This window comes from Prunus mume, linkage group LG1 (genome assembly GCF_029339155.1).
Source record: "Prunus mume cultivar Tortuosa linkage group LG1, ASM2933915v1, whole genome shotgun sequence".
NCBI lineage: Eukaryota > Viridiplantae > Streptophyta > Magnoliopsida > Rosales > Rosaceae > Prunus > Prunus mume.
The window spans coordinates 20131908-20203559 of NC_142698.1; the positions used below are offsets into that span (position 1 = coordinate 20131908).

General features: G+C 38.2%; 4 protein-coding genes and 1 long non-coding RNA gene across 5 annotated transcripts; 2 read left to right on the forward strand and 3 right to left on the reverse strand.

Moving 5' to 3' along the window:
• Window positions 1–6125: 6125 nt before the first annotated feature.
• Window positions 6126–7048, reverse strand: LOC148921251 (uncharacterized). Its single transcript, XR_016122581.1, has 2 exons — window positions 6960–7048; window positions 6126–6545 (listed from the first exon to the last, which is right to left on the reverse strand). It is a non-coding gene; the product is annotated as an uncharacterized LOC148921251 (long non-coding RNA).
• Window positions 7049–7426: 378 nt separating this feature from the next.
• LOC103318835 (Zinc-binding dehydrogenase family protein) lies at window positions 7427–10136 on the forward strand. Its single transcript, XM_008220273.2, has 5 exons — window positions 7427–7869; window positions 7987–8164; window positions 9153–9319; window positions 9476–9558; window positions 9666–10136. Exons 1-5 carry the CDS (start codon window positions 7624–7626, stop codon window positions 10042–10044), a joined length of 1053 nt encoding a protein of 350 aa, XP_008218495.1. The 5' UTR covers window positions 7427–7623; the 3' UTR covers window positions 10045–10136.
• Window positions 10137–13104: 2968 nt separating this feature from the next.
• LOC148921252 (AP-3 complex subunit mu-like) lies at window positions 13105–14914 on the reverse strand. The gene is made up of 4 exons (XM_089048434.1): window positions 14804–14914; window positions 14450–14686; window positions 13758–13966; window positions 13105–13189 (listed from the first exon to the last, which is right to left on the reverse strand). Exons 1-4 carry the CDS (start codon window positions 14912–14914, stop codon window positions 13105–13107), a joined length of 642 nt encoding a protein of 213 aa, XP_088904560.1.
• Window positions 14915–16724: 1810 nt separating this feature from the next.
• Window positions 16725–29041, forward strand: SYN4 (sister chromatid cohesion 1 protein 4). The gene is made up of 14 exons (XM_008220274.2): window positions 16725–17628; window positions 20163–20424; window positions 20519–20616; window positions 20746–20795; window positions 21601–21650; window positions 22351–22462; window positions 22653–23817; window positions 24001–24145; window positions 24695–24831; window positions 25007–25944; window positions 26235–26268; window positions 26647–26752; window positions 27180–27309; window positions 28571–29041. The coding sequence occupies exons 1-14, from the start codon at window positions 17505–17507 to the stop codon at window positions 28667–28669; spliced, it is 3450 nt and encodes a 1149-aa protein (XP_008218496.1). The 5' UTR covers window positions 16725–17504; the 3' UTR covers window positions 28670–29041.
• A 601-nt stretch (window positions 29042–29642) lies between these two features.
• BGLU42 (beta glucosidase 42) lies at window positions 29643–53926 on the reverse strand. Its single transcript, XM_008220275.2, has 13 exons — window positions 53652–53926; window positions 52597–52663; window positions 52419–52477; window positions 52006–52081; window positions 51218–51292; window positions 51059–51146; window positions 41520–41745; window positions 39530–39645; window positions 38646–38860; window positions 38526–38560; window positions 38327–38429; window positions 37905–38013; window positions 29643–30128 (listed from the first exon to the last, which is right to left on the reverse strand). The coding sequence occupies exons 1-13, from the start codon at window positions 53754–53756 to the stop codon at window positions 29933–29935; spliced, it is 1470 nt and encodes a 489-aa protein (XP_008218497.1). The 5' UTR covers window positions 53757–53926; the 3' UTR covers window positions 29643–29932.
• Between the last annotated feature and the right edge of the window lie 17726 nt (window positions 53927–71652).

Consider the following 71652-nt stretch of genomic DNA (forward strand, 5'->3'; position numbering starts at 1 on the left):
CATGTAACACCCCGACCCCAAATTTATCCCATGTTTAATTAATTTAAGTGGAATTGAGAAATTACCCGTGGGATAGGGGTATTTTAGTCATTTTCTTACCCGGAAGGAATTTGGGAATTTCGATTATACCGTTGCGTAGAGCACGGTGAGATGAGTCCGTAGACACGTAGTGGGCTTGAATCGGAGTTGTAACGAGAGAGATATGGTCAAATGAAGCTCAGTGGCATAATCGTAAATATTTGGAAAATGGATTTTTGGTTAAAAGACGGAATTGCCCCCGTCACTCTCTCTCTCTCCCGCGTCTCTCCTCTCTCTCTCCTCTGGTTCGCGCCACCGCGGTAGCCACATTTTGGCGGCCGTTCGTTCATCCGGCCACCACTTGGTCGGGACCGGTCCCAAAATGACCGGCTGACTCGCCGTCCTACCCACCCATTCTCCGACGTCGCGGCAGCGATACCGCCGAAATTGCAGAAAGCGGCGGTTTACCAAATTTTTGGAGCTCGTTCCGGCGATTCGGCCACCAAATCTTGCGATCAAGGTATGCTTTCTCATCTATTTTCCGAGCTCTAGCTGCCTGTTGGGTAGGAATTGATCAATTTGTAGCGTAGGCAACCCAATTTACGTGGGTTTCGGCCGGATTTCGAGGAGATTCCGGCCACTTCCGGTCAGTTTTTGGGGTATGTCCAAGAACAAAAGTGACTCCAAATTAGGTGTATTACCTAGGGTAGGAGTCTTGGCTCACGATTTGGAGGATTTCCGGCGATGCGATATCGCTTTAGACACCCACGCGCTGCCGGCGCGTGTGGCGGCGCGATGGGCACTGTAGCTGAGGGGCATTTTTGTCCCATTGTGATCCTCTCGATGTCACGAGCGCGTAGGTGTGCTCGGATCTCATTTTGGATACCGTTAGAGTTCCGAACGGATATCGCATATCGCGTATTTTCCGGGTTCGCTAGGTTTGGACCGTTGGATGGTCCTGAAGTTATAATATGTTGATCTAGGTATTACCAGGATCGTGTAGGATTCGACGGATCGTAAAATGAAGTCCCGGATACTCCAGAAATGCCAACCCTAGGGTTAGGGTTTTAGTGACCGTCCGATCGTGCGATCGTGAGCGATCCGACCGTCCGATATGGACCAAACTTGCAGGACGTGTGTCCTAGACCTTGTAGAACCTATAGGAACTGTCGGATCATGATTTGGAGGTCGTGGGCCCCGCGGGCCTGTTTGACCAAGTTGGGTAGTTTGACCCCGGGTTGACCTCTAGACTTTCGTTGTGTAGTTCTATCATCCCAGGAGGGTTAGAATGACCTTAGTGATAGGTCTGGTTGTTGAGCTAAATGGACATTGTGGGTTTAGGATATAATTGATGAATTTAAATGGGGGAGTTTATGGAATGCTTTATTGGTTGAGATTTATATAAGATTAGAAATTAGAATTATATTTTATATATTTAAATTGTGTGGATGTTTAAAAGTAAATAAAGTGATTGAATGTTAGCTTACAGTGCTATACGCACTACCCCACGTACCCCCCCATATTGTGATCATGTTGAGGGTGGTGAGAATGTAGCGGCCCGGTGTGAGGTCGCACGCGTCTTTGGATTAGCCGGCGTGTTGGCGGACCCCATACGTGGCGGGTGCGTCCGGCGTATGAGGAGATATGGTTGTGTGAGGGTGGTGAGAATGTAGCCGAGCCCGGTGTGAGGTCGCCGCAGCGTCTTTGGATTAGCAACGTGTTGCGGACCCCACGTGGCGGGTGCGTCTCGGCGTATGAGGAGATGTGATTGTGTGATGGCTGGTGAGAATGTAGTCGAGGCGGTGGTGAGAATGTAGCGAGCCCATTGTGAGGTCGCCGCGCGTCTTTGGATTAGCGGCGTGTTGGCGGACCCCATACGTGGCGGGTGCGTCCCGGCGTATGAGGAGATGTGATTGTGTGATGGCTGGTGAGAATGTAGCCGGCCGGTGATGAGAATGTAGCGAGGCCCGGTGTGAGGTCGCACGCGCGTCTTTGGATTAGCCGGCGTGTTGCGGACCCATCACGTGGCGGGTGCGTCCGGCGTATGAGGGGAGTTATGGTTGTGTGAGGGTGGTGAGAATGTAGCCGAGGCCCGGTGGTGAGGTCGCACGCGTCTTTGGATTAGCCGGCGTGTTGCGGACCCCATACGAGGCCGGGTGTGTCCCGTCGTATGAGGGGATTATATGATATGTTGTTGGGTTCTCACGTGTCGTAGGTTTATCCGGCGTACAGATAGGTTCCATACGAGGCCGGGTGCGTCCCGTCGTGTGAGGGGATTATGTATTTGTGTGGTGGTAATGGTTTATTTGATATTAGGAGCCAGGATAGATACGAAAGAGCTACGTGTGGCTTGATCCCTTAGTATGATACGTAGGCAGCCTGAAGTTACTAGGTGCAGCCACAGATTAGACCCCACTTAGGTGGTCTTATTGAGATTGGTCTTGAGGACTAAGTGGGTGAAGGTGTGCGTGATTAGATTTTGAATTTGGTATATGCATGTTTGATGCATTAAGTTATTGAAAGAACTTTGTGGGCAGTTTTGCTAGAATCATTTGAAGGCCGGAGGCCATTTATGTAATTGCATGAGATTATATTGTGCATGCTGCCGGTTGGGTTATAAATGTGTTTTATGCAGGTGGAAATTTTGGGAAAATGTTCAATTTACAGGGGAGACTCTGCCGAAATTTCGGCAGAAAGTCTCGTGCCCTTAATCCTCTATGGTAAACGAGGACGTAGATTTAAGGAGTAAACCCGGCGTGGGTGTGATGCCGGGGTCTCCGCAGGTTAAATCTCGGGTTCCGGGAAATTCGGGACGGGTCCTGTCAATCCACCCATTTCAAGAACAAATATTAGAAATTGGGTTTGCAAATCTATCGGTTGAGATTCGCCTTCAATTGGGTTTGCAATTTTTGAGATTTAGGCTTCAAGCTTCAGTTGCAAAAGGTAGAAATATTTTTGGGGGAATAAGGGCTAGAAACCAATAAAACCCCAAGATCCATAAAGAGGAGAGATGATATGCAGAATTGGGGTTTCATCTCATCTTGAAGCTTCAAACTAACTCACTTTATATTCTTTTGTACCTTCACTTCATCTTCGAATGTAGAAAGGAGATGCAAAAGAGGTATTTTCACCAGCCAAGTGGTGTAGTCGGAACAAGCAAAAATTACACGAGAAAGAGACCACAAACAACAGAGAAGAAAAGAAAAAGAAGCGAATGCGAATCGACCAAAAAAAGAAGAAGAAGGGCAATGCGCAGTTAATAGGGAGCTTTTATAGATGGTGTTTTTGATTGAGTTTCAAAAAGAGGACATTGTTGAATAAAGCATTGGAGCCGAGAGCAAAGCGGTATATTTCCCACTTTTGTAAGGGTATTATGTGATGTGAATAAAAACTCATTTGGGAGTGATTCTGGAAATGTCAATAATCACTTTCATGAAGAATCACTACTCCATATAATAACTAAAAGTCATTATATGAAGAAGAGAGATGCTTCTACTGAAAAGTAATTCTAACCTATCAAAATCACTCTTGAACGAGCTAAAGCAGACTTGACACCCCCCCTAAAGAAAAAGAAGGGAAATAGCTCAAAATGCCACTCTTTTTATAATTTTTTCTAAAAATACCACCCCTCCCCTAAAATTTTAAAACTATCACCTATAAATACATTTGTATTGTCTACTGATTGCACACATATCATTTTTTCAGACATTTTGTTCTCTCTCACCTCTCTTGGCTTCGTCTCTCTCTGTCGCTCAGCTCTTAATCTCTCTTCGCTCTGTCTAGAGGTGTCAAATGGGCCGGCTCATCCCATTTAAACTCGTGCTTTTAACGTTTTCGTGTCGGGCTGGACCGACCCATTTAATTTATCGGGCTGTGCCGTGCCGGTCCATTTAGTAAAATCATTGATCCCGGCCCGGCCCAAAGACCATGTCCATATTGAAACGGGCCGGACCGGGCTTGTGTTGTGCCTGTGCTCATGCTGGTGCCATACTTGGGCCCAAGAACCAATCTATTTTATTTGAATTTTTTTCACTTCATTTTTTTTTTCACTAGATAATTCAAATTATAAACATAAAAAATATAATTAGAGGCAAGAAATGATTAACTATTTGAAAACATTAATTAATCAAACATCCAAACAATATGAAATGGCAGAGGGCAAAAAATGTCAAACTCTACAAAGTCCACTTCAACTTTTCATCTTTAAACAACTTATTATTTTATATGTGAAATAATGTCTTGCTTTGATTATAAGAGAAGCATATATGTCATATCTACTGATTAGATATCAAGTCCAATGTTGTTTAATTAATTTGTTGTTTATATGTTTAATTAATTAAGGACCCAAGTAATTTCCCTAAAATGAAAGACATCAAATATATATTTATGATTAAAAAAACATATAAATAAAGACATTAGATGTCAAATTATTGCATTTTGACTTTTGAGAAAGAAAAAAAATGTTAAGTGGGCCGTGCTTGAAGCGTGCTCGAGCCAAGCCTGGCCCATGTCGAGCCATGGGCCGGCCCGATCCATTGGACCTCATTTTTTGATCCCGGCCTGTCCCAAGTTTTCGTGCCGTGCCGAGCATGACCCATTAATATTCGTGCTCGTGCCGTGCTGGGCCGGCCCGTCCCGCTTGACACATCTAGCTCTGTCTCTCTATCGCTCAACTCTCAGTTTGTCTTTGCTCAGCTCTCACTCTCTTTTCGGTCTTTCTCAGTCTACGCAGCTTTCTCTCTCGTGTAGCTCTTTCTCTCTCTCTCTCTCTCTCTGATGCAGTGGTCTTCATCCCTAGCAGTGTCTGTTCATCGAAGCTTAACCCCACCATTCACATCCAAAATGTACGGTTCATCATCATTTTCTTTGAAGTTGGTTTAGGGTGTATGGTTTCTATGAAATTGGTTTAGGGTTTAGGGGTTTCTCTGAAATTAGTTTAGGGGTTTATCTGAATTTGGTTTAAGGTTTAGGGATTTCTGTAAAATTGTCTGATTGTGATGATTTCTTGTTTGAAACAGTGAAGGAGTGTGTTCTTTGTTCTTTGTTTGAAACTGCTGTTGTTTTGCTGTTATTATTTGTATCGTAATGCTGTTTTATTGCTAGTTTATTATGGTTTTATTCCTTTTCCATTGTGGTTTTAATGGTTTTGGCGATTTATGCAATTGGATTCTGTGTTTGTTTGTTGTTTTGTTTCATCCAAAGAAGGGAAATTGTAGGTGTTCATTTATAGTCTCTACATTAGGCACCTTTCGAAGATCACATATTACCGACTCAAGCTTGCGATTGAGGCTTTAAGAGGGGAGGCATATATATAAGGTAAATATGATAATGTTAGTGGATTGAGTTCAGTTTTCACTTATCACTTGGGAATTCACTGTGCTCCTTAATTATGTCAGAAAATCCTTTATATGAAGATGCAGACATCGAATCTGTGCTGGAGCTGCTTTATATGGTCATCCATCCATTTTGATAGAGCTATTTGGTTTAGATATTATGTGTAACAAGGTGAAATAATTTCCAGGGTCTTCGGCCATATTGTACATCGTAAAATGTAATGTTGTACAATCGGTGGCAGTGGCTAATTGCCTTACATGGCACATAAACTGTTTCCATTTTTGGGTTTTGTTTTCGAGTTGCAATCGTGGTTAGCATACTTATTCTTTAGATTTTGAAGTTGAACTATTTCATACTTCTCGATATATAAACATACTTGCTCTTTATGGAGGTATAATAGTTTACTTATTTGAAACAACGTGTTCGTTTCCACTGACTTCTACTCTTTTTTGTATCAAATTTTTAAATTTGGTCCATGTAGTTTTCTTCATTTTTTTGTGCTCAATCCAATCATATACAGAACATAAAATTTGCGTAATGGTTAGAAAACTTAAAGGTCAAAAAATGGACATATGACAAAACTGAAAAACAGAGGAAGTGCATAATTCGTTTTTGCCTAAAATGCAATAAAATGGCGATACCTTTGTGATACAGTACTGATATAGAGGCGATAAAAGGGTGTTAGAAATTGCTATTTGTGTTTATTTTGGGTTTCTTATTTTGTTTCATTTCATTTACTTATCTTGACTCATTACTAGTTAATAATGAGATGATTACGAGATTAATTTCTGTTAATTATTAATCCAAGAATTACATATGAAAATAACATCCATTTCAGACTACATTTTAGACATGCAAAATAAATCGCCACCGAACCCTAACAATACTATCCTGCGAAGGGAAAACCAAGGCTACACTTTCAAATCGCTTCATAAAAAATTTAACATCATCATCGTCGTCAATCTTTATATGCTTCCACTCATTCGAGGCGACCAAAACTGATAACTTTAAGCAAACTTTGTCTTCCCTGCTGTTTGTATTATCAATCTGATGCACATGATCCAACAATTCAGCAAATGTGATGGTCCTTAGAACTATTAAGTTTTTTGAGTCACTCTCTTCGTATTTGTACATCTTTTTTTAGGTTACCCATTTTCTATTGTAGCAAACCAGAATAACAATTGTCTTCATTTCTGACCATGAAAAAAATTATTTCACTAACACAATACAATCACAATAACAAGGCAATACAATGACAATATAATATAAATATAACAGCAACATAACGACAATACAACATCAATACCATAACAAAATAATAGGAACACAACATCAATACAACACTAACACAGCAGTGAATAAGGATTCATCACAATCACACTATACAAATCCACTACATCAAATGGAAAATCCAAAGTTTCAAGATTCACATTTCCAGAGCAATCTAAATGCAATTGGTAAAAATCCAGATAGATGAGCATGAAGATTTAAAAAACCTAACCCAAAGCAATTACAGCCAAAACCAATTTAACAGAAACCTAAGCAATCAAAATAAAACCAATTTCACAGAATCCAACAGATATTAAGAAAATAACCATCAAAACTACCTATTTGAGGTCGGCGATCTAGTAGAGCTTCAAGGTTGCAAGCAGCTATTCAGAAGACATACCTAAAATATGGGGTTGAAGGAGGGGTTGTGATTCAGCAGAGACCGAGAGAGAGAGAGAGAGAGAGAGAGAGAGAGAGAGAGAGAGAGAGAGCAAAGAGAGAGACAGAGAGCCGCGCTAGAGAGACAGAGCAAAGAGAGAGACAGAGAGAGAAAATGGGGCTGAGCAAGCTGAGAGAGAACAAAATTTCTCAAAATGTGATATGTGTGCAATTAGTGGACAATAAAAATGTATTTATAGGTGGTAGTTTTAACATTTTAGGGGATATGTGGTATTTTCAGAAAAAATTATAAAAAGAGTGGCATTTTGAGCTATTTCTCAACTGAAAAAAAAAAAGTCAAGTAGTAAAGCAGCAGCACGTGCAAAAGGGCAGTGGGTGGTAGGTGGTGGTAGGTGTCAATGTGTCATAATGCTGAGCGGTAACTAGTAAGTGCTCTGCTGCTGTCTAACCAAGTTTGTTTTTCTCCCGCACAAGATTATACTCGGTAGCAGGAGCACGACGAGTAGAAAGTGAATCAATCATTGTTTCTTTCAGTTTCTATTGTTTCGATTGATTTGATTTGATTTGATTGTGTCGTCGTGTCTCTGTAAATTGAAAATTGTAATGGAAGAAGAATGTCTAGTACAAGTAGAAGAGAACAAGCAAGTGATATTCAGGGGGTTCGTAGAGGGAACTCCAAAGGAGACAGACTTGCAAGTGGTGGTTGGGAAGAAGATTGAGCTTAAAGCTCCTCCTAAAGGCTCTGGCGCTTTTCTGGTCAAGAATCTCTACCTCTCTTGTGACCCTTATATGAGGGGCCGCATGCGTGATTTCCACGACTCCTATCTCCCCCCATTCCTTCCTGGCCAGGCAGGTCTATTTTATTTGTAATTTTTTTTTTCTTCAGGCACTTGATTGATAATCTATTCTGCATTGATAATCTTTGTCATTAATTTTTTTCTTGGTGTTTTCATTATGAATATGAAGCCACTCCAAGGATTTGGTGTCTCCAAAGTTGTGGATTCTGATAATCCCAATTTCAAGCCTGGCGACTTCATCTCAGGGATCACCGGATGGGAAGAATACAGCTTGATTCGCACAACTGAGCTGTCGAGAAAAATTAAGCCAAATGACATCCCTCTATCATACCATGTGGGTCTTCTTGGTATGTTAATCTTGTATGTATTATATACATATTTGAGAAATTGCAATAAGTATTTTATGTTCATCCCTCTATCATACTTCTAATCTTCGCCGTTGGATTGCATTCATAAGTATGTTGGTAGTCTCTTGGATGCAATCCCTCTATCGTACTTCTAATTTTAAGTCCACAGTCTATACATCGAAATCTTGGTCTCCAATGCTTTCCCTTATTTAGTTTCGCCGTCTTGCCTATGTATATTTTGCACATAAAGTGGTACTCTTGTAGTCACTGAATCTTCACTTCGGACTGCAAATAATGACAGAAACACTTTTAAGTTTTAATAGTTGAATGCTAATGTTAAAAACTGAGAGTTATATAATCTGACCATTCCTTTGTTTGATCCTACTTACGCAAAATTGTATATTGAACTTAAAGTAAAAAAAAAATTTGAAAACCCTTGAGATCATGTTGCTTATAGTTCTCCCTTATTATGAGGGAAATCTCTTAATGATACGGGAGGGCAGGTTGCACTTTCTGCGCATAGTTTCTACTTTACACCCTTTCGTGTATGTTCTCTTCAGCATATTCTATTCTGGTAGTCCTGCTTGTGATTTTTAGGCAATTATGGCACATACAGATAATTGTGTGTTCAATCCCGTATGAGTATGAGAGAAATTTCTTGATGATAAGGGAGAGCAGATCCGGTTTACTCATTATGTACACAGTTTCTAGGTTATATCCCTCTATTTGTATTCTCTTGGGAGATGAGCTTGTGATCTTTGGGCAATTGTAGCAAACATAATGATATCTTCAAGTTAGTAGCAAGGAGAGGAAGTGAGGATTCAATCAACCCTGCTTAGACTAGGAGGAAAGAGGGGGAAAAAAAGAGACAACTGTGCAGTGTTTGGCTATTCTGCTTTTGTTAGATTAAAAAAAATTTGTTTAGTTAAATTTTTTTTTTTCTGTTTAATTCTTAAATCAGTGACCAAACTAGAATTTCTTCTTACAGGTATGCCAGGTTTTACTGCGTATGCAGGATTCTATGAGGTCTGCTCCCCTAAGAAAGGGGAATCTGTTTTAGTTTCTGCTGCTTCAGGAGCCGTTGGGCAGCTTGTTGGCCAACTGGCTAAATTGCATGGCTGCTATGTAGTTGGAAGTTGTGGCTCAAGCCAAAAAGTAAGGTCTCATATTTGTTGTTGTATTATTATACATTATTAGTATAGTATATATACTCATAAATCATTTTGCTTTTCTTTTGTTGATAATTTGAGAGAATATATTTGATGAAATAGCACTGACAAGCAATATAACTTAATTTGGACACGTTACTAGGTTGATCTTTTGAGGAATAAGCTTGGGTTTGATGAAGCGTTTAACTACAAGGAAGAGCCAGACCTGGGTGCAGCTTTGAAAAGGTAAGTGATGAGTTATGTTGAGAGTATATCCCACATGGCATGGGGAATGTAATGAGCCTCTCCGTCAATTGCCAATTCAATTTATTGTTATTATTTTTTGGTACCAGGTACTTTCCTCAAGGCATTGACATTTACTTTGATAATGTGGGAGGGGACATGCTTGATGCAGCACTTGTTAACATGAAAATTCATGGTCGAATTGCTGTATGTGGAATGGTGTCTGAGAAAAACCTCTCTGATCCCCAGGGCATCCGCAACGTATACAATCTCATAACAAAGCGTATCAGGATGCAGGGATTCCTGCAAAGTGATTACATACACTTGTTCCCACGCTTCTTGGAACATGTCATTAGTTACTACAAGCAAGGTAAGATTGTTTACATCGAAGACATGAATGAAGGCTTGGAAAGTGCTCCATCTGCTTTTGTTGGGCTATTTTTGGGAGAAAATGTTGGTAAGCAAGTCATTCGTGTAGCCCCTGAATGATTCTAGCCTATCAAAACAAAACATGTATTGAATATTATATTTTAATAAATAAGACATGGCCAAGTTGAGGCAATTTACAGCCGGTATATAAATTTTCGATGCCACAACTATTTCCATTCATGTATATTGACGCTAAAAAATGATTCAGCACTTTTGGGCCTAATTTAGCAATGTTTTGACCTTGGGCACTTTATGGGCTTCGGTAGAGTGATCAATCTACAAGATAAGAAAAGCTCGGTAAGCCTTTTGGCAGTGCGGTAGGTTGAAGGCTTTCCGATGCTTAATTTAGAATAAGTACGGATTAATTAGTAACCTAGATAGAGTAATGGCATAATCGCCGAAGGTCGCGATTACCTCCTTTTTGGGACTTGTGCCCACTTTTATGGGTCTTGGGAGGTGTGCATCTTGAGTGAAACTTCGATGTGGGATTGTAGATATTGTTTGTGGTGGCTCCACGTGTTCCAGCGAGAAACGATAGATAAATGGGTCTCTTATGTTGTGTTCGGTAGTAAGAAAGTGCTGAACACTCCTACCGATGGTGCCTTATTTTCCACGTGTGATCTTTTCATTAGCGGATCAGATAAGGTATAAACAATGTATATCACTACTTTAAAGATAAAAAGGATATCCATAACCATGGCTATCAACTATAATAACCATGCATGGGTTGAGTTGTCCACTCCATGCCTGAGTTTCCAGACCAAACTGCAGTTCATTTGCTTGCCACCCAACATCAGAATCCATTTTTACTTTAGTAAGTTATCTTTGACAAGGCAAAACATTAGAAACAAAGAAACAAACCTATTATTTAAAGGAAACGAAATCATAAAATAAAAAACCACATCTATATCTAAGTAAACAATCTCCCCCAAAACCAAGCCAACAAAAAAACTCAGACTCAAATCAATGAATGAATCATAAATCACCAAAAAATTCCTAAACCATAACCATAATTGTGAGGTCTCCCTCTTTTGGAAATGAACTAAGATGGAAAAACAGAGTTAGATTTCCCAAATTAGGGCAAATTGAAAGAAAAACGAAAATAATTAAAGGAGTATAGGTTTGGAGAGGAAGGAGGGAGATAACGAGAATATGCTTACGTGGAGGGGCATTTCAGCCTGCAGCCCCTCCCCAATCACTCCCACAACCACCCCAGCCCTTCATGTAGCTTCTCTTACCCTCTAGCTTTTGTTTTCAAGAATTTGGGTTCATGAGGAGAGGTTTTGAACAAAGCTAGGTGAAAAGTATCATTCACCCAAGAGAGCTTTAGAGAGAGTGGCTCCACCTTCTCTCATTCTCCACCGCCCTCTTCCAAGCAGTTGGTGGCTGTGCAGCCGCCCTTCGGAGCGGCACCTCTGCCACCTCTTGCGTAGCTTCTTTGCCACCCTCTGGTGCGGGGTTTTTTGTTTTGTTTTTTTTGTGTTTTTGTTTTTTTGTTTGTGTGTGTTCTGGTTTGCCCTTCCTCTTTTGATTTTCCAGATGTAAGGCTAGATCTCCTCCACATCTCCTCGTCCACTACTTTTCAGCTATTTCACATTTCTCACCCTTTTTTCCTCTCATACGCTCACGCCTATCAATCCATTTCTCTCCCTCTCCCAGGAAAACTCAAACTCTAAAATCCTCCTCTTTCCCCATTATTTTCTTGGATGGCTACTTGTTTGTTGCAACTGCTTCTCCCCTACAACCCATTCTCATATTTGAGAGGAGGTGTGGGCTTTGTAGTTTAATGGTCCATTTGGACAAATACCTGCTCTGGATCGTTTGAGCATGATGCATGTTGGTGGCTTGCTTCCCCAATCCCACGCTCTACAGATTCCCTTTGTTGGTTCTCTTGAACCTTCTTCTTCTTCTGACAGCGGCGGCGGCTGCTTGTTGTTTATAGTGTTTTGGTGTTTTGGGCCTAATTTTTTTGTATTTTGGATTGAGCTTTTATTTTGTTTGGTTGAGCCCTTGTTTTTATTTTTTTAACTTTTGTATTGGGCTTTTATGTAACTCTATATGGTAATGACATGTTCATTCCTTTGACCCCAAAAAATGAGAGATTTTGAACAATTCATAAAATTAGGGTTGGATTTTAGAGAGAGAGAGAGAGAGAGAGAGAGAGAGAGAGATGGAAATGTGGTTGTGGAGGGAGAGGAGTGGGTCGGATCGGGTCGGGAGGAGATGATGAATGGGAAAAGGTGGTTGTGGGGTGGTTGGGTAGGGTCTATAGGATTGGACCGAAATGCCTCTTTATGTGAACATAAATTAGAGTAATTTGATAGGAATTAAGGATTGCCCTTGAATTACTTTAGAATTCAAACTACACAGATGCAATTGATCAAATTGAAACTATAAGTACCTCAATGATAAAAATTGTAATTACAAGGACGAAAAATGACTTTTTACCTTTTATTTATTATGAAAATAGCTCTCATAAAACGTATTTTGGTTGGGAGCTGATTTTCTCACTCCCCCTTTCTCCATTTACGCTTCCTTTTGTTTTTTTTAATACTTTTTAATCAATTTTGTTATTATTATTATTTTTTTTTGTTCTTTCTCTTTCCTATTCTACCATAACCATACATTAAAGTTTTGATAACTAAGAAAATAACAACAAAGAATTTTAGACATTGTGGGCAATGGTGATTGAGTGGAATGACAGAGTTTAGTAATAGGAGCTTTAGTAATACACCTAAAATAAGAGTTGAAATTATAAAAAAAAACCCTACATAAAATTCAATTTAGAAACATACCCAAAAACCATTTATTACATATGAAATGAGTGTTTGAAGTTATTATAAATTACATCTCTGCCATTGATTAACTTAAAACAAGCCCAACACCAAAAAACTCAACAAAAAAACCCAAAACAAGCTCTGCAAGCCCGAAGTATATTGTTAATACAATGTCATAAAAGTACAATGTTAATACCATGTCATAGAAGTATATTGTTAATACCATTCCATAGAAGTATGTTGTTAATATCATTTCATAGAAGTACATTATTAATATCATTCTATAGAAAAACATTGTTAATATCATTCCATAGAAAAACATTGTTTACACTATGTCACAGAACTATCTTGTTATTACTATGTCATAGAACCATCTTGAGTCCTTTCCAAAGGCAAACACTTTCTCAGCATCACCGATCAGCATTATCCTGCCAAGAATGAAGAGTACTAGTAATAGCAAGATACCTTTACAAAAAACAAAAACAAAAAAAAAAAAAAAAAAAAAACTGTTAATACTATGTCATAGAACCACATTCTTAGTAAAAATCATATTATGCATATCATAAACTTCAAGTGAATGGTATGGAGTTGTACACTTTTTTCTTACCTATTATGCAAATGAAATGATGTAGTTGTTAACTTCCAAATAATCTTCGTCATACTGATGGCTTTCCAATTCGAGCATATGGTGTCAACATGCCAACCAAAGCAATGTCAACAATTACGCCAACCAAAAGATCAACAGTGTACAACTAAAACTCAGCCCAGAAACCCTTTTCCCTTTTCTGAACTTCTGCAAATGTTGCACAACAAGAATCTATGACTATATGCATTACAAAAGAGTCGAGGAAAAGCAGTATTCAACAAGATCAACAACTATCAAATGTAATGGTCCAATTTGAAGGCAAGGTATATTTAATAATTAACTATATTACCCTTAACTTAAATAAAAACAAAGTAAATTTTAATAACCTAAGTGTCCATTTAACACCACACCTGTAGCTCATCAGTTTAAACTGTCTGTTAGGAGGCACAAATGACAGAATTTGTTGGGATTCCCAAGGGCGAAATCGAACACATGGATGAAATCTTACATCATCAAGAATAGAAGGGTTGGCAAATGAAAGAGTCAAATCAGGAACACTTGAGAGATGGGAGTTCACTTGCACTTCACCATATATCTCGAATTTCACCAGGACCCCATCCTTGAGCAGCACACACACAACTTTAACTACAAAACCTTTAGATATAAATTATAACCATACCAAGCATTCAATTATGACTACCAAGTCTGCAGATCTTCATACAATAATCATCACCATCCATAAATGATAACATGTCTTATAAAATTATAAATTAAATTGCAACCATTATCTTGAAGTAGATTATTCTCCTCTTCAAACTTCGGATGAGGCACTATTATTCTCATCCAAGTTATTCAAAAAGATTGCGGAAGCAAAAGGGTGAACAAAAGTTTGCATTCACTTAAAGAGGCCATGTGATTCATATAGTTTGAAAAATGAATAGAATATCCCAAGCTCCTTATCTGTCTGTTTCTAGATTGTAAAGAGTCACCAATTACGAACAGGAAGCATAGTCATTAATACATGAAATCTTTAAAACATACCAAAAAGAAAAGGATGGAGATATCTTATCAAAGCATTAAAAAAAAAAATTGACATATTTACAATTGTATCCATTTCTTCAACAAGATCAACATAAACTTCATTGTTAGCATATTTTGGGTCTGCTGTTCTCCATGGAATGCAAGATGATGTTGCACCTGGAAGTGTGTCACTCATGTTGGGCTGTTCTGTCACAACAGTCAACATCTTGTTAATTATTTTTGGTGGAGCAATCATCTCTCTCAGAATATTAGGTTCTATAGTGAGAGGGAAGCCATTGTCAATCATCTCATCCAGAAGCTGCACATTGCAGTAAAGATTTTGGTCAATTTAATAAGCAAAACTCAATATGGAAAACACTAGATTCAAACCTTAATTGGACAATACTAGAAAAAACCATGAATATGGAGCTCAAACCTGATTAAACTTTGAAAGCTGATCAACAACATCATTTCCAACAAGTGCCTCTCCAACAAACAAGACAAGATTTGGATTGTTAAGATTGACTAGCTTTGACAGTGCCCTCATTAAAGATTCATTATCATGAAAGGCATAATACAATATATTTTCACATTAAAAAAATATATATACAGCAGCAAAACCAGGCTGGATAACTTCTAGGTCTCAACCCGCTGAAAAAGAAATTTTAACAAGTAAACAACATTATTATCCTTATGTAATAGCAAAGCAGTAGTAAGACTGAAACAAAAATTGCTAACTAACAGTAGCTTAGCATGTACATCATACAAACAGTAAAATATTTATGTAGATGCTCAACCATTTTGCTAAGAACTAGAAACACAGTACCAGCATTACAAATCATATTAGAACTAACACAAATGAGCAAGCAAGTAATTTTCAGATTTTTTTAAATCAATATATTTATCACAATTTGTAAACGAAATGCAAAACTAAGGGAAAGAACCGTAGACATATTCAAATTAATCACAAAATCACAAAGAAACTGCTCAACGAGCTTCGAATTTCGGCGATAATCAAACTGGATCATACCAATATGATTCGGCTGACCTTGAAATGGTCTCTTTGTTCTTCTTAAGCTCATCCTTGTGAGCATTCTCTCAGATTTGGTGCAGCATGTGGCCATGAACGTCTGGATAAAATTACGGCTCAAAAGTTGTGGGCGTCCTGCTCATGAATCAAACGAAAGCTTTGAGAAAATGATGCTGTTGAGGATTGAAAATTTGAAATGGAGAAGAGAAATTGAAGTTGAAAGAAGCAACGAGGAAGATGACGAACCTAAGTCTTGGAAGAAGAACCGATAAGAGCATTGCCTAGAGCATCGAAAGGATTGGCAGAAGAAGATGAGCTTAGAGCCGCACACCTGCTCATTGCCATGGTCGATGCTTTTCTTCTTCTTATTCCTCTTCAATCTACAACATAATTGTTATTAAATAAAAGATTTAAATAAAAACAAATTAAGTCGGCTATTTCTCAAAATTGCAAAAGGGCAAAACCGTAATCCAATATAACTCTTGAATTGAAAAAATCGACAGCTGTCGATTTTTGGGTTTATTTTGGGTGTGTTTATATACAGTAAATAGTATAGGGTTTATTTATAGTTTTATGTCTAGGAATGGGTATTTAACTAATTTTGTATTTAGTAATTCTTCTAATTCTCAAGATATTATGCATGATACGTCTAATTTCTTACTTAATATAACTTTATTAGCAATGTTTCTTACTAAGATATTATGCTTAAGAGGCATTTTTCCAGGTAATAGTGGAACTTTGGGTTGTCATATAAGAATGAGAAATTTCCTGAGAGTTTATGATCATGTTTTGTTTTTATTTTAGGGTCAGTTTATGTGTTGAGTAATGGACAGTGACAGAGCCACTATGAGATCTTGGAAGCCATGGAAATGGCTCTAGAGGTGGTACAAGTTTGGCAACTCATGTTGTGATGGTTTAAGTGGAATGATACAGTTTGGTTAAATTAAATTCTCTTTTGTATTTGTTATTGAAGTTGTGATTTTAATTTGAGTTTGGTATTGAGTATATGAGGATTTTGTTTAATCTAGTTACTCTTTCTTGCTTTTATGTTTATTTGTGGTTACTTTGGCCATCTTTATTACTCGATTAAAGAAAAAAAATATTGAAAATGGAATGGAAGTTGAAAAATTAACTATAAAGAAAAAGAAAAAAATATAAAAATAAAGTAAAAATAAATTACTGTAAGATAAAGGTAGAATAAGAAAGAAAATAATAAAAATGAACAAAATTAATCAAAAAGTATTAAAAAGCTGAGGGTGTAATAACACATGAGTAAATTTCTATTGTTCTGATTAGCAATATATATATTTTTCCAAGTGTTCTGATTAGCATTTGTAAAATCTAAAATCTATCACCAAGGTGCACCAACCCACACCATAACATAAAAAAGTTCGAAAATCCGAGGGCGCTACCGAAGCACTCTCTCTTCTATTCCACATCGAGACTCTGTCTTTCATAAACGCTTCGACTCGGTACGATCTCTGACTCAGTGGGCCAAACTCAGTCCTTGCAAATCCAACTCCAAGCTTTATACTTTTGTCTCTGCAACTATACAGCGTTGTTCTACTTAACCTAGGTTTCAAAGTTCCAACACCATCAATTTAGCTTCGCTTCGTCAACTCCAACCACTTAAAAGTTACAACATCTCTCTTCCACTCTTGAGAAAAGGGTCACGGTGATTCTGAAAATTTCAGGCCAATGGTATCTTGGCTTTTTTGGTTTTTGGTTATTGAAGTGCTGGGCTGTATGAAAAAGGTGGAATAGAAGTTATGTTTTGTTAGGGTTTTGAGTTTGTCGTTAATTTGGGGATTTCCCTAAATCGTCACAATTCAGGTTCAGGCTACGATTGGAAGTTCTTGGGTTTTGTTCTACAATTTGATAGACTGTTGCCTGAAATTTAGGGTTTCAATGGTGTGTCATGTAAATTTGTTGACTTTCAAGAGTTTTTCCTTGATTTGATGTTTTGTATGGTGGAAGCTTAACTCTCCGCGGGCTCGTTATTGGCTCGAAAATTTCGGGTTCACTCCAAGTTAACTTACTTTTTGGAAGATTGCTGTATGAAATCTAAGGTCTCTGTGGGGAATTAAGGTGTGAAAAATACAGGGAAATGTTTTATTCTCAGTTTATATTGGCGAAGAAAGGCCCGCTTGGAACGATATGGATAGCGGCACATTTGGAGCGCAAACTTCGAAAGAATCAGGTTGCCGACACCGATATTGGCGTCTCTGTAGGTAAATTCTGATACCATGTTTTTATGATTCGTTTCTCTAGAAAATATAGGAAAATAAAATCAGTAAATTTTAAGCTTAAATTGTGATACTGTGTTTTATTAGTGGAAAAATTGCCTAAAATCCAGAATAATTGGGGAAGGCTGAGTCAAGTTGAAAAGGAGAGATACTTGTTCATCTTTCCTGTAAGCTAAAAGAAACAGAAATACAAGTACCACAACAGTGAACAAGCAGTCCACCGAATGTACAGATGGAACCTCTGCACAGCTGCCTATAAAAAGATTACAATATCGTTAACCCAGAGAAAATATAGTATCTTTAGTAATAGACTAGAAAATTTGGAGGATGATAAAGCCCAGAATGATTCCTCCCACAATTATTATTATTATTTTTAAAATCCTCATATTCTATTCAATTTCTATCCAAAGCACCTCGAAGTAGCCAGCAAACTACATTCCATGAATTGCCATATTCCTTTCCCCCACCAAAAGCACAATGCTTCTCATATAACAATGAAATCCATGAATCTGGAATCACCTGCAACAACTCTACTCCCCAAACAGCTTATGCCAACGCAGTAAAGTAAAAGAGCAATGAAGAAAAATGTTGTCAATAATCTTGCTTTTTTTTTTCTTCCTTGCATATAATACACTGGGGGAATATGAACAAAAAAATACACATTATTTTTTGCATAATGTCACAGGTATTAAGGTACTTTAACCTTAAAAATCATGGGAATTAACTTTGCTGACATAAGACTTGCACATAAAAGACCCCAATGACTCAACTCAAGTTTCCAAAACCTTCTCTTTGATCTACAAGATTGTAAGGAAACATTTTTGGTAAAAGGGATCCAAATTTATATGAAACGTAAGATTTCAACCCATGGAAAAGAGAAACTACCATATATTTCCAAGGGATGCATTATGAGAATACCATAATCTATGAAGATGAGGAAATGATTTGCACAACTCAATATTAGGAAATATCAACTCATGCCCTCTGAAATGACTTTCCAATGACAACAACTCAGATTGTCTTTTCTTGTTGGATGAGAATTTTATAGTATTGGTGGTGGTAATATGGGGTTGTCTGGTGATGGGTATTATTTGGGCTATATGGTCAGAAAAAAATCCGCGTATCTTTGAAGATATTAGGGGGATGGAACCAGAGGAGGTTTGGGAGAAGGTCAAGTACTGGGCAGCGCCTTGGGCTTCTGTATTTCCTATATTTAGGAGTATAGCTCTATCTGACATTATTCTAGATTGGAAAGGTGCAGCCGCCTGACGCACTCCCAAGCGGCAGATCCAGCATTCCTCCACCGATATGGTCATTTTAGACAAACTTGATGAATGATTAAAGTGTTCTTATCTGAATATTTCCTTCCTTTTCCTATGATTTTGTCCCCTGTGTTTTCTAGATCTGTGTATCTTTTTATATCTTTCTACTTTCTAAACTTGAATCTTGTTTTTCTCTTTAATTCCCCTGTTTCTCTAAATCCGCAATACTGGTTCTACAATCAGAACTCTTTCCCACAAGTGGTACAGCTCCTCCCCCGTCCATCCAAACGACCTAGAAGACAGCCATCATAGCACATCCTCCCAGCAACAATCCCCCTTATTTTCCTCCAAAAAACCTAGCCCTCATTTCTTGCAAGAGCGAGATACAATCTCACATTCACCAAATGATGTTTTTCTCCTTCTCCATAGCCTCCCACCAAAAATTTCTCCTTAGTTTCTCCAACCTCTTTGCCACCTTACTTGGAGTTCTTAGGAGAGATAGATAATAAGCTGGAAGATTTCTGAAAACTGATTGAACTAATGTGGGCCTACCTCTTCCAGATAATTACACTCTTTTCACCCTTACAGTCTATTATACATTTTCTCCAAGAAAAAAAGAAAAAGAAATTAGGAGGATGCAAATTTCCACCTAGGTGAAGATTAGGTATGATAATTAATTTTATTACCTTGTAGATCCAATTGGGAAATATATAATATTTATTGCTCTAATTAGTTTCTCAAGTTTATTCAGCTACCTAACAGAGCATGGAACTTTTTTCTTTAAAGATTGTAGTTTCTATGTTCATAAGTTTTTTAATGCTTCCCACTCCCCAGTGGCCAGTGGATGTTCTTTTTTGGAAGTCGATAATTTATTAAAAAATCGAAGGGGGCAGAAACCCATGTAGACAAGAAAAGTTTGGCATCAGCACCATGCTCCTGTTAATTCTTCTTTTGTTGTCAATATCCATTCAAAGAAAACTCTTTAGTTCCTTTTTAGGTAGTTCCAGTCAGAGTCAATTGTTTGGCTGGGGATTATTCCTTAAACCTGTGATATGAGTTCTTTTTGTTGAGTTTCTGGATTTCTGAATACTTAACCCCCTGATTATTTTTTTGGGTTAGCACTTGGGGCTAATGGTAGTTTACTTTATTTTCCAATCTCAGTAATATAAGTTTTTGCTCTGTTTTTATTATTGTTTTTTTTTTGGGTTCAATTTATCTATCCACTCATCAATTTCCATGGTCTATCTTTCTATACAGATTCTATTCTTTTTCCTGAAGTTCCGATTGCTCTTCGGTTGTCCAGCCATCTTCTACTTGGTGTGGTGAGGATATATTCTAGAAAGGTCAATTACCTGTTTGATGATTGCAGTGAGGCTTTGCTTAAGATAAAGCAAGCTTTTCGCTCCACTGCAGTTGATTTACCTCCAGAAGAATCTACTGCTCCATATCATTCCATCACATTGCCTGAGACTTTTGATCTTGATGATTTTGAGTTACCAGATAATGAAATTTTTCAGGGGTTAGTATCTTCGATTTGTATAGAACGAACGCTTTAGGTGTTGAGATGCTGGATATTGTATTTGTTTATAAATTAACATTCAGTTATCTTGCAGTAATTATGTTGATCACCATGTCAGTACAAGGGAGCAAATAACTCTCCAGGATACAATGGAGGGTGTGGTATACTCGACATCTCAGTTTGGATTGGACGGTTAGTATTCATTAATTCATAGTGATGACATGATGGTACTTTGAATTAAATTTGATGGTTAGGATAAAACTTAACGGTGATTATGTACCAAGTAAACTTAAATTCCAATATTTCATGGTTTGTTTTCAGAGCGGTTTGGTGATGGCGATACTTCTCAAATTGGTCTAGACTTTGATGAGGTAATTTTTATTTTTATTTTTGTAATTTAATAGAGCAGAGAGTTACCAGTTGCTTTTTTCCTTGCACAGATGGAACTTGTCAATTTTTTTTCTCTTTATGCATGGTTCCTTAAATTCCTGTTGATGATGTTTAGATATGGCTAGGCATTGCAATTACTCATTTGTTACTAGGGTTTGGCTAATTTATTGTTCTAGGGTTTGGAATTGCAGAAGAAAGGATTCATGGCTTGTATTTATATTCAACTCCCAAATGAGTTTTTCCCTATGAGAAATGTTGTTGTTGATGAAGATTAAAGAATGTCTTTATGTCCTACTGTGTCACTCACTGACTAAAAGTAAAGCATTCTCAAAATGCTTAAAGTTGGTAGGATTTGCTAGAGATGTGCAAGCTCACATTTTCTCACATGGCTGTTGGGACAAAGTAAGAAGTGGGCCTGTGGGTTCTTAGTGATTGGTGTTTATGATAAAATATAAGTTATAATCGGTTCATAAAATCAAACGTGCCCAAAATGCTAGTGTCTTTGCTGAATAATCTTGGAATGATTTTCAATTCCTGGTTTTATCAATTTTCAATTTTATTTTATCTTTTTATCTTTTGGTGTTAATGTGTTGCTTACGCAAGAATTGGCCTAACTATTGTCTAATATTTATTATTTACCTTGTTCCTGCTCCACATTGATTGTACTTCCTTTTTATACCTCTTAATATAATCAGCCTACAATAGAAAAACTATTGTCTTGTATATATATGTGTGTGTGTGTGTCGCTTGTAGATGTTCTAATTGTTTTTGAATGATTGAAAACAGGACCTATTCTTAGGCAAGGTTGCAGCTCAAGGGACTGATGGAATTTCAGGGTAACCTCTCTATATCTCTATGGTGTTAAATTGGGTTACTATTTTGATTCTCTCACACATTGTTTCACAATGAGGATTTTAGAAGTTAGAATTAGAACGACTCAACTTCTTTGGTGGATGGTTTAGACTCTTTGCATCTATAACACCATTTTCCAGTAAAGAAAGCAGTGTTTCACCCGTATTCTGTCTGATCACCATATCCTTCAACATAAGCTATTTATGAAAAAGTCATTACCATGAGTTTGGATAAGGTAATTGAAACTTGAAGGTAGCAACAAATGTTAAAATGATGTTAGGATTTGTAGATTTTTCCTGTTTAGCTCCATTTATCATTATCGAATTTAAGGGTAAAATTTGTAGTTGGTCAGTTTGGAATCTGGATGCGTTAAACTGTAAATAGGTGTTTTGGCGGCGGCGGTGGTGATTTGAGATTTTAATTTGCAAGTGGGATGCTTGATTTTCCTGTCTCAAAGTTGCAGAACAAGACTATGAGTGGTCTGCCTGTTTTCTATTTTATGCTATACTTGGTTGTTTCGTTTCCGCAATGCTTTGACATTTTTTTTCCTTCATGTTGAAGAGGTTGTTACCTGTTAGTCTGTGGTTGGGTATTTTTTTATTTATTATTTTTTTCTTCATCCATGGAATCACTTAGAACACTATGAATTTTCTAATCTATCCTATGAATTTTCTATTATCTCAGTGGTGATCCTCAGGCGTTGGTCCAATCCACAACACCTCTGGAAAAGCATGAAATTTATGAGGGGATACCTGGAACTTCAGAAACCATGCAAATGAATGGGATTGGAAACGAGGTTTATTAATACTACCCCAAAACTCCCTTTTTTCTGTTTTGTCCTAATTTATTGTCGTTTCTCGTGTGTAAGCATGGTTCTATTCTATTTTTTCGTTGTTGTTAAGGGGTGGAGGGAGGTGTGATTTATGTGCCAACCTGTATAATACAATCTTGCCTTAGTGATGAATATTTTTATCCCTTTTGAACAGAATGAAGTCCTAGCTGCAAGTACTGAAAATGTCACATATGCTCAGGCTCCATCAACTCCTGGACTATTTGAAGAGCCAAACCTGTCTGGTGTTCAGGAACCTATGGCGTGCAATGATCAGTTGGATTTGGAAGACCATAATTTATCAAACTTAGCAGCAATTCGCAGCCCAGAAAATATTTGTTGTGTGCCAGGTCCGCGTTGTGGGGATAATAGTACAATGGTTTTGAATGAGGAGAACAGCTACCAGTTGGGCGATATGGAGATCAAGCAAGCAAAGCCACAGGAGCATGAGCAAATTAAACCCATTTCTCCAGTATTAGAATGTGCAAATGGGACAGTTGGTGCTTTGGATTGTCCAAACAGGGTGGAAGATATATATAATGGTATTGTAATAAACAATGAACCTGCTATGCTCTTCCTAGATCAAAAGGATGCACAAAGTGTAGAACCCGCAGTAGTTAGGTTGGATGAAACTGTTGCATCTCCTAGCTGCTCCCAGGTCACATATGAATTGGAGGACCCTGCTCGTAAGATTTGTTCAAATAGTTCCTGTGCGAGAGTGTCAGAGGATTATTTGGAGGACCAACAGACATCTTTAAAGCCCGAAATACAGAATGATGTTGAAATTGCTAATAATATGGGAGAATCATGCACACTTAACATTAAAGATTCTTTTAATCCTGTTACTCATGAGGAGATGTCATCTGCTGAAGTGCCTGTACTCCGGGCATGCAACTCCGTCCCGAATCATCGTAATATGCTATCTCCTGCAAATATTTCAGAAATTCCTGGCAACTTACCTTCTGAGGTTGTTGGGCCAAGTTTTTTGGACAATGCAACATCTTTTGACAATCAATTTGGGAATTTGGATAGGTCTGCCACCTATGACTTGCCTGCACCTGAAAAATTGCTCTCTGTACCAGAGGGGTTCACTTCGAAACCAAGTGATTTTCTAATGGAATCTACGCCTGACAAAGAAATCATAGGTGGGGATGCTGGTGGTGATACTGGGATCAAACTCATCTCAGGGAAAAAACGTAGTTCCACAGAAAGTACTATGACAGTGCAGAGTTTAAATTCAGTTGAATCATTTGGAGAGGCCCGAGGAAAGAGAACTGCAGAATCCATCCCTGATGATGATGATTTATTGTCTTCTATTTTAGGTATCTAAATGGATCTTTCTTCATGCGTTCAGAATATTCTACATGCCAATTTGTGTTATGACTGGTCAAATGAGTTGATAGATTGTTGTGACAACTTTCTTTCTCTTTTCCCTGGATCTTCATTTGGAAGAATATTCTTACGCTTATATGATTATGACTGAACTGTAATTCTTGTTGTTTCAGTTGGAAGACGATCTTCAGTTTTAAAAATGAAACCCACTCCACTTGCACCTGACATAATATGCTCAAAACGCTCCCGGACTGCTGTTCGCAGTACTGCCTCAAAGAGGAAAGTGCTAATGGATGATACAATGGTCTTGCATGGCGAGTATGTGACAGTTTCCATATATCTACTTTGTTTGAATTCATATATCTCCCAACTAATTTTGACCAATCTCATCTTTGGTTCATAGACTCTGTTGTAATTTTATTTTATTTAACAGAACGTAAGTGTCTTATATTGAAGAATATTTGCTGCTTGTTTTAAGACCTCTATGATATAAAATGCCTTTACTACTAAGTTTGTATAATTGAGTCTTTTATCCACGTCTGTCAATGCAATGTTGATCTCTGAATGATCCACTTGTTTCATGGTCTTAAGTCGTCAACATGACTTGACATAGAAGCCTATGGTTGGGCTCTTTGTCAACCAGCATGTTCCCATGGGAAATTTGACATTTTGTTCCTTAGAAGTATAGCAGCGGTATGTTTATCTTAGTAGAGTGCTTCTTGGCTGAGTGGTAGTTTTCCTTTAAATGCTCAGCTCAGCAGGCTCTGAGATAAGATAATCATATTAAGCATCTTGTTGTATATGTTGTTGCATGCTAGATTCTCTCTCTCTTTTGACACTAACTACTTGCCTTCTGGTCTTCTGAAGTACAATACGCCAGCAGTTAACGAATACTGAAGACATACGTCGTGTGAGAAAGAAGGCTCCTTGTACTCGCCCAGAAATTTCAATGATTCAGAGACAATTTTTGGAAGATGATATTTTCACTGTACCCATACTTACTGGTAAGTTGGTGATACCAGAGATTAATCTAATACGCACACATGTAATTAGACGTGCACATATACAATCACTGTGTTTCACTTATTGGTTTATTTTGGGAGACTGGTAGCTCTATGAATGATTGCTCTTCTTGAGAAATCTTTACAAGCCACCTGAATTAGTTTTGATGTCTACCAGGCATGTCGGTGGAACTAATATTTCTGCACACAGAAACATTTGATCTAAGTGGAACCAGGGTTTCTGAAAATGATCAAGACAGTGCTTCGGCAGAGTTACTGAAGGATGTAGAGACTTATGCCAGGCCAAATGTAAGTAAAGAAATTGAACCCGTTAGAAGCACTGAACCTGTAATAGTGACAGATGATCTGGAAGCACAACCTGCTGGTGTTCCTATTGAGAACGAAAACCAGGAGGCTGAAGATCATAATCGAAGATCTCAGGATACTGATGCTCAAGAGCAGGGGATTACTGATCTAGAAGAATTTAATACTTGCAAACATCAACCCACAGGGCAGATAGCTGAAATGGAAATTGAAAAAGAGATTTTTGAAGTTGCTGATCCTGTTTTAGGAGATGTTAACAATGTGTCAACTGATGTTAACGTCCAGTCAAGGCTTATGGATAAAAAAACTGATGATGAAGATGCATTGCTGCAGATGGACGCATTATGCATGTCACCAGGTAAGAAGTTGGACGCTCAACCCATGGAGGTGGATGCAAGTATTCAGAAAGGAGCTGATGCTATTGATGCTTTTAAGCATACTGTTGAAATCAGAGCAGATGTTCAGATAGGATTTTCTGATCTCACTGACAACATAAATGCTACGCTTGCAACTGTATCTCTTGAAACTGAAGAATGCAAAAACCTTAGTTTTTCAAATGATCAACCAGTGGAAGAAATTGGAAATAATGAGCAACATATGAGGAATGAAACTGAGGTCCTGGATGCAAACTTTGGTTGTGATGACAAGGACCCGAAGTCTAGTTGCTTGCTTGGTGATGGAGACAACATTGCTCCCTTAAATGGTAAGGAAAGTCTAGGTTCTCCGGAGGCTGATCTACAGAGTGGCATTGAAGCTGAAGTCACCGCAGAACACCCTGCAGAAGATTTTGGTGTGAGTTGCGAACATTATTTCTCTGAAGTTCTGAAAGTTATTTTGCATGCCCACTTTGACAAGTATTTGCCACATTCCCTTGCCATGCCAGGCGAAAAATAATTTCTCAGCCCTCTTTTTCATTTTATTGATTCCCATATTTCACTCCTGATTGCACAGGGGATTGCTTGATCTTATTATATGTTCAAAAATTGCATTCAGAGTTCTGCTTTTTTCTTAGTTTGATCTAAAGGCCCCTTTTATAAGTTTTATATGTGCTTTTAACTTCACTTTTTGGCTATATTGTGCAGCATTTTGAAGATGTAGTTTTGGGAAATGATACAGGTTAAGTTTCTCCTTCCTGCCTTGTTGATTTGTTCTCATTTATATCTTTTGGCCTGTCTTATTTCTACATTCCCTTCTCAGGACCTACTTCTATGAGGATTTTGTCTGTATGAAATATACACATAGCACACAAAACTATTTATGCATTATTATGATTGTACTCCTTGTACATTTTTGGCCCTTTAAAGCTCCTTTGTCAACTCTATTGGACTAGGCCTGGACTGGAAATAAATGCTACCGACCCACCTAGAGCCATGTTCTGTGCCTTACATAATTGTTGACTACATGCTTTTTTGTACTAGTGTTTCCACATTTATATGCACTCACACTTATGTGATGAGGTTCCTTTGAATAACACATTTTCATTCCTCTTTTCAGAATTTTTGAATGTAGATGATGATGATATAGCTGAAGATGTCGATGACATACCTTGTACTGAAGACACGCGTCTTCTTGAGAACAGTGGGTGGTCTTCCCGCACCAGGTGCGTGTGCTTCATATGGTCATTGCTAGGCTCAATGCATGCTGCTATTTTTGTTTTATTGCAAGTCAGTGGAGTTCTATGCTGGTTTGCACATATTCCCACTGAAGGTGGTACTGACAAGTTTGTGATTTGAAGCATTGCTACAATATGAAATAAATTGGATTTTTTGTTTGAGTTAAGACAGGGCTCCATACCTCGATTTAATAAGCAACTTTGGATATTTCCTCTCTGTCTGTCTGTCTGTCTGTCTCTCTAGCACTCTGGAGTCATAGTTCCTAGATCATACAATTCTTTTTCCGAGAATGACTAGTGTATTTAAATTCAAAATTGATGATTGTTCTTTTGGGATATTGATTTTGTCTATCGTTATCATACATTGTGATATCACTTTTCTTTTATTAAAAACTGACTTGTGTTTTTCTTGTAGAGCCGTGGCCAAGTATCTCCAAACTTTATTTGATAAGGAAGCTGTTAACGGGAAAAGGGTTCTTGGCATGGATAGTCTGTTAAATGGTAAAACTCGTAAGGAAGCATCAAGGATGTTTTTTGAAACATTGGTAAGTCTTATAATCATCGTTATGTTCAGGTTTTCTTTTATCTTGGTAATCTCCTATACTTTTGTCAGAGGATCAATGAGGATGTAAGTGTGTCTTGTAATATATCATTTATGTAGTACAATCTTGGGAACTCCATAAGCATGCACATGAAATTAGCAGAGCTAAAACAATACTTTTGAAGATTAGATTAGAGCAGCAATTATTATGACAATAGAATAGTTTTTCACTGCTATATGGGATGGTAATATGATAGTTTTGTACTACATTGTGAAAAATTGGGTGTTAGTCATTCAAGGATTGAAATTATAGTTCCTCTTGATAAATTCCTGAACTATTGGAATAGATGACATGTTTTATTGACAAGGTTTAAATAGAGCTTATGTGGATGTTTTTCTTGGTAACATGGAAATTGTTTGTCTTTTATATGGAAACTGGGATTGTCATAGTTGCAACACAAGGTCAAAGTTTTATGATCATGAGAAGCAGATGCAAGGGAGTATTGGATAATACTGTAGTTTAGAATCTATAAAAGAGTAGAAATTGGAGTATTAGTATTAGGGATTGGGCAAGCCTTTACTTTTCTGTAAAGAAATTAGAAAGGCTGATAATACTACTACTTTATTTTATTGTTTTATCTTTTATATAGGAATGATGGCACTTACTAACATTTGAACAGTTCATTAAGACAAAAATTGTGGTTCTGAAGCCAGAATAGCACTTAGTATTATTAACCCGAAGATTGGTTACTTTTAGATTTCTATCCTAGGAGTATGAAGAGAAGATTTATTCCATGACAAAAGGAGGACTAGTATCAGCATACTCATCTGTAAGCACCGATAATTAGTGGATGCAGATAGACTTCAGCTTCTAGACACTAGTGAGGAGGAAGCATTAATGAATTACCACAAGATGGTTTAGGAGGTCAATGTGTGACAATGAGAGATCTCAGATTCATGATGGGATGGATCTGAGGACAAGTTGATTTAGGTCAATAGGTGTTTTTGCAACTTTTCTTTATATTAGCTGGCTTTGTGTATTCTGCATGGTGCAATACCAATGAAAGTTGCTTCAAGTTTGTTTTTTCTTTTCTGGATATACTTTTGGTTTATAATTTCCAATGTAAGTAGTTTAGTGGACGGGTTTGCTGGTTTTTGATTTCATTAATTTTAATCTTTGGTTTGGTATAATTATATGTTCTTGTTCAAACTCTGTAAATGCCAAATAATCTGGTTTTCTCGTGGTTCTACTCATTGTTTTGCAGGTTCTTAAGACAAGGGATTACATCCATGTAGAACAGGCAAAGCCCTTTGAGAACGTTAACATAAGGTCTCGAGTAAAGCTCATGAAATCAGACTTCTGATATCTTACCTAGGGAAGGCAGATACTTGAAGAGGACTTTATAGTTTAGTCTGTATGATGCTCAACTGAGATTGGGAATATTCTTTTCCTTCATTAGGTATTTTTCTTTAAAAAAAAAAAAAAATTCTTTTTTTGTTATAAAAAAATTGATTCCTTTTCCCCTAGGCTAGGAACTAAGTTATCGTTTAGGTTGTGTAATTGGTAGTTTATCAGGAGGGGGGGTTTAAGGAGGGACACGTGTATCATCTTGTTGATCGTGGCAACAAGGTTGTAATGTGGATCATATCTGTATGATGTATATATCTGTAAATTAGTATCATTTGCAATCGAAGATGCTAACTTTTAATATTCCAATAAAGCCTGGGCTTTGATCTTTGCTATGTTGCACAAATGATAAGAGTAGAAACGGAATCATAAGATGGGAATATATTTTGAATTTATCGCTACATAAAATGTTTGTTTTCCTGGTGCTAATGACCATTTGCCCCTCGACAAAAAAAAATTGAAGAAGCCCACTTGCCCTAGTTTTCACTTTGTAGATACGAGTCAAAATGCCATGCTCTTCTTACCAAAGTGTGACTTGGACCACACCCTCCATCATGATGCCAACTTCATGGTCAATTATTCCATGAAGGAAGCTTACCCTTAAATGTCTTTATCTAAGTGTAGAATTATACATGCGGTTGTGTCTTTCTCTAAAATGGTGATACTTTGGTCCTTGGTCCCCTGGGGTGTATTATGACTGTAGGGTGGTCGTGGCAGGAGGCAAATACGAACACGGTGGAGATAGAGATAGTGGCAGTGTGGGTGCGGCTCTGGCTGGTGATAGATGAGTAGATGAGCAGAGCTGGGGGATTGGAGTGGCCGTGATAGATGGGTAGATAGGTGGGGGAATTGGTGGGGCGGGGGTAGACCATTGTGTTCATAAGGTTGTGAACTAGACATTCTTATGACTATTAACTCTGGTCATAAAATTGTCAATGACAATACAGTCAAATTCATTATGGAAGAAAAGGAGATAGAAGAGTCAGTCAACTCGATCATATGTTTCCGATACGAATGAAGAACACACTGACATATTCAGGGATAAAAATGTCTTAGTACATACACTTCGGGGTGACTTACAAAAGCACAAAATGAGTTCCAGAGGAGTCCATTGGTTTGAAAACCAATTGAAGCAGCAAGCAGTTTAAGTTGGTACGTGAAAAGATAAAGTTCCTGGGCAGTCCCTCTCACGGATGGCAGTTGTCAGCTAAATTTTCCATTACTGTTCCTTGTCATGTTTCCCTTCACCACCTTTAAAGAACCTCAAAAACCAGTAGGCCGAAGATTTTGGGTGCCTAGAGAGCTCATTCTTGTAGTCGATGTAAACTAAACCAAAACGCTTGGTATAGCCTTGAGCCCACTCAAAGTTATCCAGTAATGACCATGCAAAGTATCCCCTCACGTCTGCTCCATCCCTGTCCAGGAAAAATGTTACAGCAATGCTTTTTCTTGTTACCTGATAGGATTTCATTGTTTGCACACTGATGTTCACACATTGGTAAAATATGAGTGCAAAATGAAAAAAAATAAAATAAAAAAGAGTGCACACTCAAGATGAAGAAAACTTGATCAAGTGAAGCTACGTTGTGAGTTTTCATATGTGTCATCTATGTATAGTCTTTTCTGATGCAGTAAATAGATCTTACAAGATTTTTGAGAGGAGAGAAACTCTCATGTACGGGGATAGCACTTTTTGAGAGATGCCTGGAAAAATTTACAAAGTGTCTGTGTCATTGTTATTAATTATGTATTGGGAGTTTGTTTATTGGTTATTAATGTTCTATTGGGAGTCTAAAGAGTCTGTCTAGCTGTTATTAACGTTGCCTTGGGAACTAGTTGTTATTAATGTGGTATGGGAAAAAGGGGTCCTTCTGGAAAGGTCTAGGATAATTATTAAAGGGATCAGTCTGTCTAGCTGTTATTAATGTTGCCTTGGGAACTAGTTGTTATTAAAGTGGTATGGGAAAAAGGGGTCCTTCTGGAAAGGTCTAGGATAATTATTAAAGGGATCAGTCCTGTGGTCAAAGGACTCAACCTAGAATTTGTATGACTGGAGCAGTTCTCACTTAGCTGTAAAGGCCTATTTGGTACACCTTTTAGGCTTGGACTGGCTTGTACTAGCTTTTTATTGCATGTTTGTTTTACTTGGTACTAATTTTAAGCGGGATTACTAGTACTGGTCCCACCAAAAACACCCCCTTAAGTGGTGTTACTGAAGTCTGTGTAGACAAGGGGGACAAATAGTCCCTCGTTATCCTCGAACGCTTGTAACCGTTACAAACCTCCCACCATCGCAGCTAGAATAAAAATAACTAGCAGAAAGAAGATGCATCTCATATTCTTGTCTGTGTAATATACATACCATCATGCTTCTTCATCAAATTTCTGGGAAACAACAAAAATATGACTAGAAACCTAACTCCAAGAACATTCAAACTCTGATCCATTCAAAACTCAGCCCCAAATCCAAAAGTATAAAATTTGACTTCCATTCAAAACTCAAATGATAAGAAAAACCACCATCTCAGCCATACGGTTTCGGTTGGCACCAATGGCAGACGACGAGGACTTCATAGCTCGAACTTAGGGTTGTAAGCGACGACAACGAATAAATGGGAGAAAAATTTAGAGCAAAAAAAAAAAAAAAAGCACAGATAAAAAAAGACTGAGAATAAGAGGAGAAGGAGAGAGGATGGAGAAGACGAAGAAGATTGAGATGCAGAGAGAGAAGAAAACTTATAAAAAAAAAGAAAAAAATTCTGCCATGTTTTTAAAATTTTTAAAAATAATAAAACTTAGTCCTAGTTCAAGCATACACCAAATGTAGGACAAATATAATCCAACTTAAACCAAGCCAAGCCAATCCAAGACAGTCCCTAAGCAGTCCATGCCAAGACAGTCCTGTGTAACAAACGAGGCCTAAAGGTTCAAGTAACACCCATTTGCTGGGCTACTTCATCTGTTTGGCTCTATGTCTATGCCCATTTACAATTTCCACTAGAAAAATAGATAAGTTTACTGGTGAATTTAAATAGAGATTCATGCCGTTTTTCTACCAATAAAATTGTTTTCTTGACATTTTGCATAGGGATTAGGTCCTAAGGGGGTGAATTTCATAACATCCATGGTTACTTCCATTCGTTACAAACCCAGCTTCCATTTGTGGAACGTTTTCAGTTTGATTCGATGACACCAGCGTGTGGGTAAGGAGGTCCCAGCCACCCGCGTGTGCGTAAGGAGGTCCTAGCCACCCATGTGTCTCCTAGTAATCCATCTATGTGACAGGGCTCGTTTGAGAGTGTTTTTGGAGCAGTGAAAGCGTTTGTCTTTTAAAAATGGTGTTTGGCAAAACTTGCAAAAGCGCTTTGGGTGAGATCCTAAAGCACTTGGAGTGGATTTGGAAGAAGCACTTGAGAGGTGCTTCTTCTTAAAAGCGTTGCAGGACAAAAACACAGAAAGCACTTTGCTCCCTTTAATGTAACTTTAATGTCGAAAATACCCATATTTAATTTTTGTAAGTGCCAAAATACCCCCCATTTCTCTCTCTCTCTCTCTCTCTCTCTCTCTCTCTCTCTCATATTAAAACCAAAACATTACTCGTGAAAAGCCCAATAGACGCCAAAAGACCCATGGAAACCCTTAAGCTTCTATTCCATCTCTCTCACACACTTCTAACATAGTCTACTCTAGTCGGCAACGAAGCTTCAGCCTCAGCACCCTTAAGCAACACCCTTCTTCTTCTGCCTTCACTTGTTGTTTCTATGTGTTTCTGAGAGAACCCACTTGAGCTATTCACACAGATAGAGAGACAAAAGACAGAGAAGTCGACCCTTTATAGTTCACATCCACAAAGTTGTAGCACACATCAACTCTCTAGATTTTTATATTTCAGGGGAATTCCAAATATCACAAACCCTGAAGAAAAAAACAATTGTACACATGCATATTTTCATAGCCTAACCCTATCTAGAAATCTGAATGAATCAAATGATATTATTCTTTTCATTTTGAGGTATTTATAAGATGTACGAAGTATACAAAGTCAACTATATTAAATAATAAACCCTAAACCTAATGTATCACGCCAACACTCCCCATCAAGTTGATGCATAAATATGACACACGCCCAACTTGGATAGTGATGTATGGAAGTCTTTGCTAGAAACTGAAAGTGTCATCATGTCAACTAGCTGCTTTGTTATCTTGATGTGAGGCACAATAATTATGCTGTTCACAATATTCGAAATGTCTATCAATCTTAATATGTTTGGTGTGTCATGTTGGATAGGAATATTAGCAATTTCAATGGCTGCTGTATTATCACGATACAACACCATTGGTTTCATAGGGCCAAATCTAAGTTCCTTCATTAGGATCTTCAACCAAATCAACTGTGTCATAGCATGATGAAGAGCTTGATATTCAGCTTCCGCGCTAGACAGACACCACAATTTGTTTCTTGCTTCTCCAAGTTACTAGATTGCCTCCTACGAATGACGCATAACCATATAAAGACTTCCTATCAAACTTAGATCCTGCATAATCGGAGTTTGTGTAACCCTCTATATCCAACTTTCCATTCTTAGAGAACAAGATTCCTTTACCAAGAGATGACTTCAAATACTGAATTATATAGTCTACAACCTCCATGTGCTGAATACCTAGGTTAGGCATGAACTGGCTTACCACACTAATTGCATATGACAAATCATGTGAGCCAAATAATTTAATTTCCCAACTAGCCGTTGATATCTCTCCTTGTTGATACTTGCCCTGGATCAATTATCAAATTGTGGTTCACCACTATTGGGGTGTCAACAGGTTCATATGCTGACTTGCCACTCTTGGCCATGAGATCTAGGATGTATTTGCGTTGAGATAAAAAATATCCCTTGCTTCGAACGAGATACTTCTATTCCTAAGAAATACTTGCGAGTTCCTAAATCTTTCATCTCGAACTCTTTAGCTAACATGAAGTACTTCAATCTCACGTGTTTTGTTTCCTGTAACCACCATGTCATCCATATACACAATTAACATAATAATCTTGTCACCACCATACTTATGAACAAAGTGTGGTCAACTTGAGATTGTTTAAACCCATAATCCTTCATAGATCAACTTAATCAGCCAAACCGAGCTCTTAGTGACTATTTTAGACCATGAAGTCCTTTTTCCCTTCTTTGGTGCAAACCCTAAAGGAGGACCTTGTAGGTTTCCATGTAAGAAGGTGTTCTTTACGTTGAACTGGCGTAATGGGCTATCCAAGTTTGTGGCAAGGGATAAGATTACCTAAATTGTGTTCATCTTGGCTACCGGAGCAAACGTTTCCAAGTAGTCCACTCCATAAATTTGAGTATTAACCCTTGGCCACAAGCCATGCTTTGTACCTTTCAATTGATCCATCTGGTTTATGCTTGACTATAAACACCATTTACAACCTACAATCCTCTTCTCATCAGGAATATTCACCATATCCCATGTACCATTTGCTTGGAGAGCCTTCATTTCCTCTACCATTGCAAATTTGCACTTTGAATCTTCTAGAGCTTCTTGAAAAGAGTTAGGAAGACACGTAAGTCAACTGAAGTACAAAGGCTAGATGAGATTTAGAGAGACGATAATAGGACACATAGTCAGAAGTAAGGAAAGTAACATAATTACTAAAGGAGAAAACAAAATGATCTGGTTTATTCCTTACGCAAGATGTGCATCTCCACTCTTGATCGTCACCAATCGAGTTCAAAGAAAGAGACTTAGAATTATTAGGATCAACAGAGAAGAGAAGGATTAGATGTTTGTACCTCAGATGGTGCTACTACAAACGCATGCTCATGGGAAGTTGATTGGAATAGAGGAGTGGTATCAAAAGAAGGGTTAGTTGCAGAATCAGCCGTCAACTTCATTACAGACAATATCAACCGAAATTTTCTCTTCTGATATGTTTTGCAGACCACATGAACTGAAAAAGAGGGAAGAGATTAGAGAACCTCGGAATTCTCATTTCCTTTTACAGCCAAAGGTGACTCCCCCTGAGGTTCAATATCTCTGTCTATAAATATGCCTCACTCTAATTCAAGCCCAAAATCTCATCAACTAGTAACTCGATCAAATAATCACTAAACTCCAAATGCACTAGATGCTCCCCATGAAGGGGAGAATTGGGGACATCCTAAGAAAAATAAGAAGTGTGTTCCTGAAACTCAACATCCATGGATACAGTACTTGCTTGTGGGAGGATGAAAACACTTGTAACCCTTTTGGGTAGAAGAGTAGCCCAAGAAAACACACTTGAGAGCCTAAGGATCCAATTTGTCAATGTGGATCGAGTGAATATGAACATAACAGACACATCCAAACACCTTAGAATCCAAGGAAAAGAGATCAGGGATCAAATGAAAGGTAAACAACATATGAAAAGGAGTTTGATAATCCAAGACACGAGGGGGCATCTGATTAATAAGAAAGGCAACAACCATGATAGCATCACCCCAAAACTGTTTCGAAACGTGCATACTGAAACATAAGGATCGGGCCACCTCAAGTAGATGGTGATTCTTACGTTCTACGATCCCCTTTTATTGAGGAGTATACGCACATCTCGTCTGATGGAGAATCCCATGTTGATGGAAGAAATTAGCAAGAGTATGATTGAGGTATTCCTTCCCATTATCAGAACGAAACACATCAAATTGGGCCCGAAACTGTGTACAAATCAATCAAATTTTTTTTGGAAGTATAGAAGTCATCACTTTTTTGCTTCCTAAGATAAATCCAACAAACTCTAGTGCAATCATCAATAAATGACACAAACCACTTGGCACCAGAAGTAGGAGAAGAAAACAGACCCCAAACATCAGTGTTAACAATAGCAAAATGTTGTTCACTTTAAATGGAGGACGATTGAAAAGTAACACAACGATTCTTAACCAAAATGCAATGTTCACACCGTAAACTAGAACTCAAAACCTTTGTAAATAAACTAGAAAATAAGCGTTCAAAATACATGAAAGATGAATGTCCTAAACGGTAATGCCATAATATAATCTTATATGGTTCTGATGTATGATCCCCATCAATTTGAAACACATGGCCGACAAAGTTAGTTTCTTCAAAATAATAGAGATCACCCTTCTCCTTACCAATTCCAATCGTCATCTTCTTGAGAAGGTCTTGAAAAACACAATAAGTGGGAAAGAAGGTTATAAAACAATTTAATTGTTTGGTAATTTGACAAACATAAAGCAAATTATTTAAGGAAACCAGCTTCTTGAACATATGTAAGAGCAACGTTAAAAAATTTAACTGAGCTGCGATGAGGTGTAGTAGAAGCGACAAACCAAGAAGAGTAATTGGGCATGTGATCCGAGGCTTCAAAGTCAATGATCCAAGGCCGGGTAGAGGAAGAGGAAGAGGAGAAAGCACAACCTATATTACTTGTAATGGTTGAGGAACAAGCAACTTGAGAGGCAATGGCTGTTGGTGAAGTCCGATTAGACTAATGTTAGGATTTTGGCTCGTCAAATATGTCCTAGTTGGTTTAGGATTGTTTTAGGAAAATTAGAGGTATACCAATTCTTGTCCTAGAGGGATTAGGAAAGAATTTCAGTTTTCCTTATTTAATTTGGGTTTGGATTTCCAGAAGTCTATTAGGATTTGGATAAGTGTAATTTCCTAATCCACTTAGGAATAGGAATCCAATCAGCCTTGAGACATGTAAGCCAACTCTATATCTATAAATAGGGTGTGGCAAGGCTTATTTTTAAGAGAGGAAAAACAGCCAGAGATAGCCAAGAGTTTTGAGATTAGTTCTAGGGTTGCAAAAGTTCTGTAATCTCTATTATTAATCAAAGGAGCGGTGATTTCTCTACCTAGAGAAATCACAACTGGACGTAGGCAAAAGTTCTGCCGAACCAGTATAATTCTTGTGTGTTTCTAAGTGTTTTAATATTTTAGTCTATTGCCGTTGGTTACATCAAAGAACAAGATCTAGAAGGCGAGTTTTTTAACAACTAAATGTGCTAGGGATTTCTAATTATCCTTGCAAGCAGCCTGTTTTAGTTTGAACCACCCCGGATATCCCACTAATTTCCAGCAATTTTCCCTCACATGCTTTGTGCCATTACAGTAAGTACACCTAGAAGAGTTGGATTTAGGACCAGTCGGGAATTGGGTGAGGTTGAGCCTTTTTGGTCACAAGAGTCAATGTTTCAGTGGAACCCTAGGCAGTCATAGTAACTTGTCATTCGGCCTCCCAACGCACCATGACATCAGCCTCATTAAGATCAGAAAGAGGTACAATAGCCAACGTGCGACTACACACTTGGTCAAGATTGTGATAGAGACCAATAAAAAACATGTAGACGCGTTCTTCAGAGGTACGTTTCTTCAATTTAGCAATATCGAATGGATTCTCAAGATCATTCGGACAACGATAGTCCAATTCCATAAAGAGAGAATTCTTCTTAGTAAACTAAGTGGATAAGGGCCGACCATTGTGTCGAAGTTGAAAGGACTACATCAATTCATAGATTTGAGAAGAGTTAGAAGCATCATGATAGACCTTTTTCACCTTAACCCACCATCCTACGCAGTTTCACATTGAATAAAGTTCAACAGGAGATTGGCATGCATGGAGTTGATGAGCCATGACTTCAATAAGGCATCCTCGACCACTCATTCTTCATACTTATCGAGTGCAGCTTTGGTACCAGAAATATACCATATATCTTACGAGTTGCGACATGCATCTCCAAAACCATGGAGCAGAGGCAATAATTTGTCCCATCCAGTTTGACGTTGATGGGATAGGAAGCAACGTGTTGCTGAATGCTAATAGTGGGTGTCTCTGACAAGGGCGCAAAAGGATTAGTTTCGCTGGTAAGAGTAGACATATTGGCAACAGAATTGGGTTTTGTGTTTAGGGTTAGAGGTAACAACACCAAAGTTGGTATACCCTTGATGAAGGTCTAGAAGGCTGAATCAACACAAAAGCAGGGTAAACAACCCTAGAGAGGTGTGGCGGTAGTAGAAATTTTTTAAGGAAAAATAGCGGCGACACAAGGGAAAAACCTTAGATATGTACAGCAGCAGTAGAGCGTTTTATGGTTTTTTTATTTGACTGAACAATTAGTGCACCCACCGTTACAAAGAAAGAATATGATAAAATGGACAAAATGAAGTTGACCTACCTTATTGCATTGGCAACTGCTGAAAGGTATCTCTTAAAGTAACTAACTCTCAGTTTGTCATCTAGCATTTCATGAAGTGGGGAAGTGTCATTATCTTCATCATCCATACCTGTAAAAGGGTTCAGAAAAAAGAAAATTAAAAAAATCATAACGTAGAATAAGTGCAAACTCCTATGGTTTGTACCAACTTCTGACAAGGGTGCATTAAGTCATTTTCCAGATCAATAATCAGAAGTATTTTAATTATGACTTTATCTCCGGATTATATTTTGTTTATACAATAAGTAAATGCAGAAGGACAATATTAGCCAATCGTTAACCAAACAGGGACTGAATGTACTCCTTGGCTCCCAAGTGAGATTAAACTACAATTTAAATTCCAAATCAATTTTATTTTCCTAGGAAAGTCTCTCCATGCATACCATTCTCAGTAATATATATTGCTGGATTATTGTATCTCTCTGCTATGTAATTCAGAACTTTATGGATGCCCCAAGGAACAACATAAAGCCATTCTGATGCTGCCTGCAACACAAAATCTTTCAGTAGACTGGAAACACCCTATAAGGCACATGTGTGCAGCACAGTAAGTGGAATGTGTGTGCATGAGAGAGTTCATACCTTCTCACCAATAGCCTCACCGCCTTCCCATTCAGCTGATGATAAAGAGAGAACATTAAACAAGGATCGTGAAAATTTTTTGCTTTGAAAATGAATGATGTTGTAGTTACAGAATTTTACCAATTCTCTCCATCTCTTGTGATTTATAAAAATTACCATCCTCGGGGGCATCTCGTACATGAGCAATAAATCTTGATGTATAGTGATTCAGACCAACAAAGTCTAATGAGTTCTTAAGCAATTCCTTATCTTCCTCTGAGAATATGGGAAGCCGATCTCCAAGTCTTTCGCGCATAGCTTTGGGGTATTCTCCATAATATATTGGATCTAAGAACCTGCTTTGGAATTAGTTTGGATGGATTCTAAACAATACTACAGGAGAGAAAACCATTTGATTTCATCTAACAAACTGCCTGGGTAGGCGGTGGGCAGAGCTGAACTCAAAGAAAGGTACTGAGAAAAACCCAGTTCAGTGTGAATTTTTTGCCTTTGAAAATGCTAAACTCATTTGACACCCACTCAACAGTGCGGCCCATCTGCTGTTTCATGTGTTTCAGCATAGCTATTATATCTTATAAGGATTTAACCAGAATGTATGTTTCAATATGATTTACTTCTAACCAAAAGCGGCAAGACAGCTATGTTACATTTCAAGTTGATGGGAGTCCTAAGATAATCGGTATGAGTAGCATGATATATGAAAATGATGGATATGCTCAGTAGTTCTAAAGCTTCGAACACCAGATTCCTATTTTTTTTTTGGGTCATTTATCACGGGCCTAGTCTCTTGGATTGAATAACTCACACTGACCAATGTAGGAAATATGGAAGATGGTTCTCCAAGTGATTAAAAAACAACATAAGTTCTTGAATGTACTTTCACCTTAGGGATGATTTAATCAAGCACATTAGTGTGTTGGTAATTTCAACATAGAAGATAGTAAACTTTTTGTTAACAGTAGTTCCGTGACCAAATAGTAAATAATTAGGGAATGAGTAATTACCATCCAAGCTGAAAATCTAAGCGCCTAGCTGCGGCAATTTTGTCTTCAATTTTGTCTGAATTAGCCTCAGCCCATTCACAGTCGACGGTCAAGCCCACTTGTCCCCCTTGTTTGTCCTGAAAGGACAAAAAATAGCAGCAAGAGTAAGAACAAAATATTATAATTGGGATGTGAAGTGGGGAAATGGCCACTGAAATACTTGGGGCTAACACTTGTTGGTAACCCATGGGAAAACTGTTTTTGGGATCCGGTAGTGGAATAGATGGAGAAAAGGCTGGAAGGAAGCTTTCCTTTCATGGGGAGGAAGGCTTACTTAATTCAATCTGCATTTAGTAGTTTACCCATTTATTACCTCTCGCTTATAGATTTCCATGAAAAATGGCAAAGAGGCTTGAGAATCAGTGAGGAACTTCCTGTGAGAATGTGTCGAGGAAGGAAAAAGGGCATTTTATCAAGTGAGAAGTAGTGTCCAGAATCAAAGAGAAGAGAGGCTTAGGGGTGGGTGATTTGGTGAGAAGAAATATTGCCTTACTTGGGAAATGGTGATATGGTTATTAAGTAAGTGCTGCTAACATGACAGTGGTTGTGATTCCAAGAGTGTGGTCAGTGGTTCGAGGTGTGTGCTGTCCATGGAATTCTTTTATACATCCCATATCCTTGTCTTTTGGTCTTTCATAATGCTCCCATTGCTACAATGTGCCTAAATTCTTCTCCAATTCGTTGGGATTTTGGTTTGTGCAAAAACTTAAATGACTTGGGAAGGAAGTTGAGGTTCCACCCTAAAACCAATTGGCAATGGGAGGAGTAGCCCAACTCCTTATAAGCTCTTGCTAGGTTTCTCAACTTTCCAATGTGGGATATTCTTCACATTTTCACAACTTGAAATGGAGGAGCTTTTACGAATACTATCCTTGTTAGAAAATATCACATTAAGTTTCATCTAATCCCCACAGAAGGTGCTGGAAGAGGAGTCATCCTGGTTTTTCTCATGAGTCCCCACAGAAGGTGCTGCAAGGAAAAAAAATAAGTTCTGGGTAAAAGGAATGGTGCACGCAGGATTTCTTACTAGAATTAGGAAATCATTTTTCCTTTGGTATCCTCAGTAATTTAGGATTAGAAAGTAATCCAAAGTGATTTAGGATTAGGAAGGTAAGTTCTTTTTCCTTATTCCAAAAGGTTTTAGGAATCCTACCTATTCTCTATAAATAGGCTTGTTCGGAGTTCTGTTTTTGCAAGTAAGAAACACACAAGGGGTAGAGAGCTAGAAAAGGTGATAGAGAGATCTAAAGCTAGAGTTTGGGGATTAGCATAGGAATTTCAATAAGTTCTTGTAATCAAATTTTCTTCTCAAGTATGCTTTTTAACCTTTATGCTTTCCCATATGACATCAATTCTACTTTAGAGTATATTTTGAAACTCATAAACGAATTATGTCAATTTCGGGTAAATGTATAAGCACTTCCTCCTAACAGAACACACCATCAACTCCGGCCCCCTCCCTCACCCTGGAAAAAATATTGGCATATATAATCATTCAAAATCTCAGGTAAGTCAGTTAAAGAAGAGTTACACACTGTTTCTTCAGTTCTTTAGCTGACTTCATGCACTTTCCCATAAGGTTCCACCTTCTTGTGATCCAAAAAATTAGTATATCAAGAATGGATTTACCACTCATACATTAGGAGGTTTATGCAAGGAGACACTAAAATTGACATTTCTCCTTTAACAGAAAAAAGATATATTAGTGAAATTCTTCTTCACAATCTAATCTTACACGAAGCTACATAATTACTGAAATGCCGACTGATATATCAGTTTCCTTGTAAACAACATCTGGCCTATAATAAATTAAGTGATGAAGTCAATGACAAACCAGGACCTTCTTCAATAATAAAAAAGTAACAAGGAGAAAGACACCATGATTTGTAATGGTGAAAGTATGAAAATCTCCAAGTGAAAGAGATAAAAAAAAAGTAATTGAACAGTATACCTTATACTTGCTTCGGTATATGGAAACAGCCGCAGCATGGGCCAACAGTTGGTGGTGTGCAACCAAATATGGTTCTGTTGATGAACATTCATGTCTTCCAGGAGCAAATATCCCAACATCATAACCATTAATGGCAGTCTGAAGAGGCTCATTAATTGTAATCCAGTCCTTTACTCTATCACCAAAACTTGCAAAGCAAGTGTCAGCATAGACTGAGAAGTAGTCTCTGCATTTTCAAAAAATCCGATTGACTACGAGGACACTGTTTAACAATGACATAAATGTTTATAGAAAATTACTATAATTTCTATTTTCCTTTAAAGTAATGAAGGTTTTTATTGTAAACCAATTTTTGATTTCCCCTGTTGCTATTATTGATGCAGGCAAACTGCTGTATTGTCGATGATTTTCAGATTGCTACAACTTGTAGCCCATAACAGAACCTTTCAAATTAGCCATAAGACCCTGAAATTTCTTGCGGCCCAGAGTATTATCACTGAGTGTTTTGTCTTCTCTTCTCCTGGCACTACCCTCTCAAATGATTAAGTCATTCTTTATACTTGGTTCATCTTTCTTTTTTGATTTTTGATTTTTTTTTATTTTGGATAAGAAGCATAAGATTTATTACGAGAAAACATAAGGAATACAAGAATCATGGGGACAAGTAGTCCATAAAACACCTAATACAGCAGAAGAAACACAAAAGCCCAATGAGAAAAAATAAACCAACAGACAGAGCACCATGCCAGAAAGCCCGCAGTACAAAACTCCCCACCAATCAAGAATAATCACACTAAAAGGAATATTCTTATTGGCACATCTATTGATCTTCATTGAATGTAGTAACCACGTTAGTCCTTTCTCTCTCATTTTATCCCCAACAGGTGCCTGTTAGGATTTTGGCTCGTCAAATATGTCCTAGTTGGTTTAGGATTGTTTTAGGAAAATTAGAGGTATACCAATTCTTGTCCTAGAGGGATTAGGAAAGAATTTCAGTTTTCCTTATTCAATTCAGGTTTGGATTTCTAGAAGTCTATTAGGATTTGGATAAGTGTAATTTCCTAATCTACTTAGGAATAGGAATCCAATCAGCCTTGGGACATGTAAGCCAACTCTATATCTATAAATAGGGTGTGGCAAGGCTTATTTTTAAGAGAGGAAAAACAGCCAGAGATAGCCAAGAGTTTTGAGATTAGTTCTAGGGTTGCAAAAGTTCTGTAATCTCTATTATTAATCAAAGGAGCGGTGATTTCTCTACCTAGAGAAATCACAACTGGACGTAGGCAAAAGTTCTGCCGAACCAGTATAATTCTTGTGTGTTTCTAAGTGTTTTAATATTTGCTAGTTTAGTCTATTGCCGTTGGTTACATCAAAGAACAAGATCTAGAAGGCGGGTTATTTAACAAGTGGTATCAGGAGCCTAGGTTAAGGGGTTCTACGATGTCTAAAGGGAAGATGAATGCGGATCTAGGACCTGCGTTAAAGCCCTTTGACGGCAAGGATGACTTCACGGATTGGCAAAGGATGATGAAGAACGTACTGATACAGCAAGATTTGGATGATGCACTCAGCGGTGAGAAGCCAACAGGCATGACAGACACAGCATGGACTAAGGTTCTCAAGAAAGCCAAGAGTTCCATTGAGATCCATCTCACAAGATCAGTTCGGTCACACATCACAGAAAAGATGACTGCCCAAGAAGCATGGGAAAAGTTGGAGAATGTTTATATGGGCAAAACCGTGTCCAATAAACTTTTTCTAAAGGATGAACTATTCGGACTTCGACTGGAAGGAGGTGATATTGAAGATCACGTATGCAGGTTTCAAAATTGCATAACTAATCTTCAAAAGGTCGAAGAAACTTACAAAGATGATGATATGGCTATCATCTTGCTGAGGTCTCTACCTTCGTCTTTCAAGCACTTTCGAACAACTCTAATGTTTGGAAAAGAGTCCCTGAAGCTTGAAGACGTGATTCAAGCTCTTCAGTCATATGCTAAACTAGATGATATAACTGAAAGCTCTCAAGGCCTTTATGCCAAAGGCAAGGAGAGGGGCGGGAAAAGACAAAGGAAGAGAAAACAGGCAACAGAGGTAGGTCAAAATCCAAGAAGAAAAAGGAAAAGGAAGGTTGCTTTGAATGTGGTTCAGCCGATCATTGGAAGAGGAACTGCAAGATTTGGAAAGAGAAGAAAGCCAAGAGGGAAGGAAGCTCGGGTTCAGCTAGTGCAAGTCACCGAGCATGAGAGTGACGGGGAGCTTCTTTCAGTAACATCAGGCTCCAAGGCTTTCACAAATTGGATTTTGGATACCGGATGCACTTTTCATATGTGTGCAGTAAGAGAATGGTTCGATACTTACAAAGAAGTCAGCAGCGGGGAAGTTTTAATGGGGGACGATTCTTCATGTCCTGTTAAAGGAATCGGCACTGTTCAAATCAGAATGTTTGATGGGATGATACGAGTTTTGGGGAACGTTAGATATGTCCCTAGACTAAGAAAGAATTTGATTTCCTTGGGTACTTTAGATGAGGCCGGCTATGGGTACGAGTCTAAAAAGGGAAGACTCAGGGTAGCCAAAGGATCACTGGTGGTAATGCGGGGTGACCTACAACCCAATAAGTGTATAAGTTAATTGGGACCATTATAGATGGGGAGCAAGCTTCAGTAAATCAAGGTATAGAAGACAAGACAACTCTGGCATCATAGGCTCGGGCACATAAGCCAGAAAGGGTTGCAAGAATTACGAGCAAGGCCTATTGGAAGGCATGTCATCTTGCAAACTGGACTTTTGTGAATATTGTGTTCTTGGAAAGCAAAGGAAGGTATCATTCACGAGTAGCAGTGCAGATAACCGAAGCAAGGAGCAACTCAGCTATATTCACTCAGATGTTTGGGGCCCTGCACCAACCAAATCAAATGGTGGAGCCAGGTATTTTGTTACTTTCATGGATGATTTTTCTAGGAAGGTTTGGGTTTATTTCATGAAGCAGAAATCCGAGGTTTTTGCAAAGTTCAAGGAATGGAAAACAGAAACCGAGAATCAAACTGGAAGAAAGATCAAGTACCTAAGAAGTGACAATGGAGGTGAATATACAAGTAATGAGTTTACTGATTACTGCAAGCAAGAAGGCATCACAAGGCACTTCACAGTAAAGAAGAATCCCCAACAAAATGGAGCTGCTGAGAGGATGAACCGAACTCTCATGGAGAGAGAGAGGAGCATGCGATTTCATGCAGGATTGCCTGATAGTTTTTGGGTAGAAGCTGTTAATCATGCAAGTTATTTGATTAACAGATCACCATCTACGTTCTCGATTTTAAGAGTGCAGAAGAGGTATGGTCTGAGAAGTCGGTGGACTATTCCAAGCTCAGGGTATTCGGTTGTAGTGCTTATGCACATATTCCAAGCGATGAAAGGTCCAAGCTCAAACCAAAGTCTACACATTGCATATTCTTAGGTTTTGAGAAAGGAGTGAAGGGTTTCAAGCTTTAGGGTATCAACAACAGGAAAAAGGTTATCAGCCGAGATGTTGTCTTTGATGAGACAACCATGCCTCTGAATAAAGTCGAGAGCAGTAGGGAGAAGAAAGACGATGCTGAAATTGAAGCAACGAAGATTCCGTTAATCAGTTCAGACGAAGAAGCGGCTCAGGTGGAGCAAATTGAGCAAGATGTCTGAATCTGATGGTTATGAGGAAGAAGAGCATCAGCATCGTTCACTAGTTAGGAATCAGGTGGAGCAAGAAATAGGGCAGATTGAAGGCACTCTAATCCGCCATACATCCCAAAGGGTTAGAACTCCAACCAACAATCCACCTGCATTCCAGAGATGCATAGCACTGGACAAACCTAATCGGAACAAGAAGAAACCTGACAGGTTTGGGTTTGACCAAGACGAAGTTAATTATGCTCTCAACATTAGTCAAGGAGATCCAGCTACTTATTGAGAAGCTATAGCAAGTGATGAGCGAGATAGTTGGATAAGTGCAATGACAGAAGAAATGGAGTCTCTTTACAAGAACTCTGTTTGGGAGTTGGTTCCTAAGCCCAAAGACAGAAAGCTAGTTGGATGCAAGTGGGTATTTAGGAAAAAGGAAGGACTACATGAACAAGATGCCGTGAGATTCAAAGCAAGGCTCGTGGCTAAAGGGTACTCACAAAAGGAAGGGGTGGATTATGATGAGATCTTTTCACCCGTAGTTAAGCATACTTCTATCAGATTGCTTTTAGCAATGGCAACTCAGCATGACATGGAGATTGAGCAAATGGATGTGAAGACAGCGTTTCTTCATGGGGATCTAGAGGAGATAATTTTCATGGCTCAACCAGAAGGGTTTGTTGAATATGGGAAAGAAAACCTAGTATGTCAGCTAAAGAAGTCCCTGTATGGCCTGAAACAGTCTCCAAGGCAGTGGTACAAGAGGTTCGATTACTTCATGCTGAAAATCAATTTTAGAAGATGTTTATATGACTGTTGTGTGTACTATCATGTGTTCCAAGATGGGATGATCATATTGCTATTGCTATATGTGGATGACATGTTAATCACTTGTCAAGACAAATCTAGAATTCAAGACTTGAAAAGATGTTGAGCAAGGAGTTTGACATGAAGGATCTAGGTGCAGCACAGAAGATCCTTGGCATGGAAATTCAGAGAGATAGGACCGCTGGAAGGATCTGGATATCACAAGCCAAGTATATTCAGAAGGTTCTTGAGAAGTTCAACATGCAAGAAGCAAAGGCGTTTCGACTCCTTTGGCACTCACTTCAAGTTAAGTGGGCAACAGTGTTCTAAGTCCGAGGAAAAGCAGCAAGTAATGGAGAAGGTTCCTTATGCTAATGCCGTAGGCTGCCTTATGTATGCAATGGTATGCACACGTCCAGACATAGCTCAAGCAATCAGTGTCGTTTCCAGATACATGGGAAATCCAGGAAAGCAACATTGGGATGCAGTCAAGTGGATTTTGCGTTATTTGAAGGGTTCTTGGCGACAAAGGATTATGTTTGAGAAGCAAAAAGAAAATGCAAGAGTGTTGGGATATGTGGATGCTGATTATGCAGGGGACTTGGACAAGAGAAGGTCAACTTCTGGTTATGTGTTTACATGCGCAGGAGCACCAATTACAGCTTTGTTGACCACAGAGGCAGAGTATATTGCATTGGCCGAAGCTGGAAAGGAAGCAATTTGGCTTAATGGCTTGGTAAGCCAAATGGGAATCACCCAAGATTGTGTGAAGCTGAAGTGTGATAGTCAAAGTGTCATTCACTTGGCAAAGAATCAAGTTTTTTCTGGAAGATCAAAGCACATTGAAGCAAGATATTACAGAATCAGAAATTGGGTGGAGTCTAAGGAGATTTGGATTGAAAAGATTCATACGGATGACAATGCTGCAGATTTCCTTACAAAGATAGTGCCGGCCAAAAAGTTCAAGCATTGCTTGAACTTGATCAATCTCGTTGATTGATTAAAGTGGAGCACCTCCTTACTTGAGGTGCAATGAGGCAAGAAGAAGATTGCCAAGGTGAAGACTCTTGAAGATTTCCAGAGCTGCTTCAAAGAGGTTCAAAGATACTCTAGGGTGCAACGATCAAGACTTGGTTTGACTCACCAAGGTGGAGATTGTTAGGATTTTGGCTCGTCAAATATGTCCTAGTTGGTTTAGGATTGTTTTAGGAAAATTAGAGGTATACCAATTCTTGTCCTAGAGGGATTAGGAAAGAATTTCAGTTTTCCTTATTCAATTCAGGTTTGGATTTCTAGAAGTCTATTAGGATTTGGATAAGTGTAATTTCCTAATCTACTTAGGAATAGGAATCCAATCAGCCTTGGGACATGTAAGCCAACTCTATGTCTATAAATAGGGTGTGGCAAGGCTTATTTTAAGGAGAGGAAAAACAGCCAGAGACAGCCAAGAGTTTTGAGATTAGTTCTAGGGTTGCAAAAGTTCTATAATCTCTATTATTAATCAAAGGAGCGGTAATTTCTCTACGTAGAGAAATCACAACCTGGACGTAGGCAAAAGTTCTGCCGAACCAGTATAATTCTTGTGTGTTTCTAAGTGTTTTAATATTTGCTAGTTTAGTCTATTGCCGTTGGTTACATCAAAGAACAAGATCTAGAAGGCGGGTTATTTAACAGTGCCACCTAACCTTCTTGCATATGAGTTAGTTACTATAAGCCACATCATCTTCGCTTTTGGGATTCTTTTGACCCTCAATTTTCTGCACATCCACACTTGCATTTCTTCTTTTGTTATAATTGTATTCTCTTAGTACTTTGTTTTATACCTATATTGATTGAATTTTTCTCCGTGACTCTAATTTTTAGCATTCACCCCTGCTCTGGTTTATCCAATCAAAGAAATATCATCTGCAAATAGCACACACCATAAAGCCTCATCCTAAAATTTAGTCACCCTGATATAAACACTAATCAGAATCTTGCTTTTCTCTCATGCAGTACAATAGTGATACAAAGAGCCAAATGAAAGAGCAATGCAGGGTTGGCCAAAAGAAAGAGCAATGTAGGGTTGGTCAATAAAAGTAACGCATATAGATTGAACTCCAAAAGGTAGAGACCTATTTTAGCTTCTAGTGGATTGATTCATAATATTGTAAGCTTGATATACATTGTTGACCCATTCCTAACGACTTAGGATTTTGGGGCTAGTGAGTGATGCAGGACGCGTAGGGCCTAAATTTATTAGTTTCCTAGATTCTCTAGTTTTTCAAATTCTAGTAGGATTTCTACTTTTCCAGATTTCCTGATTTCTAGTTTTAAGTTTCCTATTTTATTTGGGTTAGAATTTCTGTTTAAGCAAGGGATTTTTATCCTGTTATGTCTAGGTTTTAGTTTGCTATAAATACCCCCATGTAGTTCTTTAAAATTCAGATTTGAACGATGAGCAAACCTTTTCCTAGAACTCTCTGATTTCGTCCTTTTGATCTATATTCCTTCTCCTCGATCTCCGATATTCTTCTTTGTTCTACTGTTTCTGTCCTTTATCTCGTCTTTTCGATCTCTATTTCTTCTCCTCAGTCTCTTATATTCTTCTCTGTTCTATTGTTAAGTGCTTAATCTAACACCTAAAGGCTGTACTACATCAATTGGTATTCAGAGCCTCTTGCTTTGCCGCTGTTACTCTGGTTCGTTGCCTTTACTGGTCGTCATGGCTCCCAACATCACCGTTGCCAATTTGGCTGAACAACATCAGGAATTCAAGGTGAAAATTTCTGCAGATTTCACCAATTTGGAAAATCAGTTTGTCAAATTGAGGGCTGATCACAAGGCTGAATTTTCGTCCATGTCCGCGTATATTGCTAAGTTACAAGCTTCCGTGACGTTGCTCGTCAACCACATCTCAACCGCGACTCCTTAACCATCCTCCACATCCGCTATTCTCTCCAGTTCGTCCACACCGTCTCTATAAGCTGGTCTCCTTCCCAATCCATCTAGGGATTCCAAGTTCCAAGGCCACCTGGGCCTTCCATCCTCTTCTGGGGGGACATCTATGGTTCGGTCCGAACCAATTTTTTCCGCAGGATCTGTGTCTAAACCACATTATACCCAGCATACAATGGGTTATCCTCTGGTGGACGCCACTATCCCTCCCTTGCCACCCCGACCCAAAGAACAGAACGTCATCCACAGAAACTTGGGTTTTGAGATCACCCATCATGCTAAGCCTATTGCTCCCGACTTCGATGATCGCAGGGATCCTACTCTCTTTGTTGATTGGATATCGGCTATGGAAGATTATTTTGAATGGTATGATATGTTTGATGCACAACGGATTCGGTTCGCCAAAATCAAACTAGTAGGAGCCGCAAAGCAATCTTGGAAGGCTACCGAGCACCATCTTCAACAGCTCGGATAAATCCCTGTGATTTTATGGGATGAGATGAAATTGAAACTCCAAGAACAATACCTTCCATCTTTTTATCGTCACCAATTGTTAGATCAATTATGGACTCTTTCCCAAGGTACTTCAACAGTCCAAGACTGTTATTCCCGCTTTGTGGAGCACAAATTGCGTTATGCCGCGCAGGAAGAGCTTGCAGTTACAGTTTCTCATCTTATTCATGGCCTCGGGGATGATCTCAAACATGAGGTAAGTAGGTCACGTCCGGATGTGTTGGAGGACGCCTAGTGCCAAGCTTTGGGAGCTGAGACATTTGTCGCCACAGCATTCAGGATATTCTAGTCAACTTACAACCGCCAACCAAACTCTTCCCACCACGGATATGCAGACGGGGTTTTCAAGACCATCTAACCCACCTGCACCACCACCTCACAAAGGACCGGCTGTTTCTACTAATGCTCGCATTGAATGTTTCCATTGCCATGCCAAAGGACATATTGCCTCTCGTTGTCCGCAACGAACTTTAACTATCCACACTTCCACTAGTGAGCTTTGTGAGATTGTGGGGCCTCTCGAAGGTGTCTATGATTCAGAGATTGATGATTGTTGACCCTCGTCCCCTATTATTCATACTTGCAGTCGGTGTTGTCGTCATTAATTTACCTTTTGTGGTTGTTTACTCGTCGGAGTCTTAGTTCTTTTTGCCGGGAGAGAATGATGCAAGGCGCGTAGGACCTAAATTTATTAGTTTCCTAGATTCTCTAGTTTTCCAAATTCTAGTAGGATTTCTACTTTTTCAGATTTCCTGATTTCTAGTTTTAAGTTTCCTATTTTATTTGTGTTAGAATTTCTGTTTAAGCAAGGGATTTTTATCCTGTTATGTCTAGGCTTTAGTTTGCTATAAATACCCCCATGTAGTTCTTTAAAATTCAGATTTGAATGCTGAGTAAACCCTTTCCTAGAACTCTCTGATTTCGTCCCTTCGATCTATATTTCTCCTCGATCTCTGATATTCTTCTTTGTTCTACTGTTTCTGTCCTTTATCTCGTCTTTTCGATCTCTATTTCTTCTCCTCGGTCTCTTATATTCTTCTCTGTTCTATTGTTACGTGCTTAATCTAACACCTATGGGCTGTACTACATCAGTGAGTCTGTCTAATATGGGACTAGAGTTTGGTTTGCAAGAGGTGCCGAGTTCGATCTCCATTCTCCACTTCATTGTTGGTTTGTAAGGTGGAGGGTGGAAATTCACCTATATGTCTCTCTCTCTCTCTCTCTCTCTCAACATATTTCTAGCTCTCTACTTGTGGGATGGGGCTGCACATGAAGGGTGCATGCTTGATATATATATATATATATATATATACACTCAGTAGTCCATATTGTTCAAAGAGCATTCACCCAAAACTAGGATTAAAATTCTGGACATACACTCAAAGGGAGATGAAAATACTTAAAAATGTCTAAGTTTGGAAATATTTACAAATGAAATGTAGCAAACTATTTCCTTCACAAGATCTTTAATTTCTATATGTTTGCAATTTTGACAGATGAAATGTAGCAAACTAATTTTTTCACAAGATTTTTTTACATAAAAACAACATGAGAAACTTATTTGATATCAAGGTATTTGCAAAAATAAAATAAAATAGATAATTAAATGATACATTACTTACACAATTTTCTTATTCAACCACCCTCCCATATTCTCATGAAGGTACAAGGGTAGATCCCAATGGTACAGTGTCACATAAGGCTGGATACCTGCAAGAACAAACTGTTGAATATGGTTCATCAATGCAACTAGAAGGAAATGAATGTAAGCAAATTCATACCCTTTTCAAGGAGACTGTTAATGACATTGTTATAGTAAGAAATCCCTTCTTCATTGACTTTGGTTCCCAAACCATCTGCACAAAAAAAAAAAAAAAAACAGAACCATAAGAAATATACAGTCATCATCAAAATTAAGCTGAGTCAAGGGAATGGCCCCCTGGCCTTTGATTTCCATATAAAGGACACGACGAGCATAAATACCTTCTTTAATTTCTATTAGCCAAGGGATAAAATGGAACATGCACATACAGTTCAAAAACTTTTTGAAGTCCCTGTCTGAATTCTGTGCTTGGGTATATCCGCTTAGAACATGTCACATTGTAATCTCAAAATGTTTTTACCACTTTAAATAGACAACTCAGAAAACATTTTCCACAACTATCCTTCAGTTGTCTTGAAGAATCAATTATAAAATTGTCGTCAAAACATAATTGCAACATTGCCCATTCAAGCTTTCCAAATTGGTGACAGATCACTTCAATCTAGAAATTGTTTTAGACATGTCAATTTGTCGAGTATTTATTATATCCTATATACGCTAAGAAGAAGCAATCATACAAGTCGCCATTCAAGTCACATGCACTACTATATTTAAATCTAGAGATGACTTTCCAGAGGCAGGATGTCAAGAAGAGTCAAATGACCAGCTAAATGCTATTGTAAGAAGGGAATAATAGTGACAAAGTAATGCTTTTAAACATAAAACCATACAGAATCTAATTTGATTATATCCTACTCTTTTTACCATTAGAAAGAACTCCATGAAAGATACCAAAGGGTTGCATACCAGGGAATATTCGCGACCATGATATGGAAAAGCGATAAGCATCAAATCCCAACTTGGCAATGAGTTCAACATCTTCCTGTTTAGCATTAAATGGTTTATGATTCAGTTAAATGACCGGCATGAATTGAAATCCCAAACTTGCATAACTACATGATTACAATGAAGGAATGGGTAAGTGTAAAGAATCTGATCATGTTCTTCTAAGCCATTCGAAAGGGAAAAGACTACTAACAGACTATGCCATAACACAATGGATACATCTGTACTCATTCTTCCCCATCAACATAACTATGGATACATTGAAAACTCCGCAAATACTAACAGTTTTGGGAAGATAGCATTGATCTGGTGCAAAAAGACCAAAAAAAAAAAAAACAAAAGATTTGACCGTGGCTAAAATTATTATTACTAACCTTATACCGGTGATATTGATCCACTGCAACGTCACCATTGCTTCCATCAATGATTGTCCCTAATGAATCCAGACAAACATCATAAATTTCATAACCAAAAACAGTATCAGATTTGACAATGTCAAGCAAAATTCTGGTCCTAGAAGATATTATCATAAGCTTGATGAAGAAAAGGTACCTTTTGAGTGTGAAAAAGCGTCCCAAATACTAGGACCCCTACCGCCTCCGTTGCAGGCACCCTCTACCTACAAATAAACAAGAAGAAGAGAAAATTTCTTGAACTCTGAGCTTTTTGGAAGTTTAAAATGCAAGATAATGCATTAGACTACTGAAAGGCACAAAAGGGAACGATGAAAAGAAAAACAGAAGTAAAAAAACACTCTGTTATCAGTTATTTTCTTTTGCAAAATATGCTTGAAAATAGCCTGATGCATTGTTATAATTGACGTCTCTATCAAACGTGCAAACTTTCTTCTTAAAATTTACAATAAGGAAACTAACAAAGTACATCATTATGAAACCAAGTTGATATGGAAGCACATTATCAACATTAATAAGCTACTAGAAATATTTTCTTTACATTTGTTTATTAGACAATACAGGAATGGGCCGAGGAGGGTAATTCAGATGCAGTAGATGCCGTTTGTCAAGGCCAAAGAAATTGTGTTGGACTGTATCAAATATGGGGTGTTGTGATAACTTTTCTCTTAATTTCTTCTGTTTTATTATTCGAGTACATTGGACAACAAAAATGTTTTTGCATTGAAGAAGCGTAAAATTCAACAGCCAAACCGTTGCATTAAAAAAGTGACAAAACCCAAACATGTATAATTTTAGAACAAGAAAAGAATCTCAAGAACATGCAACAAGAACTGAAGATGGCTAAATTTGTAATTATAAAGAATAAAATATAAAATAAAAACTATTCATTGACCAATTTCCGGAAAGCACTCAAATGTATCAGAATCAGTAGCTAACAGAAGGAACCCGGAAAGAAAATAACTTCTCTGTTCTACAACAATTTTATGAAAAGAAAAGTGGTCAACACAATAGAATACAGAAAAGCGGAGTTCACCCTTTTGGTCTAGTGGTATTCCCTATTTTGAATCCTATCACCAGTTGATCGGAAAAAAAAAAAACCCCATACGCGATGTAGGAAGTATAAGGAAATAAGTCCCAGATCATACTTTATAACAAATGAAAGTAATCAATTAAAACTGAAGTGCAGCTAACCTGATATGCAGAAGTGGCAACACCAAAGACGAATTTGGGAGGGAAGTCACTGCGAGAGACTTCATCAGCTTCTCCATATTCCTTCAAGCAGTCCTTCTTGGCCATTGCTGCTTGTAGTTGCCAACAAATAAGGAAAGCACTTGCTTTATAGTGGGTCTCAGTCTGTTCTCTCTGAAAAGTTTGGTGAATCACACGCGGACCAAATAGAAGGCAAAAAATTATTTTTGTTCCCTATAATTTACAAATCTTACAATGTTTACAAATCTTACAATGTTAGCCCTATCATCGGCCTTTTAAAATGAATTTTTAGCCATTTACCCCCTGAATTATTACTCTTTTCGAACTTACCCTTGAATTATTTCATCTGCCTATTTAGCCCCTGAACTCATTTAAAATAGCCAATGTAGTACCCGCCGTTGATTTTGTTGTTGTTGAGAATTTCATCCATATATCCATTAAAATGCATGCTCTGTTTGTTGGGGACATTATGGTCCTTCCAAGTGGATCCTTTTTGTCATTTTTTCCCAAATCGCATTAGGGCTGGATTTTGTGGGGATAAGAGCATCTTTAATTGATATGTTAAATTGCCACATATACATGAAATGACAAAATGAAGGTTAAAGTTGCTCCAATCGAGTAATCAAATCCTACATGAATTTGAAGGCTGTAAGAGATATATCAAAAACAACATATCAAAAAACTTGATGTTAATTATTATTTAAATATTTTTTAGTATAGACCCCACCATCATTTACTCTCTTTAAAAATTTATGCATCATATGACCCCTATTTGCTTTTAAAAATATAATATAATAATATGATTGTTGAGGCCCAAAAAAGTCGCGGGAAGCCCAAAGGCATTTAAAGCCCAATATAACATATAATGTCGGTCATGAGTTAATCCAAGCTGTATTTTGGGATTTAATTCATTAAATAAATATAGAAATAGTGTACATGCCATGCCAAACTAATAATACATTTTTTCCATGCCAATCACCTATCAAGCTCACATGAACCCAAGTCATGTGGTTTACGCTTGCATGAGGATTGTGGTGTGGAAGGTTATGAAGGTACATAAGGCCCATGGAAACTCTTGGATAATGGAGATTTTGGGCTAGCTACTTGGGAATACCAAAGTCCAAGCTCATTACTTAGAGTTCTCCAATGTGGGTGAGCAAATGAGATATTTTTCAAGCACTTCCTTTTACCCATAGGAAATAGTCATTCCAAATACCTAGCTTTACCCGTTAGAAACAAGCCTCTTCCAGCACTTCCTATTACTCACTGAAAACAAGCAGTTTCTAGTGCTTCCTTTTACCCATAGTAAATAGCTTAATTTTCTAAAAACACCATATCTTAATGGTAAGTTATAATGTAAAACGCCTCTATATTTGAGAACGCAACATCTTACCCGTAGTTTATTGAGTAAATAGCTTATTTTTCTAAAAAGACCACATCTTACCAGTAAGTTATAGTGTAAAATGCATATATAACCGCGAACGCAATATCTTCCAGTATCTAACAATCATGTTGCGCGTCATCACCTCCACAGAGGTTTTGTCCGCTAGTTTCAAGTATTCTGGGGCTAGTGCTGTAAACTCAAACACAATGGTGAATCAAAACTCAATCCATCCTTACGAAAACCCAACAAGCTTATTGCATCTGCAACTCCAAGATTGGATCCCCACCATCTACTAGCATGTTTGGCTACTGTCAAATGACATCCACCATGCGAAATATCCCAAAAACTATATTAAACCATGCCACCTTAGCCAATACCAAGAGTACATGCCAATACCAAGCATCCAAGCATACAAATCAAAGCCAAGCGTACAAATCAATACCAAGCATACAAGCCAAAATAAAGCGTACACGCCAATGCAAAGCATCCAAGCATACAAGCCAAAATCAAGCATAAACGCCATTGCCATGTATCAAGTCAAAATCAAGCATACATGCCAATGCCAACCATCAAGCCAAATACCAAGAATACATGCCAACATCAAGCACGCAAGCCAATACCAAATATACACATCCAAACCAAGCATGCAAACCAATATCAAGCATACAAAACTAATATTAGACACACAAGTCAATGCAACTCTTGCAAATCACAACCATGCAAAATCAAGCCTCTCTAGGCACTCAAGCAAATAAATCATGCAAGCTAAGTTATTTTGAGCTAATCCACTAAGCATTTTCTTCTTTGTCATGCCACAAAATAGGTCACTTGGTAACTCTAGTGAGTGACCTCCAAAATTACAGTGTCTAGGAAAGTTCTTCAAGGCAACACCTTTGGTGTTTAAGAAGGTTTCGATTTTAAGCGGGACCATCGCAACCCCCTCCAACCTTCCTAGAAAAACTTGGCTGTAAATTCAAAGACACTTAACTAGTCATCCTTAAGTTGTTCCTAAATCCATGCCTTGCCATAACACTGCCATTTATTTTGGGCGGGAAATTGATTATTTGGACCATTTCGAAAACATATTCATGGCCCCAATAATTAAGGGGGCTAATGTTGAGGCCCAAAAAATCAAAGGTTGGTCCCAAATATATTCCTAGCCCAGTACGACTCCTAACTTGGGAAGAAACCCAACAACATTGCAATTGGCTGACCGTTTAGTCAAAATCCCAAGAGGTATGATGGAAGATGTGCTGGTTCAGGTAGACAAATTTTATTTTCCAGTTGATTTTATAGTTTTGGACATTGAACCAGTTGTGCATTCTAATTCTCAAATTCCTGTTATTCCTGGAAGACCATTTCTTGCTACATCTAATGCTCATATAAATTGCAGGAATGGACTTATGCAACTATCATTTGGGAACATGACATTGGAGCTCAACATATTCAACATATGCAAGCAACCCGCAAACAATGAAGATGTCGACAAAGAAGTTTACATGATCAAGACAATTGTTCAAAATTGCTTTAATTCTTCTTTTTCTTCTGATACATTGCAATTTTGTTTAGTAAATAGGGATTGTAATTTTGCACAAGATTTTGAAATACAATATCTTTTTTCTTCGTTGGATTCTGCGCAGGTACAAGAACATGATGGTTGAATACCAAAATATGAGGAGCTACCAACTATGAGTGATGAGACAAAATCATTAAGAGAAAAAGCCCCAAAGTGTGAATTGAAGCCTCTTCATGGTGGACTTAAATATGCTTTTCTGGGAGAAGATGAGACCTATCTTGTGGTAATATCTTCTAAACTAGAGCTTTTGCATGAAGGTATGTTACTTAAAGTTTTTAAAGATCGTAGGACTGCTATTGGATGGACTTTATATGATATTAAAGGTATTAGTCCTTTGGTTTGCACACACCAAATTTTTCTTGAAGAAGATGCTAAATCAGTTTGGCAGGCTCAACGTAGACTTAACCCAACAATGAAAGAAGTTGTGCAAAAAAAAGTACTTAAACTTTGGGATGCAGGTATCATATATCCAATTTCTGATAGCAAATGGGTGAGTCCTACACAGGTTGTTCCTAAAAAATCAGGAGTCACAGTTGTTGAAAATGATAATGGAAAAATGGTACCAACTAGGGTCACTACTTGATGTTGAATGTGTATTGATTATCGTAAATTGAACTCAATCACAAGAAAGGATCATTTTCCTTTACCATTTCTGGACCAAATTTTGGAAAGAGTTGCAGGGCATATGTATTATTGTTTTTTAGATGGTTATTTAGGATATTATCAAATTGAGATTTCATTACAAGATCAAGAAAAAACAACTTTTACTTGCCCATTTGGAACTTTCGCTTATAGAAAAATGCCTTTTGGTCTTTGCAATGCACAAGCCACATTCCACTGTTTCATGATAAGCATATTTAGTGACATGGTAGAAAAATATTTAGAAGTTTTCATGGATGATATTACTGTGTTTGGTGCTTCATTTTCTGATTGTTTATCTAACTTGGAGAATGTTCTTATCAAATGTAAAGAGAAAATTTTGGCGCTTAATTGGGAGAAATGCCAATTCATGGCCACATCTGGCATCGTACTTGTACACATTGTTTCTCACAAAGAAATTGAAGTGGATAAGTCAAAAATTGATTTAATCGCTAATTTGCCTATTCCTAAAACTGTTAAAGAAATTAATCTTTTTAGGACATGCAGGTTTCTACCGGAGATTCATACAAAATTTTAGTACAATTGCAAGGCCATTGAATAATCTCTTGGAAAAAGATGCTAAATTTGATTGGAATTATGCATGTCAAGAAGCATTTGAGAAATCGATTAAAATGCTAACATCCACTCCCGTAATGCAGCCCCCAGATTGGTCTATGCCATTTGAAATAATGTGTGATGCTAGTTATTGTGCTATTGGGGTAGTGCTAGGCCAAAGAAAAGACAAGAAGCCTGTTGTTATCTGCTACGCAAGCAAAACTTTGAATAGTGCATAGAAAAATTACACTACAACTGAAAAAGAATTGCTTGCTGCAGTTTTTGCACTGGAAAAGTTTAGGTCATACATTTTGGGCTCACAAAATGTTGTTTTTACAGATCATTCGGCCTTGAAGTATTTATTGACAAAGAAGGGAGCCAAATCACGATTGATTAGATGGATTTTGCTTCTCCAAGAATTTGATCTTACAATCAAGGACAAGAAATGAGTGGAGAATGTTGTTACAGTCCATCTTTCTACGATATCTTTTGAGGAGACTTCTGAATATTTGCCTATAAAATATTCATTTCCTGATGAACAATTTTTTGGTGTTTCTAAGTTACCATGGTTTGCTAACATTGTGAATTTTCTTGCTAAAAGAAATTTATGGTTGAGGTGAGAAAATTCTTTTCGGATGACCCGTATCTCTTCAAATATTGTCCCGACCAGGTAATCCGTAGATATGTTCCTGATGATGAAATATTTAGTGTCATATCTTTTTGTCATTTTGAGGCTTGTGGAGGTCACTTTTCTTCCAAAAAGACTTCGGCCAAAATTCTTCAATGTGGTTTTTATTGGCCTAGACTTATCAAAGATGTGTATGAATTTTTCAAGACTTGTCCAAATTGTCAGAAGTTGGGCAAAATTACTTGACGTAAATATGATCCCTCTTAACCGAATTTTAATTTTTGAAATTTTTGACTGTTGGGGCATTGATTTTATGGGTCCTTTTCCTCCATCTTTTGGTTACTTATATATCCTTGTTGCTATGGATTATGTTTCAAAATGGATTGAGACCATACCATGTCGGAAGAATGATCATAAAATTGTTTTGAAATTTTTGAAAGAAAATGTATTATCTAGGTTTGGTACTCCTAGAGCGATCATCAGTGATGGAGGATCACATTTTTGCAGCTGACCATTTGAAGCTTTGATGAAAACATATGGGATAACCCGTAAGATTAACACTCCATACCATACACAGACAAATGACCAGCAAATTTTGGAAAATACGGTGAATCCAACCCGGAAGGATTGGTCATTGAGACCAACTGATGCTTTGTGGGCATACCATATTGCATACAAATCACCTCTTGGTATGCCCCCCTATAGGCCAGTTGTTTGTGCCTAATAAATCACGATCATAAACTGGTTGAAGGGACTTCCTCTCGGTCCTGGCGCCTATCGTTTTCTTAAGCATTTCGCCTTCCTAAAAACAAAAGAAAAGCTGCAAAGGCAGAAATCTCTCGGCCTCGCGACCGCAGTATTAAGAGCCAAAGCCGAGGGCCGAAGCCAAAGGCCGTAAAAGACACACCAAGAAACTGTGGTTAAATTGCCACGTGGCCCCGGTCCCACGCCCCATTTAATGAAGTAATGCCTCTGACTTTCGCAGCAAACCCACTAGTCGCAAGAAGCATTTAATGCACAAGGGAAGAAGGGAAGTGTGAAGTCAGGATTTGGTGATGGGAATCGGGGTGGTTAGGCGCAGACATTCTCACAAGTAATCTTACGACTTGAGGTCGATCACCAACCACCAGACCAGGGCATTAAATGCGTTCCACGACCAAGGGCGAACCCACGATCAGGGTGGTGGCCGAGATTTACCGGGATTTATGGGAGTCACACCACCATGCTTCACGACCCCAAACCACCATGCTTCACGATTCCAAATGCTGATTTGACTACCCACTTGCCCCCATCAAGCTCCACCACTCAGGTCTTTTCAGCCTCGATTGTCCCTCCAGGACTCCTCCTATAAATACTAAGCTCAAGACTACATTCAAAGGGTTCAAACACCAAACCAAAAGCCTCCCACAGAGCAAATTATATTTTCCTGTAATGCGCTTTCAATACCTTTATTTGCTTTTCTAGGAGTAGTGCTAGATTGTAAGGAAAATCCATTCACCAATCTTTCATACGACCCTTGATTTTCAAGGCGCCGGAGCACCATCTCTGTTATCGTCTCATTCTATATCATACTACCGTAGCTCTCTAAGCAACGCGCCGGAGCACGCCTAAAACCCGCCACCAACACCACCACTAAACGGCCTTGTAGCTCAGGCCGTGAACCTGACGGCCGAGATTAGTTCCTCTCTCGGCCACAATCGTTTGATTAGGAGTCAAACGCACAACAGGCGCATCGTTTAACCATCTTATACCCGAACCTCATCATCATCTCGACACACATTAGAACATGCTGGCACGCCCGCGCACAACCGCACCGCATCCAAAAGAAGGACGTCACGTGTTGACGCACATCCTCCGCCGGAGCACCAGGCCGCGAGATTTGTGCAGAGCCAACACCAGTTTATGGTAAACCTTGTCATTTACCTGTTGAAGTAGAACATAAAGCATATTGGGCTATCAATTTCTTTAACTTTAGTCTTGGAGATGCATATACCTTGAGAAAACTCCAATTGAATGAACTTGAGGAAGTCGGGAATGATGCATATGAGAACTCACGAATTTACAAAGAACGTACTAAAGTTTTTCATGATAAAAATATTTGGAGGAAAAATTTTGAGCCTTCTCAACTTGTTCTTTTGTATAATTCTAGACTTCATTTGTTTCCTGGAAAATTAAGAACTAAATGGACATGGCCTTTAATTGTAAAAATAGTTTTCCCATATGGGACTGTTGAAGTTGAGGATCCCAAGAATGGAAATATTTTTAAGGTTAATGGCCGACGACTTAAACCTTACTTGGGGAGATGTGTTCCAAAAGATGAGACAGTTTCTTTGAACGAACCTGTTTACCAAGATTGATTAGACTTCCCTTAGTCCATCTGTTGTATATAATTAGTTTAGAAATTTTTGTTCACTTGAAACATATTAAGATTCAATAGAACCATACTACGGCTCATCAAAACCATATTAAGACTTGCCATAAATGTATTAAGGGTCACAAAAATGATATTAAGGATCACCAAAAAGGTATCATGGCTCACCACAAATGACTTAAGGCCTACCAAAACCATAACAGGGCTTACCAGAGCCATATTAATAAGGATCACTAGAACCATATCAAGGCTTCCTAAAACTGTAACACCCCGTCCCAAAAATGATTGTTCAATTCATTATTGATTGTGAAAGTACATTTTTGCCCTTGGGCAAAGGGGTACTTTAGTCACTTTTTGTTCGGGAAGGTGATGAGTCAATTTTATATTATATATTTAACCCCATTCTTAGTATATTTTGGTTAATGTTTTGGAAGAATTTTGATACTTTAAATTATATTTTCAATATAGGACTTTCGACTCCCTCTGGAGCAAAACATAATCAAATGGACGAATTTTGGAGTAATTCCAGTTGGAGGACGTTCGTGAGTCACTTAGCTTGATCGTGTCAGAATTTCAGACTTTTCCACCAAGCGATGATTTCCTGGCAAATAAATAAAGGAACAGTGCGCCGTGCTGGAACAGTGACGTTTTGGGCTTTTATTGCGTTTTTGGAGCCCAAGATGACCTCAGATGGGTTAGTGGCCTTCTGGAGAAGTGTTTGGAATATTTTTATCTTTAAAACGAGCTATCTTGGGATTGATCTCGTTTAAAAAAAGGATTTTTGGTTATTTATTTAAGAACTAACTTTTGGAAAGTTGAGAAAGGATTTGGATAATGGATTTGTAGAAAAAGAGGAATTTTATAATAAGTTTAAGAAAATGGTTTTCAAACCCACCATAAGAGTACTCCCCGCCCCTTAGTTGCCTTCGGAATCGTCTAGTAATTTATGATAACACCTCACAAGTCTCGAGGACTCCTGAACTGTGTGGTGTGAGGATTTGCATTCAGGTTAATTATATCTTCCTAAGTCTTGTGAGGGGCATTGATGGATATGCGTTTTAGGTTGACCACTCGATTTTGCAACGATATGTGTTCCCGGGTTGACAACGTGTCCCCCGAGTTCTGCGAAGATATGCGTTCTCAGGCTAACCACGTGTCCCCCGAGTTCTGCAATGATGTAACATATATGGTAGTTGTTTTGACGGAATATTATTAGAATTGACGAATTATGATTTGGGGGTACGGCTAGGTGGAGAGTATTTGAGTTTTAAGATGTTTTAAACTAAAATTGATGATTTTGTCTTGGTATTTATTGGTGAAGGTTTTAATACATGTTTTCAGATTTATGAGACGATGATTGCGAGTTTTCTAAGTTTTAAGGATTTTATACAATTCACAACTACTTTCTTAAGAGATAAGTTTGTTTCAGCGAATTAATTAGAGTTTGAAGCTTTTGGTTTTTGGAAAGTGTGAAGGAATATTTAGTTCATGCTTGCATATGGGTTTCACTTTGTTTCTTGTATAAAGAACTACGTGTGGCTTGATCCCTCAGTAAGGGTACGTAGCCAACTTAGGCTAACCTAGGTGCAACCGCAAGTTTATGATTGGTTTGTTATGATCAGTTTTGTAAAGTTGAATTTGTTGAACGCTTGGGAAATTATTTGAGTTTTTTGTGCCGGTAAAATTATGGGTTTTTGGTCTTTTCAGGAGACTCTATCGGTTTTCCGGTAGAAGCTGACCCTAAAGCAGTTTTTGGATTAGGGTAAGAATGGTATTTTGGTTATTTGTGCCCGACACCTATCAGGTGTTGGAGACGTACGAGGTTCGACCAGGATTTCAAATTGGGATTTGGGTCGGCTTCTGTCCAAAACGATATTAAAACTCACTAGAATCATTTTATGGCTTCGTTAGAACCATATTAAGGCTCACCAAAACGATATTAAAGCTCACTAGAACCATTTTGTGACTTACTAGAACCATATTATGGCTAACCAAAATAATAACATGGCTTATCAAATTTATATTATGAATTATCTAAACCATATGAGGTGTATTAGAACCATACTAAGGCTTACTAGAATCGTATAAAAGCTAACCAAAAACATATTAACGCACACTAGAACCATATTATGGCTTACTAGAATCATATTACGACTAACTAGAACCACATTAAGGCTTACAAGAACCATATTGAGGTCTAGTAGAATCAGACTAAGGCTTATCAGAACTGTACTAAGGCTCACCACAACCGTATTAGGGCTTATCATGACCATTGTTGAGACCCAAAAAATCCAAGGCTGGGTCCAAATATATTTCTAGCCCAATACGACACCTAACTTGAGAAGATACCCAACTTGGGTACGCAAGAGTTCGTCATATGCGCTTACACATGTGCCACGCCAAGCAAATAAGCAACCCAACACGCTACAAGCTTAAGTGGGCCCAAGCCAAGTGAATGCCTGAGGTTGTTGAGCGGGTTGTGGTATGGATGGTTACGAGTATTCATGGGGCCCATTAATGGTCCAAGGAATGGAAGTTTTGGGCTACTTGGGAGCACCAAAACTCAAGCCCATTCCCAGCGCCTAAGCGCCATTGGTCAAAGAGGTAAAGCCGGGCGGCTGTAATATTTTTAATGCACGCGTATAGCCGCATACGGCTATACTATTTTTTTGAAAAACAATTAGGAAAAACTGAGTACAGCCATTCGACTATACCTTTTTTTAAAATATATATTATTTTTATTCAATAATACGTGAATTTTGATTGTCTTACTGAAATTTTTGTAAAAAATACGTGTATTAAACATGAGAAATACGTGTGTACATGTATAATACTATATTAAACGTAAAAGTTCTAAAATCTTTATACGGGTAATAACTTTGGAAAAATAAAAAATAAAAAATTGACCATAGATTCTCGAGTAATGGCATAGTAGTAATGGATAGGGCTCTTGGGTTATGGAGAAACTTAATTAAGACACCCAAACAATTTCACAAAAGACAAAACAAATAGAAATTAATTACTTTGTGGAGTTTTTCTTCAATTTTTTTATATTAAATAATAATTAAAATTTGATTACTAAGCAAAGTGATTAAAAAAGGCTAAGATATTACTTGATTACATATAGTAAATTAAAGTAGTAGGCCAAAAAACAAATTTTATATTTTGAAAATATTAAAAGTTTAAAAGAGTATAGCCGCGTGGCCATTGTTCAGTCGTTTGGTTTTTACTCCTGTGAAGAAATGGCAAAGTTCCCCATTGCCTAGAAAACCATTGACTGGTCAACAAGCCAACTTTCTTTGGTGTGTGAGCATGCCACTGCTAGCAATAACAATTCTTGCAGACTTCTTAAAATAGATAACTTGCGCCCCAAGTTACTGATTTCTAAACAAGCGATTGAGACTTTGGGTGAGGAATATCTCCCAAGTAAGTTCTTTTCTTGCCTCAGACTGGCAGGGACTTTCACAATTTATCTCAGTACAAAAATGGTGGTTCTACCCAGAATAATTGATAATAAAGTGGACTTGTTTTAGGCAGAACTGCCTTTTACAAAATTATAAAGGAAAAAAATCAACTCTAGAAAGACAAAAAGAAAGCTGGAATTCCATTTCTGGATAGAAGTCTCGATCCGGCCGGACTGGGTATATCTGTGTTGGATTGAAGCTGTCACCAACTTTAACTGCTAAGCTTCAGCTGCAAATTGATACCAAAGTTTGAGTTTGGCAGAGCTTTAATCTATTTCAAGCCCTGGAAGGCTTTTTGAATGGGCAGAATTGCAGCCTCTTCAATCGAAAGGGGCTAAAGTGGCTGGACTTGAGGACTTATGAGCTAGAACTGCACTGTAGTACCTGTTTTACTTTATTAGGGCTCTCCACAAATTTGTTGAGGTTTTCATATTTGTGAAAACTCAAACTCTGCTTGTTTTGGCTTTTGCTGAACCAAATTTGTAACGGGAGAAGCCTCGTTTTGAATGACTTATTTCCCTAAGTCCGAGTTTGGAAGTTCTAATCTATAGCTGGCTTCTTTTGTGGTTCAAGAGAGAGCTTTTGATTGCTCCGGCTTGTTTGAAGGTTCTCAGTGATCAAGTGATCATTTTGAGTTTTTTTTTTTGCCTTTGGTTGATTTTTGGTTGTTTGATTGATTGTTGAGTTGAGTGTGTTTTGCTCTGTTCACCCTCTCTTATATTTATAGGAAATGTTGGAGTAGGGTTTCTAATTCTTTTAATAATGGGCGGCAAGAAAAAGATCTTTCATTTTAAAATGCAATGGAAAGGGGATTCTTATCAATTCTAGCAGATAAGCTTTCAATAGTCAGTTCCTGAAACCATCACTTCCCTGTATTTCTTGAAAGAAAATCCAACCCTCTTTCCAATTTAACTGCCCTCTTGTTAAGAGCTCAAACTGTGATGGTTAGTTTGATTTTCTAATTTGAACAACTCCCTGCTTCCTACTTATCTCTTTTGAGATTGTAGCTTGCTTATCTCTTGGAAGACGCATAAAGGATTCTAATCTTTTAGCCCCAGAGTTTCCAGAGAAACTTTCTTGCTAATGACCTGCTTTTATTAAATTCCCAATCACTTCCTCTATTATAATTGAATTTGTTGACTTTTCCAAGTCAGGAGATCACGTGAGTTTATCTCCAACTTTGGGCCTTCCTTTTCTTTAATCATGCTAGGTCCAGGTGTGGGTTTTCGGAGTCAAGGGCTGATTTCCCTTTTTTCAAAGCCCAATGTCATTGTCATGTTTTGGCAGATTCTGGGCTGGGCCTTCTTGGGCTTTTTGATTCCTATTTTCAATGTCTCGATTTGGGCCCTCAATTATAATTTGAGTCCATACTGCCTGAGTCTGATTTTGCCTCGTCCTTTGGGCCTCCGGTCTTAGGCCGAGTGTGTATTGTTGGTGACTGCCCAAAATTGACATGGGCTTTTGATCTCTTGGACTGGGTGTGTCAAATTAGGCCTAAACAGCTATACTACGTATCTATTAAAAAAAAGGACACTCCTAGCCCCTAGGTGCCACATGTCAAAAGTGTAAAGCCTATTTTTTTAAAAACAAAATTAGGCAAAATGAGTATAGACACACGGCTATACTATTTTTTTAAAGAATTCAAAAAAATAGTATAGTCAGAGACTATATATATATATATATGTGTGTGTGTGTGTGTTTGTATAAAGACCTAACCAGCACCTGAGCGCCATGTTTCAAAGAGGTAAAGCCGGTCGGGTATACTATTTTTATGCAAAAGCGGGTATACCATGCACGGGCTATACCTTTTTTTTCTTTTCTTTTACATAATAAACATATATTATTTTTATTCAGTAATATGCGAGAATTATGTGTATAATACGTGAATTTTGTGTGTCTTGTTGAATTTTTTGGTAAAAAATACGTGTATTAAACATGAGAAATACATGCGTACATGTATAATACATTAACATGAAAGTGCTAAAATCTTTATACGGGTAACAACGTTGGAAAAGTAAAATATCAAAAAGGGACAATAGATACTACATTAACAGGTCGGCCATGGGTATAGGGTACTCGTCCTTAGGGGTTGCAAGATTTAGTTGTACCTCGGCAGAAAATCGCAGGTGGTGGTTGTTGGAAAGGTTTGAACCTATCTTTGATTTTCAATTTGTGTTCTACTAAACCTCTGGGTAATCCAAGCATGTCATGATAGTCCCAAGAAAAACAATCTTTACATTCGCAGAGGAGGCCGATAATTTCAACACTCAGCTTCAGGTTCAAAAAATCCATGCTTGCACAACGTAGATTTCAAAGGGCTTTCCATCAGCTGGGTGTATTGACACTTTTGCCCATCTCGGCCAAGCAATATGTTGTAGTCCACATTCGACTCCACAACATAAAAGGCCTTAACTCTTGTCTTATCGTCCATAGTTATTTTCAATGGCAATACTCCAATGGGTTTGGACTTGTCACCGACAAAGCCGCTCATGGCCACGCCACACAGGATAAGATCTTCCTTGGACTTGTTCATCTTCTTCATCAGGGAATAGGGAAGAACATTGACTTGAAGGAAACATGCATCTAATGTTGAGGAAATGAACTTTAGCCACAACCTATACAACAAAAACATTCTAAATGATGGATTCATTTTGTTTATACATGTTGAGCTAAACCTTTTTCATTTTAAATCAAGTATCTTGAGACCTTGCCATTCCCTACATATAGAGACGATACTGTGTGTACTGGTCTTTGCGGAATATTGACGCCCAATCAATATTCCTATGATCAAGAACATATTCAGGATTTAGGGATGATGAGAAGTCTCCATGTATGCAATCTCATTACATTGTTGCCATATCCATTTGTGTATTCCTTGGACTATGATTGTTCTACATATTGAAAGATAATATAGGATGATTTAATGTATAAAACAACTTTTCTTGCCCATTGATAACATAATATGTCTTTTATCAAAGATTTCCTTAACTCTAAGTTGGCTTTAAAGGCATATTTCTAACATGACCGTGGCTCCACATTCAATCAAAATTCTGGAAATAGGCACTCCTTCCACGTGAGCCGAACTGTACAATGGTTTAAGGGGGCGGTATTTATTTGGCTCATCCCTATGTATGACTTTGTTGAAAGCAATGGCCAAAAATTCCTCCTTCGATCTTGGCCGAATGTCAGGCCGTTCCTCTAAGAAGTAACCGTCAAGATTACCGCTCAGGCCTTGTGGGGCCAAGAATTTGGAAGGTAAGACCAAGACCATATTGATGTTTATTTCGCATGGCCTTGACGGATCTTTGCCATTAGTGTCTACTTCTTCGGTCGTGTCACCTTCTTCGGCCATGTACCCTTTTGCCTGCCCGAAGTTTCCTCCAAATCCAGCATGGACTCATCCTTAGTAAGCACATCCTTGTCCTCGTCCTTGGATAAAGGGTTGGTGAGGACGTCCGTTAGAGTCTTTGTTGGTTCGTCAAAGAAGTCTTCTTTTGCCGTGGAGAACTTAATGGGTGAGACTTCACTGAGAGGTACTCATTTAATTGGCCGATTTGAATCTTTTCCTCAAACATTTGGTAGAACAAAAAATCAGCCAAGGTCACCAAAAAGTATTGTCGCAAGCATGCCAAGTGGTCCTTGGTGAAGTAAGCCTTGGCTTCCAAATTTTTCAGGTTAGGCTGGTACGACGACAACCCTTTAGCCCTAGCTTGGTGATTGGCTTGGTGAAAAGCCTTGGTTGCTAGGTCAGAACTCTTAGCGACGAGGATTTCTTCAGCCTTTGGGTTCCTGAGGGCCAACTCCACAATCTCTTAGTATTTAGGAACCATTCCATATAGATCAATAACCATACCTGATGGGGTCCTTTTTTTGGGCCCATATCATCCGACTCTGGGGCTTCCAGTAGAAGTTTTCCTTCATGTGAATCCATTAGTCGGAGCAGATGTTGTGTGCTCAAGCTCGTCTCTTTCTTACAGAGTTTAGATCTTTCGCCCTGGGATGATTTAGATCTCTGTATCCTACTTAAGCGAGTCTTTGTCAAAGGTTCGGCCTTGTCCCCAAGCTGAGTTTTGTACCATCATCGTCCCGCACGATCGGGGCTTGAAGGTCTTAGACCACCGTTGCACCGATCGAAAACAGCACTAGATGTGGTCCATTGATTCGGCCAATCTGTAGATCTGTGGTCAGCCAAGTTGGTAGGCTCGGCCGTTTTTCTCTTATGTTATCTTGAGCTCGACTGGTTGATTTTTGCATCAGTCACTGATCACAGGTTCAAGCTTGAGTGTCACCGTTGTGTAGAGCTCGATGATACAAGTTCGTAGACAAGTGGCAAGTTCAATTCGAAGTTAAAACGAAGAAGTTATGATCTACAGAAGTGCAGTGGCACAATCGTAATTTATGATCACTAGAACCACATCCAGCTTCTCTACATACGACAATTTCATCTTTGTTCGGCGACTAAATTCGACAATTCTTGTTCCAAAAGAATCATCTCTCTCTCCTTTACTTGACCTACTCATTTTCTCCGATCAAAAACCAGCGTAGCGCAGACGATATTGACTTGAAAACTGGGCAGATTTTTCAAGCCGTTTTCGGAGATTCCGGCAGCTATTTTCTTCGATCCAGGCATACATCTTCATCCCCTCCACTTGCTCTAGCTATCTATGTTGATACCTTGAATCGATTTTGAGGTTTTACCGATCGTTCAATATACCTACTTTCGCCGACGGTTTCGATTTCGATTCGACTAGCTCTGTCTAGTTTTTGGCCGTGGTCCAAGAACAAAAGTCGATCCCCTAGTTAGTATGAATCTATTGGAATAGGTTTTGGCTGGTGGTTTGGATATTTTTTGTTGCTGGAAAATCTCTCAAGACACCCACCACTGCCAGCGACAGGTGGCGGGCCGTGGGTCATTGTGTGGCAACCTATTGAGCTAGTTATCATTTGACAGTCAAAAGGATATTGCACTTATTATGCGATACCCGGTTTCGATAGGTTTGGATCATTCCATCAGTCCCAATTTCAAATATTTTGTTCCTTGTACCTCTAGGATTGTGTAGGAATTGGTTGATCGAGAATCGGAGTCCCGAATACACCGAATCAACGGTTCTAGGGTTAAATAAATCGATCACCGTACGATCGTGCGATCTGGGGTGATCCGACCACTCGATTGAGACCAAGCTCTCATAACTTGTTAATTAGACCTTGTTGGACTTATAGGAATGTTTGGATCGGAAATTGGAGGTTGTGGGCCCTGTAGGACAAATTGGTCAAATTCCATGATCGGGGCCAAACCGATCGTTGGATCGTGATGAGACTTCTTGGATGAGTTCAACTTATGGTTATGGACCAATTGGAATTATCATATAAAAAATTGAGGATGTGGGCCCTACAAGCCCAGTTGACTTAGATAGTGGTCTATGTCGACTCGGTTGAGGCTATTTAATAGTTGTAATTGTAATTGGAGGTTTTTTTTAAAATGGTATTATGTTATGAGAGTTTCATTGAATGTTTATGAATTATTATACAATCTCTTTTACCTTCCAAACATGTTATATTATGTTTAATTGTGTGGAGTTGGGAATGGCTTGGATAACTGGGTTTTGGCATGAATAAGAAATTAATTAAATTCCTGATTATATGTCTATATTTAATTATATTCTCAATGGCTTGAAATCGATGAATTGTAAATACTAGTTTTCTCAATAGTATGTTGTACATATTTGAATGTAGTTTGAGAATAGTTTTGAGAGATTTTGCATGGTCAAATTCAAATTAAGGAATGTTGGGGTTGATCTCGTTTTAAAAAAGGGATTTTTGGTTATTTATTTAAGAACTGATTTTTGGAAAGTTGAGAAAGGATTTGGAAAATGGGTTTGTAGAAAAAGAGGAATTTTATGACAAGTTTCAGAAAATGGTTTTCAAACCCACCATAATAGTACCCCCCCTGCGCAGCCCCCCAGTTTCCTTCAGAATAGTCTAGTCATTTATGACAACACCTCACGAGTCTCGAGGACGCCTGAACTGTGTGCTGTGAGGATTTGCTTTCAAGTAGATTATATCTTCCTAAGTCCAGCGAAAGGAATTGATGGATATGCATTCTCGGGCTGATAACGTGTCCCCCGAGTTTTGCGATGATGTAAAATGTATGGTAGTTGTTTTGACAGAATATTATTGGAATTGACGGATTATGATTGGGGGTACGCCTAGGTGGAGAGTATTTGAGTTTTAAGATGTTTTAAACTAAAATTGATGATTTTATCTTGGTACTTACTGGTGAAGGTTTTAATACGTGTTTTCAGATTTATAGGACAATGATCGGGAGTTTTATAAGTTTTAAGGATTTTATACAATTCACAACTACTTTCTTAAGAGATGAGTTTGTTTCAGCCAATTGATTAGAGTTTGAAGCTTTTGGTTTAAGGAAAGTGTGAAGGAATATTTGGTTCATGTGCTTACATATGGGTTCAACTTTGTTTCTTGTATAAAGAACTACGTGTGGCTTGATCCCTCAGTAAGGGTACGTAGGCAACCTAGGCTAACCTAGGTGGAGCCGCAAGTTTTGTTGAACGGTTGGGAAATTATTTGAGTTTGCTATGCTGGTAAAATTTTGGGTTTTTGGTCTTTTTCAGGGGAGACTCTGTTTGTTTTCCAGTAGAAGCCATACCCTAAAGTAGTTTTTGGATTATGGTAAGAATGGTATTTTGGTTATTTGTGCCCGACACCTATCAGGTGTTGGACATGTACGGGGTTCGACAAGGATTTCAAAGTGGAATTTGGGTCGGGTTCTGTCAAAAACGATATTGAAACTCACTAGAATCATTTTATGGCTTCATTAGAACCATATTAAGGCTCACAAAAACGATATTAAAGCTCACTGGAACCATTTTGTGACTTCCTAGAACCATATTATGGCTTACCAGAACAATAACATGGCTTATCAAATTTATATTATGAATTATCTAAACCATATGAGGTGTACTAGAACCATACTAAGGCTTACTAGAATCGTATAAAAGCTAACCAAAAACATATTAACGCACACCAGAACCATATTATGGCTTACTAGAATCATATTATGACTAACTAGAACCATATTAAGGCTTACAAGAACCATACCAAGGTTTAGTAGAATCGAACAAAGGCTTATCAAAACTGTACTGAGGCCAACCACAACCATATTAGGGCTCATCATGACCATTGTTGAGGCCCAAAAAATCCAAGGCAGGGCCCAAATATATTTCTAGCCCAGTACGACACCTAACTTGGGAAGAAACCCAACTTGGGTACGCAAGAGTTCGTCATATGGACTTGCACACATATCATGCCAAGCAAATAAGCAACACAACACGCTACAAGCTTAAGT

Coding starts and splice junctions, on each gene's coding strand:
- LOC103318835 (XM_008220273.2), top strand. CDS start 7,624: ATGGAAGAAGAATGTCTAGTACAAGTAGAAGAGAACAAGCAAGTGATA. Junction 8,165..9,152: donor ATACCATGTGGGTCTTCTTG/GTATGTTAATCT, acceptor TTCTTCTTACAG/GTATGCCAGGTTTTACTGCG. Junction 9,320..9,475: donor GTTGTGGCTCAAGCCAAAAA/GTAAGGTCTCAT, acceptor ACACGTTACTAG/GTTGATCTTTTGAGGAATAA.
- LOC148921252 (XM_089048434.1), bottom strand. CDS start 14,914: ATGAGGGCACTGTCAAAGCTAGTCAATCTTAACAATCCAAATCTTGTC. Junction 14,687..14,803: donor AGCTTTCAAAGTTTAATCAG/GTTTGAGCTCCA, acceptor TGCAATGTGCAG/CTTCTGGATGAGATGATTGA. Junction 13,967..14,449: donor TTGAAGAAATGGATACAATT/GTAAATATGTCA, acceptor GTGCTGCTCAAG/GATGGGGTCCTGGTGAAATT.
- BGLU42 (XM_008220275.2), bottom strand. CDS start 53,756: ATGGCCAAGAAGGACTGCTTGAAGGAATATGGAGAAGCTGATGAAGTC. Junction 52,664..53,651: donor TTGCCACTTCTGCATATCAG/GTTAGCTGCACT, acceptor GTTTATTTGTAG/GTAGAGGGTGCCTGCAACGG. Junction 38,561..38,645: donor ACAAGAGATGGAGAGAATTG/GTAAAATTCTGT, acceptor CTTTATCATCAG/CTGAATGGGAAGGCGGTGAG.
- SYN4 (XM_008220274.2), top strand. CDS start 17,505: ATGTTTTATTCTCAGTTTATATTGGCGAAGAAAGGCCCGCTTGGAACG. Junction 20,796..21,600: donor TTGGTCTAGACTTTGATGAG/GTAATTTTTATT, acceptor GATTGAAAACAG/GACCTATTCTTAGGCAAGGT. Junction 25,945..26,234: donor ACCCTGCAGAAGATTTTGGT/GTGAGTTGCGAA, acceptor TATATTGTGCAG/CATTTTGAAGATGTAGTTTT.